The sequence below is a fragment of the Glycine soja genome, chromosome 14 (assembly GCF_004193775.1).
Source record: "Glycine soja cultivar W05 chromosome 14, ASM419377v2, whole genome shotgun sequence".
Lineage (NCBI taxonomy): Eukaryota > Viridiplantae > Streptophyta > Magnoliopsida > Fabales > Fabaceae > Glycine > Glycine soja.
In genome coordinates this window covers 41953938-42026026 of record NC_041015.1, presented here as the reverse complement: position 1 = coordinate 42026026, position 72089 = coordinate 41953938, and the positions used below count along the sequence as shown (strand labels likewise).

The 72089-nt window shown below is 36.3% G+C and overlaps 4 protein-coding genes across 5 annotated transcripts; 2 read left to right on the top strand and 2 right to left on the bottom strand.

Annotated features, from left to right (window-relative positions):
* The first annotated feature begins 997 nt into the window (after positions 1-997).
* Positions 998-5552, top strand: LOC114384316. The gene is made up of 7 exons (XM_028343981.1): positions 998-1158; positions 1231-1372; positions 1466-1567; positions 2897-3021; positions 4239-4525; positions 4605-4689; positions 5112-5552. The coding sequence occupies exons 1-7, from the start codon at positions 1045-1047 to the stop codon at positions 5538-5540; spliced, it is 1284 nt and encodes a 427-aa protein (XP_028199782.1). The 5' UTR covers positions 998-1044; the 3' UTR covers positions 5541-5552.
* A 21750-nt stretch (positions 5553-27302) lies between these two features.
* On the bottom strand, positions 27303-29362 carry LOC114383513. The gene is made up of 2 exons (XM_028343195.1): positions 29183-29362; positions 27303-27920 (listed from the first exon to the last, which is right to left on the bottom strand). Exons 1-2 carry the CDS (start codon positions 29230-29232, stop codon positions 27686-27688), a joined length of 285 nt encoding a protein of 94 aa, XP_028198996.1. The 5' UTR covers positions 29233-29362; the 3' UTR covers positions 27303-27685.
* Positions 29363-47497: 18135 nt separating this feature from the next.
* Positions 47498-58811, top strand: LOC114385133. Of its 2 annotated transcripts, XM_028345118.1 has the most exons (4): positions 47498-47744; positions 47830-47898; positions 48639-48824; positions 58562-58811. In XM_028345118.1, exons 1-3 carry the CDS (start codon positions 47571-47573, stop codon positions 48816-48818), a joined length of 423 nt encoding a protein of 140 aa, XP_028200919.1. In that variant the 5' UTR covers positions 47498-47570; the 3' UTR covers positions 48819-48824; positions 58562-58811. The 2 variants fall into 2 exon arrangements, with proteins under 2 accessions (XP_028200919.1, XP_028200918.1); XM_028345117.1 differs by lacking the exon at positions 58562-58811 and having other exon boundaries at positions 48639-48948.
* On the bottom strand, positions 50369-52104 carry LOC114384065. Its single transcript, XM_028343745.1, has 2 exons — positions 50460-52104; positions 50369-50379 (listed from the first exon to the last, which is right to left on the bottom strand). The coding sequence occupies exons 1-2, from the start codon at positions 52102-52104 to the stop codon at positions 50369-50371; spliced, it is 1656 nt and encodes a 551-aa protein (XP_028199546.1).
* Positions 58812-72089: the final 13278 nt, after the last annotated feature.

Here is a 72089-nt window from a genome sequence, read left to right as displayed (position 1 = left end):
ATTGCTTTTAAAATTAATCAAAAACTGAGTTAAAATTTTAAACTAAAATGTAAAATACCCGTGAAACCTATTTAATGTAACATTTTAGAATTGTATCACAAAAAAGTATTTAAGTTCTATAAAGTAAAAATTAAAATATAGTAGATGGTCTGTACAATAATAATGTAAAAATGAGTTTAAGTGTTACTCATTATCATCGAGTAATTTTTTATACTATCAATTAATTAATATAATTTATGATACTTGTGACTTTCAAAGAAGTTAGGATAAATTAAATATTTTTTAGTGTCCCTATTTTATATGAATGGTTGATAATGTAAAAATATTTTTAAACTATTAGGTCATATCAATTAAATTCAATTTTTTTCTAACAAAAATTAACAAATATATAAATTTGTTAATTATTTACCGTAATTATTTTAAATATCTTACCGACTGTAATCTTTAGTGTAAACTTAATGAATAAAACTTGAGTATCATTTTTGTGGTGCCTTTAGTACTACTCTTTTTCGGTGATACACTTTTTTTCACAAAGTCGAACAAGGCAAATGCTAATAATTATATTTAAGATACAAATGCTAACCTAAAGAAGGGACTTTTTTTTTTTTTTTTGTTAGAATACGTAAAAATATGTTTTCTATTATTTTTAACATTTCTCCTTAGCAAAAATCTTTAAACAATTCTCTAGTTTTAGACCAACATTGGAGTGTTACACAAAATACCCAAACAACAACACTTTAACTTAAATATATTTTTATTTTTTGTAAGTCAGTAACTTTTTCATTTTCTATTTCTATAAGTTTGTTATAAGTTTGTGTTTATCTAATTTTAGTTCCTGTAATATTTTAATTTTTTTAATTTATAATTAAATTCATACTTACGAGAATTAAAATTAAAAAAATCAGCAATTTAAAATAATTAAAATAAATAAAATATCTTAGATGAATAAAATTAAAAAGACATAAAAGTAAAGTAGTTGTTGCTCTTGGCCTAGGTTACAAGAATACGAACCATTTGTTGGCGCCAAAAGAAGAGAAGGAGAAGATGGGTTCAGCATTTGGATGGTACGGTCCTCTCATAGACCTCTCCACAACCTCTTCTCGCATCGGCGATTTCGTTCAGCTTCTCGTCTTCGTTCACCGTTCCTTCCCCGTTCAGGTTTCTCCCTTAATTATTAGACTTCTTCTTCTGTTAACTTAATTGCGTCCCTTTTTCTTTCTTATTCCCCAGTGCAAATCGTGGAAACGTGGACGCGACCTAACCCGAACCGACATTGAAGTCGGCGACGATACGATGCCGTTTTTTGTGGTTTCTCTTTGGCAGAAGCAAATGGGGTCCATGGTATCAGCCGGAGATGTCGTCTTGTTACAGAGTAAAATCAATCCGTCATCCGTTTCTTCGAAACTCGTAGCTAGCTATTGAATGAGTTGACGCCGTTAACTAATGCTGATTTGACACGTGGCAGATCTCAAGATTGCGAAGTATGGAAACGCCGTTGAGGCCAGAACCGTTCAGTGGTCTTCGCTGCTTTGCTTGGTTCACCCTTACCAATCACTTCTCTCAAAGGGTCTGTTTTTTCTGTGCTTCTCTTCTTTCATGAGTTAATAAATTCAATTGTTTTGTTAATTACTGCATTCATGAGTAAAAACATCAAATTTTTTCATACATTCAGTGTGTGTTTGTTTCTATGTTTTTGCACATTCCAAAGCAATTGAATGATTGTGGCTGAGCAAAATAGTTGGAATTTGCGTTCACCATGTTTTAAACGGAGTTTCAAACACACCTTTACTGCTTTACTCAGTCAGTGAATTGTGACGGTTAAATAAAGATTGGACCTCATATCTCCATTTCGTATTTTAAGTTTGATTTGTCGAGATGAAATATTACTCGATCTTCATCCAATGGTTTCAATTTGCTGACTGCGTGATTGTGCGAAGAATCGTAGTGCATGGAATCTAGACGGTTCTCGAGAACTAATTTGACTCACAGAACACAGACACATACGCATACTTCAGTGTTAATTCAAAAATTAAAGGACGAAACTAGGTGCAGGAAGAGCAATTGATGAGAGTTGCATGAGGTTCTTAAACTTGAGAATATGTTGTTATGCTGTTTCACAATTGGAGCAATTGATGTGACAGTTCTTGTATAAGAATTGTTGCTTATATAAGCAACCGTTCTTAACAGTTTTCAAGAATTGTGAGACAATTATTAGACCCTTTTTAAGTTTTGAGGATTGTAATTTGTACCATTATAGAGAAAACTTGTTGAAGTTCTTAAATCTCATGAGTCATTATAGGTCCCGTCAAAAGTGAGTTTAGCAACTCCACCATAGTTGCCCCATTGGAGATGCTCTAAATGTTTCTTATATTATCTATAATCAATATTAGAGTTTCACTTTCACCATCATAACTAGCAACAACCTTTACGGTAAACTTTTATTGCATGGGCTACCAAAGTGAAACTTTAATTTTGATTGCAAAACAATACCAGGGTAAAGTTGTGCCTTGGTGACTTGTTGGTCATGGGTTCGAATCCGGAAACAGCCTCTTTGCATATGCAAGGGTAAGGCTGCGTACAACATCCCTCCCCCATACCTTCGCATAGCGAAGAGCCTCTGAGCAATGGGGTACAAAGTTTTAAAACAATACCAGGGGTACTGAAACTAAGTTTTCTCTTGCCTATGTAAGTGTTTTCTCATGCTAATGATTACCTCCACATTAGACATGTGCACAGTTTTTGCCATCTGATTGCAGCTGGTTCTGCTAAGACTCTCTACCCTCCCATGCAGATGTGAGATACCATGTGATGTGCAACAAGAATTATTGAATGCGGATACAATTAGTTACTCTATGCTTTTAAAAGGATTCAACTTTTACAATATGTTTCTGTGCAGCTGTTGAAGAGTTGGTAACAGGTTGCCGTGTGGGGACAACAACAAAGGACAAGCTTAGGAGGGTCATAAAATGGGTGCAGCAGTCTCGGTCAACCATTTGCAACATTAAGTTGCAGTCCAATCAAGTATTCTCTTTGCCCTGTAATTGTTGCCCCTATTATACATTTCCGACAAGGGTGTGAGGATACATCATGAAACCATAGAAGTATCATTAGCACACTACATCTTAATATCCTATGGCTTTGGTTACGTTATTAGGCTGAGGGCATCGTCTGTTGCATTTATCACATAAAGTTTAGGATAAGAAATTAGGACTTCTGCTGTTTGAAGATTAAGTCACATAGCAAATAGCATAGGTGTATTCAAAAGAGAAAAAAATAAGTACAAAATCCAAATCTGTGCACTTGTCTGTCCAATTCATGTCCTGTATTTGATGAGTGTGCTATGTGCTATGTTAGACGAGTGTGTCATTTATCCATCAATCATCCAATTGACTCATGTATAAATCCAACAAATCCATCCCATTAAAAAAATAATAATCAATGGATTGGATCACCATTTGTTTGGGTGGATATTGAACCATGTAACATATTTTTGTAATTCATTGGGTCAAATAGTTCAAAGTTCATTGTTTCAGCATAGGTATTTGAGGGATAAGTTTTAGACTCTGGTGTTTGAGTATAAGACTGTATAAATATTGAATTTTATTTATAATTTTTTTGAAAAAGTAAAATATAAGATACTTTAAATAGATGAATTGAATATTCATCCCTAAAAAAAGGTTTATGGATGAGTTGGATGATTTTTTATTGTGTCATGAATGGATTGAATTTTTCTAATACATTTTTAACAGATCATAAATGATTAATGCTTTAGTGTGTGTGTGTTTTTATGTTTAAAACCCTGTTGAATGTCAATCCAACATTTTGTTTCTTTCACATTCAATTGCATTGGGAAGGTGGGACAATGAAAATGCAACAGTCTTACCTTCAATTCAAAATTCATCCATCCATTTGATACCTCTAGTTGTGTCAATTGTCCTGAGGCAAGTAAGATATTAAAAGCTAGCAAATCCTTTTGTTTTATTATATAGCATGTCACTAATATTATATGCCTGTCCGGTTTCATTGTAATTCCATTATCTTGCAAACATAAATACTGGTAATCGAGACTATTATATCATGTTCATTTCATATTTAGATTCAAATTTCATTAACAAAAATGGTTGTCATTGATAAGTTGACTACGTTAGTATTTCACTTACTAAAACTATCAATATGCTTCATCCATAGTCCGTACTGTATTGGTTAAGATATACTGATGAATCTACTGAATGTGATAGACACAGAAAATAGAGCATCTGCCTAGAAACTGGACGGTGCTTGAAGAGGAAAAGCCTAGGGACTGCTTTTCACTTATGGAAGTCTCTCAGCTAACAACATCCTGCAAGGCTATAGTATGTGCATCGATTGGTGAAATTGTTCCACTACATACCTCCAGGACTCTTGGTGATACCAAGAAAGAGAAGGTTTTCATTAGCAGGAGAGTTTGCAGAACTGAGGATAACGAATTAGTGGATGATCTCTTATGCACTGGCTGCCAGCTCTGTGGTTCACCCTTAGATTCAAAGTGCTAGTTTATATAATTACTTTAGCCTTCTTGTTGTTCCTTCCATTATGATCAGTGATAACTCTTCCCCTTCTTTCAGATTTGAGCAAAATGCTGTTCCACTGATCTGTTGGAAAACTTCAAGCCGCCTTCACTCTATATGCTCGATATATCGGCCCTTCTTGGTAAATATATGTACATGCATCTTGCTCATGTGTTTCTCCTCATCAAGATCTTGTTCAATCACTCACTAGGCTTTGAGGATTAATTTATGTGCTGTGTTTAATGATACATTCATAATCATCATTCATATGAAAGTAGAAAGACGCTTCTTGTTGTCAAAGAGCAATCTACAATTCCACATATCTCTTATAAATGAAACAAAACTATCCATAGCCAAATTGATGAAATGTGAGGCATCTTTCAAGTGTCTAAAATTTTGAAGTAAACTTGAATGTGTCTGGTGCCACTATTTGTTTCATAATTATTATAGAGATCAGATAACATGAGGGAACATACAAGTTTTGTTATGCATCTGATTTGTAACATTTAGATTATTCTTGTAAAATTATAATCTTAACATTGCTTATTGATGCAATTTTGGCAGCTATATGTCTGGGACGAATCAGATTACATGCCAATTCTTGTTAAGAACAGGGCCGCAGAAATCTTGTTTGGGAACATCAAGGCTGGAAAAGTATATTCAGCTTATAAAGAGCAAATGAATAACCAAAATCTTGGTCCAAGAAACGATAAAGATGCCATTGGAAGACTTGCTATTGACCCGAGACTTTCTGGGGAAGGACTTCCGAGTACCAGTACATTAGAGGTGGGTAAGAGCTTGCAATTGCAGGAAAAACATCTTCCTGATAAGTTAAACTATTACCGTGTATGGTTAATTCTTCTGAAAATGTTGCTGAAACAAGGAAAGAACGGCCCTCTGAAATTAGAGATCATTGTTGATCCCAGCTTAGATATTGAAAATGGAAAATTTGAACTGGTTTCTGCAACAATGCCTTGCTTTGGAACCAAATGATTTCACATGTCATGGACTTTGCATATCTGCTTGCGCAACTTCCTAACTGCAAATTCTAGAACTCCTGAGTCTCGCACCCTCTTTTCAAAATTAGTTCAAATATGTTTTTAATCTATAATTTTTTTAAAATAATTTTGAGGATTAAAACCTGATAACATTTTAATTCACAAATGTAGACTAAAGCTTCTTCAATTTCATAACGTCGAGCTGCATTTTATCTAGAGGCAAGTAAATCGGGTTGCTCATTTGCTCGCAAGGGTGTCATGAATGAAAAGACATAATTGTCTTTTGTGATGAAATTCTGATTTGCGGATCCAATTTTTAGTATCCATAAACTGGGGAACCTATTTAAGATTCTATGAAATTGGAAAAAATAAAAGGAAAAAAAAATGGGATTAGAGAAGAAGATGAAAATAATGCCACAATCTTGAGAGTTTGATCAATTGAGGATGATTCGTCACAAATAATAGAATTCTTCTATAAGAACCTAAGTTTTTACACAAGAATCAAGAAAGACACTCTCTTAACTGGGTGCCTAATCTAAAAATTTGATCAAAACTGCAAATAAAGTGTTTAAGGAGTCTATTTATAACTCCTACTAATAATCCTAAATTAAACTTAATGTCCAATAACTCATCTAATAATTAAAAGACTTAAATAACAATAAAAAGATAGTAGTCTATTACAAGCCTAAAAATAGGCCTTAAATATAATTAAAAACGAAAATAAATTTTATTCTAAAAGTTTACTAAAATACTTTTTCTTCTCTTTCTTCCATGAGAGAATTTGGTCTCTTGCCAGACTTTTTTTGAAATCTTTTACTCCTTGTTAAGTGATTGGTCCATCCATGTTGAGCCCACCTAAGTCAAACTCTTTCTCCTTAGATAGTTCTCTATCATACCCTTCTTCTTAGGAAGAATTTGCCCTTGAATTGATGTCAAAGATACCTACATCAAGTCAAGTCACTAACATTAAGAGTGTTGCTTACACCATAGTCTAGTGGTAAAACAATTCTATATGCATTATAGTTGATGCGTTTTAAAACATGAAAAGGACCATCTTCCTTTTCTTGAAGTTTAGATTTTCGTTTGGAAGTAAACTTATTCTTTCTCAAGTGAATTTAAACCCAATCACCTAGTTTGATAACCATTTTCTTTTTCCCCTTATTGGAATATCTAGCATATTGTTCAATCTTTTTCTCAATTTTTGCTTCCCCCTTCTCATGCAAACTCTTGACAAATTTGACTTTAGAAAGTCCATCCCTATTCATCCTAGCAAAAGTGTTAGACAAAGGTAACAAATTAAGAGGAGACAATGGACTAGAACCGTAAACTACCTTAAAAGGAGAATAAGTAGTAGAGTTTACTACCCTATTATAAGAAAATTCAGCATGAGGTAGGCATTCCTCCCAAGCTTTCAAATTCTTACCTACCACGTACTTTAGAAGTTGAGATAGAGTTTGATTTACAAGGATGACAGGCATAGCACATGGGCTCAAGATTTCTCTCACCCATCATTTTTTCATCAAGCTCTCCAGTTGCCTTTGGATCTCTTTTGTCTCTTCCAGATTGCTTCTATATGTTGACTTATTTGGTAAGGAAGCTCCTAGAATGAGATAAATTTGGTGCTCTATCCCTCTTAAAGGAGTTAACCCATGAGGGGGGGTCTTTGGGGAAGACGTCCCCAAACTTTTTGAGTAATTCTTTCACACCTAGAGGAAAAAAACTAGCAATAGAAGACAAACAATAATCACGAGACATTAGTAAATACATAGGTTGCCTACCTAGTAGCACTCTCTTCACCTCTTTTTCTTTCATGAACAAACTCTGTATTTTCCTCTCTTGATTTTCATCTTTTTTTTTTCAGTTTCACTTTTTTTTATCTCCAACCTTTTATTTCTTTTCTCCTTTTATGTTTCTCTCTTTTTTCATCAATTTTTTTCTCTTTTTTTCTCTCTTGTTCTTTTTTCACTCTGATTTTTATTTGATCCTCACAAATCTAACTTGGAGACAAAGGTTTAAGGGTAACCTTTTGCCCTTTATGTACAAATGAAAATTTGTTTATGACACCATTGTGGACGACATCCCTATTATACTACCAAGGCCTTCCAAGTAAGAGATGGCTAGCCTTCATAAGGACTACATCAAACAGTATCTCATCAACATATTTTCCAATGGAGAAGCATATCAAAACTTGTCTATCTACAACTAGCTCCTCATTCTTACTCAACCATTGTAGTTTGTATGGCCTAGGGTGAGGGGAAGTTTTCAAAGCAAGCATTTCAATCAATCTTTGGCTAGCTACATTAGTGCAACTACCCCATCAATAATAGAGCATATTTTCCCCATGACCATGCAACTAGTATGAAAAATGTTCTCCCTTTGAGTTTCATCTCCATCCTTACACACACTCCCCATTAACCTCCTAACCATCAAAAGATCACCTTCTAGGGGTTGTACATCCCATTCACTTTCACTCTCACTAAAAGAACTTGAAGAGCTAGAAGAAGATGCACTAATGATATCCTCATTACCCAGCACAACCATAGTCCTTTTGTTAGGACATTGGGAGGCAATATGACCCTTTCCCAAACACTTAAAACATTTAATAGAACTCGCCTTTGAAGAAGTGGGAGTAGGGTTAGAATTATTTTTACCAAGGGCAACACCTTTTTCATGAGATTTGAATAAAGATCCTCCCTCCTTCTTGAATGTCTCCTTATCTTTCCAAGTTGAAGAGTCATAGAGGGACTTCTTGTATCTTTGCTTCCTCTTTAATTGTTGTTCCACCTTGATAGCTTGATGAATGAGATGCTCCAAAGAGGCATAGTGGTGAAACTCTACAATGTCTTGGATCTCCCTATTCAGACCATGCAAAAACCTTGCCATGGTGGCCTCTTGAGACTCCTCAATTTGAGTCCTAATCAAGGAAATCTTCATCTCTTTGTAATACTCATCCATACTCCTATTTCCTTGAATTAGTCTTTGAAGCTTGTTGTGAAGGTCTCTCGCATAATATGATGACACAAATATCTCTCTCAAAACTCTCTTAATGTCTTGCCAAGTATTAATCAAAGGCATTCTCATCCTTTTAACATCACTCATCACTTGATTCTACCACACTAAGGCATATCCCTCAAACTTCAGGGAGGCCATTTTGATCTTTTTCTCTCCGTTGTAGTTGTAGCAAGCAAAGACTTGCTCAATCTTCATCTCACACTCAAGATACACTTCTGGATCATAAGTCCCTTTAAAAGTATGGATCTTCACCTTCACTCCCTCAATCCCTTCCTCTCTTTGTCTACCTCCATATCTTCTATGATTTCTTCTCTCCCTATACCTCTCATTCCTCCTTCCTCCCTCATTCTCTTCATACCCCTCATCTTCTCCATTAGAAGAATTAGATGATTTGTCTTGATGCGATCCTTACTAGGAGCGGATTGCTTGATATAGGTTATAGACTTTTGGATGACGTCACTTCCAGTGAGGGAAGATAAGTCACGGTAGACACCATAAGGATTACCTTGATAAGTCTGAGATTGGTTCAACGAGGAACCTAGAGAGAAGTTCTCACAAAATTTTATCTAATTCCAAAAGTTCTTCTATTGAACATGAAATCCATACATATAGTGTATCTGAACAAAAAAATAGAAATAGACATGGGCCTTCAAAACAATTTGGGCCAAAATTACAACGAAAAAATTTATAAATAAAAAAATAACATATTTGGCATGAGCCTTCAAATTAGTCTGGGTCTTCAGCAACAATTAATATTCTTAGTAGTGTCTCTGCCTCTAGGCATTCATCCTTTTCCACTTAGGCCTTGTTAAATATGCCTAATACCATTTGTTGGAGGGTATCCACTGACTGTTTGGTCCTACTCCTGATCATATGTCCCTGTATTTGGGCAGTTTTAGAATTCTCACCATTCCCTCTTTCTTGGAAAGCATTTGCCCTCAAATGTTCATAATCATCACCTGCAACAAATGGAGTAAAGTCAGCAACATTAAATGAAAGACTTACTCCATACTCTCTTGGAATATCGATCTTGTAAGCATTGTCATTGATCCTTTCTAGTACTTGGAAAGGTCCGTCTCCTCTAGGTTGAAGCTTGGACTTCCTTTATTTAGGGAACCTCTCCTTCCTCATGTGTACCTATTAGTCGATGAATACGACTAACTTTGTGTATAAAACCTGTGTAAATTGTATCAAACTCCTCCAATTTATGGTTATTTTGTAGTGTTGCAATTACTTTTTGTTAAAGATAGGTAATAAATACTTAGTACTCCCATTTTGTGTGTTTAATAATCATTTTCTCTCAATTTCAGGTTAATTAGGCAAGTTTGTGAAGTGCTGATTTTCATCCTCTCGCTAAGCCAACCTTCTGGCTTAGCGAGCCATCCACTAAGCGCAACACTCCTCAGCTGAGCGCGAGGAAGAATCTGGAAGAAGGATGAGCTGTGCATTTGTGCTGAGAGAAGGGTCATCCCGCAGCAATTAAATATTTGTTGCGCAAAGCTGACTCCAAGCCATGATTGATTAGATGGATACTGTTGCTTCAAGAATTTGATTTAGTCATCAAGGACAAGAAAGGTTCTAAAAATGTGGTAGCAGACCACCTATCCAGATTAGTGAATGAAGAGGTCACTTTAAAGGAGGCTGAAATAAAAGATAAATTACCTGATGAATCTTTGTTTTTGATTGCAGTGAGACCCTGGTTTGCTGATATGGCTAATTTCAAGGCAGTAGGTGTCATTCCCAAAGACCTAAATTGGCAGTAGATGAGTTTGTGAGTGATTGTGAGGTTCTAGAGGTGGAGGAGACATCCTCACCGCTTGTATTTCTTCAATCCTTCATGTTTCTCTTCTCTTTGTTGTAAAGGAAGCTTCCCAGTTATGGAGATCTAAATCCTTTGTTGGTTCTTCCTTGTAGGTAGTCGATGTAAATACTTGTATATCTATTTAATGATGTTTTATGTGTTCTTTGTGCTATCAGTACGTCATTTCAGTGTGCTTTTGCCTTGATCACGTAGATGCATGCTTTGTTAGGATCATTCAATAGTGGAAACTGGTCTAATTCTTAGAACTTGATAGGACATGGCTAGTTTATCGTATTATCACGAGGGATCGGGGTACAGTATCCTAGTTGTTTGTATGCTTGTCTTAATGCGATTCTGGTCGAGTTTAGTCCAACAAGAGGAATCTGAGGATGATGCTTGATCGGGATTAGGCTAGACTATCATGAGGAATCGGGGTTTAGCATTTCAGGAGACACCATAGAACACATGAGCATTGTTAAGTAGAGAATATTCTTTTAACATCAGGCACCTACTAGGAAGACCAACGTGTTGTCTACTTGTCTTTACACACCTTTACTCACACGATTTTCCTTTTAATAGTTAGTTTACATACCTGTGCATAGTTGACACATCTCTTTTCATACTAAACACCTATTTACTGAATATAGCTTTACCAAGTAACACAAGTTCCCCGAGAGTTTGATACTCGGTTCTTATTGTTTTATACTACTTGCGCGATCCGGTGCACTTGTCGGGTTCCAACAGTACCCAAACCCAATCACCTGGTTTAAGTACCACTTTCTTCCTATTCTTGTTGGCTTGCTTGGCATAACTTTCATTCTTCTTTGCAATTTGAGCCTTTACTTGCTCATGTAATCTTTTCACATACTCAACTTTAGCCTGTGCATCCTTATGCTTAAAATTAGAAATGTTAGGAAATGGTAACAAATGAAGAGGATTCAAGGGGTTAAAACCATATACTACTTCAAATGGGGAGTGTTGTGTAATGCTATGTGCAGCCCTATTGTATGCAAATTCAACATGAGGCAGACATTCTTCCCAACTCTTTATATTCTTTTTAATCATAGCTCTAAGAAGAGAAGACAAAGTTTTGTTTACTACCTCAGTTTGACCATCAGTTTGAGGATAACACGTGGTGGAAAAGAGAAGCTTTAATCCAACCCTACCCCATAGTGTTCTCCAAAAGTGACTAAGGAACTTGGTGTCTTGGTCTGAAATGATGCTTCTTGGTAGTCCATGGAGACGCACCACTTCCTTGAAAAATAAATCAGCAACATCAGTCTCTTGCGGATTGCTTTAGTAAGTTGGACGGTTAGGCAATGAAGATCTTGGAAGAAGGTCAATTTGATGTTCCATGCCTTTTAAAGGTGGTAGTCCATGAGGAATCTCCTTGGGAAAGACATCTTTAAATTCCTGCAATAAGGGTTCAACACTAGGAGAAGCAGAAATAGTTAACTCGTTAGAATTTTCAGCAGAAACTCTATTGTTTTTACAGTACAGTAGATCAAGCGGCTCACGAGCAAGTAACACTTTCCTCACTTCACTCGCCTTTGTTACACAATTAAATTTTCTCTCATGTGTATCAATTTTTCTCTCATGTGCATCACTCTTTCCCTCAAGTGTATCACTCTTCTTTTTCCTATTTTTCTTTGGTGTTTCACTTTTTTCTTTCTCTTGTTCTCTCTTTTCTCTCATTCTGATTTGGTCATCACACACTTCTCTAAGGGATAGAGGTTTAAGAATAATTTTCTGGTTATGGTGCTGGAAACAAATCTTGTTGGTGAAGCCATCATGCACTGCTTTGGTGTCATACTGCCATGGTCTTCCTAACAGTATATGAGTCGCCTCCATTAGAACCACATCACACAACACCCTATCATTGTATCTTCCAATGGTTAGACACACCTCAACCTACTGAGTCACTTTTACTTCTTCATCTTCACTAAGCCACTGAAGTTTGTATGGCCTCGGATGGAGCTTAGTATCCAAATTTAGTTTGGACACTAACCTAGAACTTGCAACACTGGTACAACTTCCTCCATCAACAATTAAAGAGCAAAGCTTACCATTAATTGTACATCTGGTGTGGAAAATATTTTCTCTTTGGGTGTCGTCTTGTAGCTGCATCTGACTTCCTAAGAGCCTTCTCACCATTAGCATATCATCTTGCATAGCTTCCTCCTAAAGCTCTTCTTCCACCTCTTCTTCATTGATTTCAGATTCACTGGTTGGACAGTCAGAAGCAATATGTCATCTGCCTAAGCATTTGAAGCATTTTATGTTTTTGGTATCGATGTTAGATGATAAGGCAAAATTATGATTGGTTTCAACACTGGGCGTTGTTGACTTTCCATGTGGAGACTGTGTTGATGGGTTGGACGAGTTGCCTCCCTCCTTCTTGGATCTACTGGTCCAGTTCTGGTTGAAGGTGTTGGATGAGTTCCTTCTTGTTGCGCTTTTCCTCTTCAGCCATTGTTCAACTCGGACTGCCTTATGCAGCAAGTCATCCACATACTTCTGTAATTCAACAACATCAATCAATCAATCCCACTGGTCCAAATTCAATAAGCAATCAGGCAATTCGTCCAATAGGCAAATAGGAAAATAGATTCAAGAGCCTCCTAAACCCTAAACCCCTAAATTCTCCCAGTAAGCCAAATTGTCCCCAAACAGAATTTGTAACAGAACGCAACAAGATGTAAACAAGAATGCGAACAAGAATGCAAATAACATAACAGAAGACGGACCTGAGACAAATTACAAAGAGAAAAAAAATTGGATAGGATATAACCTATAACAAGAACTTGGCTCTGATACCAGATGATGTGATCCTTTCTAGGAGCAGATTGCTTGATATAGGTTACAGAGTTTTTGATGTGATCCTTACTAGGAGCGGATCGCTTGATACAAGTTACAGAGTTTTTGGATGATGCCACTTCCAGTGAAGGAAGATAATTCAGGGTAAACGCCACAGGATTACCTTGATAAGTCCGAGATTGGTTCAGCGAGGAACCCAAAGAGAAGTTCTCACAAAATTTTATCAAATGCCAAAAGTCCTTCTATTGAAAACAAAATCAATACATATAGTGTATCTAAAAAAAATTAGAAATAGACATGGGCCTTCAAATCCGTTTGGGCCAAAATGACAACGAAAAAAAATAGAATATAAAAAAAGAACATATTTGGCATGGGCCTTCAGTAACAATTAATATTCTTAGCAGTACCTCTGCCTCTGGGCCTTCATCCTTCTCCACTTGGACCTTGTTAAGTATGTCTGCTACCATTTGTTGGAGGGTATCCACTAACTGTTTGGTCCTACTCCTGGTCATAGGTCCCTGTATTTGGCCAGTCTTAGGATCCTCATCAGTTTTGGATGACACCACTTCTAGAGAGGGAAGATAAGTTAGGGTAAACACCACAAGGATTACCTTGATAAGTCTGAGATTGGTTCAGGGAGGAACTCAGAGAGAAGCTCTCACAAAAAAATTTCAAATGTCAAAAGTCCTTCTATTGAAAACGAAATTAATACATATAGTGTATCTTAACCAAAAGATAGAAATAGGCTTGGGTCTTCAAATATATTTGGGCCAAAATGACAACAAAAAAAATAAAAATATAAAAAAGAATATATTTGGCATGGGCCTTCAAATTAATCTGGGCCTTCAACAACAATTAAAATTCTTTGTAGTGCCTCTGCCTCTGGACCTTCATCCTTCTCCACTTGGGCCTTGTTAAATATGACTGCTACCAGTTTGGTCCTACTCCTGGTCATAGGTGTCATACCCTAATTTCGTCTAGGGACCATCCGTTTGTTGGGATGCGACCCTCGTTTGACCACTTCGAGGTACTTGGCACCCATCGTTAGGCAATCCGTGAAGTTCTGTGACATGCCAGAAGTCATAAGGAAGCATTGTTGCACAATCCGTGAAGTTTCGTGACATGTCGGAAGTCAAAAGGAAGCATTGTTGCACAATCCGTGAAGTTCCGTAACCTCCCGGAAGCCAAAAAAAGGGATGATTACATAATCCGTAAGGTTTTGTGACATTACGGAAAGAAAACAAGTATCGTTACATAATTCGTAAAGTTCTGTAACGTTACGAAAAAAGAATTAGCAAAAAAAAGGGGGCAGGGGGTGTATTTAGTAAACAGGGGGTACAAATAGCAATCAGGCCCACTTGGGCTTTCCAGGAAGTTCCACCAGAAGGCGGTGCCTTCTGGAGGAAGCAACCTAGCTTGCCTGGGCGAGATGGGTGGCAAGCTCCTCCCTCTTTTTCCCTATAAATAGGGGAAGGAGGGCAGAACAAAAATGTTCAACCCTCCTGGTATCTGAGAATCACTTAAAATTAGTGAGAAAAATTGTTTTCGTGAAGAAAATCCAAGCCGAAGTGCTTCCTTAACGCTTTCGAGACGTTTCCATGGGCGATTTTCTGAAGATTTTCCACCGTTCTTCGGTCTTCAACTGGTAAGTTTCCGAAATCAAACTTTTCAATTCATTCTATTTACCCTTAGTGGTCCCCACTTGTTTCGCGTGCTTTTATTTTCATTTCATTTACTTTCCGTACCCCTTTTGACGTGCTTTAGTCATTTATTTAAGTCATTTTCTCGCCTAATAAAAAAATAAAATAAATTTCCACTGATCATTTGAATTGTAACATCTTTTAATTTCTGTTAAAATGAAATCCGACCGTTCGGTCATGCCGTAACCACGTTTAAAACCAAAAAAGAGGCAAAATAATAATATAATAATAAAAAAATATCTTTTAGTAAAAATAATCAAAAAAATCAATCGGACGTTTTTCTTTGAAATTTTTCTTTCTTAATCGAATTGACTAATAACCAAAGTGAAACTAAGGCTAAAATCAATTCATAAATCAAACTTTTGTCATCACCTAAAAAGCCATTTTTAAAGGTCCAACGCCTTGAAATGGTTTTTTCCGCTTTTATTGGTTAAACGTAGATTTCTAAAAAAGCCTAAGATCAACATGTAGCTTTATTACCTCTTTCAAAAATAACAAGAGATCATTAATGGTCCAATGCCTTAATGTTTTCTCTCCTTTCAAAAGAACCGAAAGATTGTTTAATGGTTCAACGCCTTAAATGACCTTTCATTCAATCAAAATATATCTTGCAAAAAGGATAAAAACAACTTAACCAATGCTCAGTTCTCAAAGAACTACGTAGGTCTGATTTCCTTATCACAATTGAGGAATACGTAGGAGCAAGAGAAACACCCTTGTCGACCACAAAAAGATAAAAAAATGTAAAAAGGCATAAAAAGACATAAGAACGTAAAAAAGGGAAGATAACACAAATTGAAGTCATGTTTGCACACTTGATTAAAGACTGTCGTCCCTTGTGATGGGCACGTGGGGTGCTAATACCTTCCCGTGTGTAAATACAACTCCCGAACCTTTCACTTAAAGTTCGTAGACCACGCCTTTTCTGGTTTTTTCGACGTTTTCCTCGAATAAACGTTGGTGGCAACTCCGCACGTTTTCCTTCTTTGGAAGATGCACCCGCAAGTCCCGCGTCGCCCTCCCGCCGAAAGGTAGGTTGCGACAATAGGTCCCTATATTTGGGCAGTTTTAACTACCCAAATACAAGGACTTATGACCAGGAGTAGGACCAAACAGTCAGTGGATACCCTCCAACAAATGATATCAGACATACTTAGCAAGGCCCAAGTGGAGAAGGATGAAGGCCCAGAGGCAGAGGCAAAGGCACTACTAAGAATATTAATTGTTGCTGAAGGCCTAGACCAATTTGAAGGCCTATGCCAAATATGTTTTTTATTTATAATTTTTTTGTTGTAATTTTGGCCCAAACTGTTTTGAAGGCCCATGTCTATTTCTATTTTTTTGTTTAGATATACTATATGTATGGATTTCGTTTTCAATATAAGAACTTTTGGCATTTGATAAAATTTGTGAGAACTTCTCTCTGGGTTCCTCGCTGAACCAATCTCAGACTTATCAAGGTAATCCTTGTGGCGCCTACCCCGACTTATCTTCCCTCACTGAAAGTAGCGTCATCCAAAACTCTGTAACCTGTATCAAGCGATCCACTCCTAGTAAGGATCACATCATCTGGTATCACAACTTCGACTCTTGTTACAGGTTGTATCCTATCCAATTTTATTTTTTTTTCTCTTTGTAATTTGTCTTAGGTTCGTGTTTTTTTTTTCTATTATTCGTGTTCTTGTTCGCGTCTTGTTGCGTTCTTGTTTGCATCTTGTTGTGTTCTTGTTTATGTCTTGTTGAATTCTTGTTTGTGTTCTTGTTTTCGTTCTTATTCTAGTTCTTGTTTGTGTTCTTGTTTTCGTTCTTGTTCTTGTTCCTTTTAGATTTTGTGTCAAAAAAATTCTGTTTGAATTCTATTTCAAATTCTATTACAAATTTTGTTTGGGGACAATTTGGCTTACTGGAAGAATTTAGGGGTTTAGGGTTTAGTAGGCTCTTGAATCTGTTTGCCTATTTACCTATTGAACAATTTGCCTAATTGCCTATTGAACAAATTGCCTAAATTATCCTAGACGAATTTGAAAAGAAAGCATTATAAAAAAATGTAGCAAAAAGTTTGAAAAAAAAGAACATATTTGCCATGGGCCTTCAAATTAGTCCGGGCCTTCAGCAACAATTAATATTCTTGGTAGTGCCTCTGCCTCTGAGCCTTCATCCTTCTCCACTCGGGCCTTATTAAGTATGCTTGATATCATTTGTTGGAAGTTATCTACTGACTGTTTGGTCCTACTCCTGGTCATATGTCCCTATATTTAGGCAGTTTTAGAATTCTCATCATGTCCTCTCTTCTTCGCTCTATATTTTCAATCCTCGCACTTAAAGCTTCACTACTCCTGTGTATTCTTCCCAAACTCTCCTCATTCTCCTTTCTCATACTCTCCATCCTTTCTTCATCTTCATAACTCATTCTTCTCATTTGCTCACCAAGTTTAATCATCTCCGCCCCGAGCCTTGCAGTTTTTGGAGATGGTGGAGTAACATTTGTACTTGTAGAAGCCATACCTACAAGAAAAGTTAGTGCACAAGTAGAAAATAGAATAGGACCTCACCACTCAACTTAGTGTTTCACTCAAGTTCGCTTATGTATTACTCTTTCAAGGCTTTTTCTTTTATAATATGCACTTTTGCCTTTTACCACTCTTATTTCTTTTTAGTTCTTATGCAGAACCTTCAAGCTCAAAATCAAGAAGTATTCAATGTGAAATATGTCACAAATCAAAACTCAACTCAAGAAGCCAAGAAAAGAAATACTCTAAGACAAAACAAAGGAACTTTAATGACAAGCAAAAATAATGAAATGAATACTCAAAAGGAATGACAAGGAAGACAAACCAAAAGACTCCAGAATGAAGAAAAAGATAGTCCAAAAATTGAACTATACTATATGTAAGTAACCAACAAGACAATTTTTTTTTTAGAAATAGAAATATTTAAAAACAAGAAAGACTCTGTATGCAATTTTTTTCATTTTTCTTCTTTTTTTTGCTTCCTTTTTTTTATCTCTGCACTTTTTATTTTATTTTTGGCACACAATTCAAATTTGAATGCAAATATGTGATTGGGATAATCCAAATCCAGACTGTAACAAAATTTTGCCTCCAAATCTAAAAAATGGATTTCTTTTTTTAACTACTTTCTTTCCTTTGTTTTGCACAAATTTAATACTATATTTATAAAAAAGAAGATAAAAAGATATTGATACTAGATATAATTCAATAAAGAAAGATAGACACAAAGAAATAAAACAAATGAAGATAAAATAATAATATAGAGTTAAACAAAAAAATGACAGAATAAACAAAGGAGGAAACACACATGAAACAAAAAAACAGGATATATAACACATGATTTCAAGAACCAAAGCTCTGGTACCAATTGATGGAACCCTGATTTGTGAATCCAATTTTTAGCATCAGGAATCTGGGGACCTATTTGAGACGCTATGAAATTGGGGAAAATAAAAGGAAAAAGTGGAATTAGAGAAGAAGATGGAAAGAACAATGCCACAATCTTGGGAGATTGATAAGTTGATGATGATTCACCACAAAGAATATAATTTTTTGATAAGAACTTAAGGTTTTACACAAGAACCAAAAAAGACAATCTTAATCGTGTCTAATATGAAAATTTCATCAAAACTGTTAATAAAGTGTTTAAGGAGTCTATTTATAACTCCTACTAATAATCCTAAATTAGGCCCAAGGCCCAATAACTAATCTAATAATTAAAAGACTTAAAAATAACAATAAAAAAGGTAACAGCCCATTACAAGTCCAAAAATAGGCCCAAAAATATAATTAAAAACGAAAATGAATCTTATTCTAAAAGTTTCTAAAATAAATGAACTTCACTTCTTCTTCTCTTTCTTGCATGAGAGAATTTAGTCTCTTGTCAAGCTTTTCTTGAAATCTCTTACTCATTGCTCAAGTTATTGGTTCATCCATGTTGAGCCCGCCTAAGCCAAACTCATTCTTCTTGGATAGTCCTCTATCATTTTGTGTAAAAAAAAACATATAACATTTTTATATATGAACTACAAAACATAATACTTTTAGAGATCAAATTTATAGTTAAGTCTTTCAAAGTAAAATTACATTTTAGGGATAATAGTTGCTATGCACAAGCGAGTGTCGTTGGGAGAATCCATCGATTAGCAATCAAAACTAGACACTACTTAAAAATGTTGTAGATATATTTTTCAGGGTGAATGTTTGCAAATTTGTTTTTGAATTAAATTGATTTTTTCATTTATTTTTGGTTTTTTTGAAGTGATGTAATTTATATTTTGGTTAAAAGCAAATCAATACTAAAATTTAGCATCTTGTTTTTATTTAATCAAAAGTACCTAAAATTGTTTACAACTTATCAATTTTGGAGTTATTGAACTATAAGTTCTTTCTGTTTGCTTCAGAGTTTGGGTGACATATGTACTACTCAGACTTGGCATGTTTACATGAGGGATGATCGATCGAGTAGACAACTTGAGGAACATGTGTAGTTATGTATTACTCAGACTTAGTAGACTCGACTAATAGTGTTGGGCTTGTTAGGAAAGTCAATATTCTATGATTCTTGTTATTATGAGAGTTAATTGTATCCCATGATTCTTGCTTTAAATATGGTAACAGTCAGTCATATTAGAATGACTTGATTGTAGGAATAGATTGTTGAGTTATAGGAGTAGAATAATCTAATTAGAGATATGCATTTGTGTATATATTGCCTCTATGATTCTGAATGAAAACACAACCAAATTATTTTCATCTTCTTTTTCCATTTTTTTACATGGCATCAGAGCAGTGATGATCTGCTTTCTCTCTTTCCCATTTTTTTAAAACCATTATGGCTAACGATGGAAACAAAAAAGATTCCAATAGCTCTTACTCTCTTCACCATTCCGATCATCCTGGAATGGTCCCATCAGCACATGTTCAGCCCCTTGTGAATGGATTGACTGAATTACAATTACAACAAATTTTGTTTATTATGCACGACAATGGAGCATCTCAATCAGCTACTCCCAAGGCAAATAATGTCAATTTTTCTTCAGGTTTGTCCGCACCCAAGTTGATAATTGATAGTGGTGCAACAAATCACATAACTTCTTCTCCATCTCTACTTGTCAACAGTAAAGAAACCCTTATTTACCACCAGTTGTTATGCCAAATGGAGATCAAGCTCCAATTATTTTTACTGGAAATTTACCTTTGAGTCCTATTATTTGTTTGAAGAATGTACTTGGGGTACCATCTTGTAAGGTGGATTTGATGTCTATGAGTCAAGTCACAAGAGAATTAAATTGTTCAGTAACCTTTTTCCCTCAATTATGTATTTTGCAGGATTTGATGACGGGGATGACGATTGGTTTGGGTGAACAACGAGATGGACTCTATTACTTGGTTTCAATGAATAAGACACACAAAGTAAATACCATCAAAGTTGCCTCCACTTCAAACACCACAAGTATATTGTGGCATAAATGTCTAGGACACTTATCCTCTTCTCGATTAGACTTTATGGCCAAAAACCTCCTTCATTTCCCTTTCAAGCAAAATAATGATTGTACTGCTTGTGCTCTTGCAAAACAAACTAGGCTTCCTTTTTCCACAAGTTCAATTTCCTCTGATAAACCTTTTGAATTAATACATTGTGATATTTGGGGGCCTTTCAAAGTTGCTTCCCTTTTTGGTGCAAAATATTTTTTGACTATTGTGGATGACTTTTCTCGTTTTACTTGGGTTTTTCTAATGCATTATAAAAGTGAGAAAAAAAAATTCTAACCAATTTTTTTCTCATATGTGAAAACCCAATTCAATACTACAATTGCAAATATTCGGGTTGACAATGGAGGAGAGTTTTTCTCTATGCGGGATTTTTTTTCCCAACAGGGCACTAATTATCAACATTCTTGCATTTACACACCTCAACAAAATGGGGTGGTTGAGCGCAAACATAGACATATCCTTGAGTCAGCCCGAGCTCTTCGTTTTCAATCTAATCTTTCTTTACACTTTTGGGCAGAATATATCTCTGTTGTTGTTCATATAATTAATAGGTTGCCCACACCTATACTTTCTCACCAAACTCCTTTCAAAAAACTTTATAAAAAAATTCCCTCTTATTCCCACCTTAGAGTTTTCGGATGTCTAGCTTATGCTACAAAGGTTCATGTACCCCATAAGTTTGCTCCTCGTGCCACCAAATGTGTTTTTATTGGTTATCCAATTAGTCAGAAAGCTTACAAATTATATGATATTGAAACCAATAAAGTCTTCACTAGTCGTGATGTTATTTTCCATGAGGATATTATTCCCTATGAACCCATTTCTCCTTCCCCAACTAAAACAGATTATGTCCTACCCATTGTTGTCTTAGATTCCTCACCCATCCAGCCAACACATGCAAAATCTAACCTTGCCACTACTACTTCTCCAACAACCCCTTTGCGTCATTCTCAAAAAGCTCATGTCCCTCATATAGCCTTGAGTGATTATGTTTGTAATCCAGTAAGTTCTCCCGAATCATTGTCATTCTCGTCATCTTTTCCAAGTAAAGATACATGATATCCTCTCTACAATTTTATCTCATATGATTGTTACTCACCACAACATAGATCCTTTATTTCTACTATTACTAATGATGTTGAACCTACATGTTATGAACAAGCTGCTTCCCAATCTCATTGGCAAATAGCAATGCAATCTGAGTTGGCTGCTTTAAAGGCCAATAATACTTGGTTTCTCACACCTCTCCCTCCTAGAAAGCAAGTTATTGGTTGTCGTTGGGTCTATAAAATCAAGCGCAAATTAGATGGTTCTCTTGAACGGTATAAAGCACGGTTAGTAGCAAAAGGTTACACACAACTTGAAGGGATTGATTACCATGACACTTTTTAACCTACTGCTAAAATGGTTACAATACGTTGTTTATTAGCTTTGGCAGCTGCTCAAAATTGGTCACTTCATCAACTTGATGTCCACAATGCATTTCTTCACGGAGATCTTTCTGAAGAAATTTATATGTCTCTTCCTCCTGGTTTTCAGTGACAGGGGGAGAACCTTGTGTGTCGCCTCAACAAATCCTTATATGAATTAAAACAAGCCTCTCGCCAATGGTTTGCCAAGTTCTCTACAGCTATTCAAGGTGTTGGATTTATTCAATCAAACGCATATTATTCGTTGTTTACGTGTAAGAAAGGCAAATCATTTATTGCCTTATTGATCTATGTTGATGACATCCTTATAACTGGTAATGATCCCAATGCCATAATTGCTCTTAAAAAGTTTTTGCATAATCAATTATGGATTAAAGATTTGGGTGACTTGAAGTATTTTTCGGGCATGGAGGTTTCTCGGTCAAAGAAAGGTATATTTGTTGGATCGAGTGGCCTCAGAATAATTAAGAAGGGGGGGTTGAATTAATTATTCCTAAAACTTTACCAATTAAAAAAATTACTCTTTTAAGAATTTTACTTATGTTGTTAAGAGAATATGGAGTAGAAGAGAAACTTAACAGAAAGTAAAAGTGAAAATTAAATGCACAGCGAAAAGTAAAAGAGTAGGGAAGAAGGAAACAAACACACAAGAGTTTTTATACTGGTTCGGCAACAACCCGTGCCTACCTCCAGTCCCCAAGCGACCTGCGGTCCTTGAGATTTCTTTCAACCTTGTAAAAAACCTTTTACAAGCAAAGATCCACAAGGGATGTACCCTCTCTTGTTCTCTTTGAAACCCTAGTGGATGTACCCTCCACTAGAACTGATCCACAAGAGATGTACCCTCTCTTGTTCTCAGTCAAACCTAAGTAGATGTACCCTCTACTTGTACCACAAAGGATGTACCCTCCAATGTGTTAAGACAAAGATCTCAGGCTGTTAAACCTTTGATACTTTGTGAATGGGGATACAAAAGAATTCTCAGGCGGTTAAACCTTTGAACGCTTTTGTATTAGGGAATGGGAAGAATCAAAAGAATTCTCAGACTGTGTCGTTTTGAATTCTTTGACAAGGGAGAAGGGAGACACAAAAGAATTCAGGCGGTTAGTCCTTTGTTCTTTTGGAAAAGGGAGAAGAGAGACACAAAAAGAATTCAGGCGGTTAGTCCTTGGCGAATTCTTTTTGGCAAAGGGAGAAGAGAATGAAAAGGATGAATAGCACAAGTTTTCAAGGTTTAGAAAACCATAAAACTTCATAAAGCTTTTGGTACAAAGAAGAAGAAGAAGTTCAAAGAGATTCAAGGCTTGTAAAGGATTGTATAAGATTAATTGGAAAAGTAAAACAAAGTCTTGCTTTTATAGACTCTTCATGCTTGATCAAGAAGGTCATTCAGAAGAGTTATAACTTTTAGAAAAACTTAAAACCCATTTGAAAAAGTCAAAACCTTTTTGAAGAGTTACATCTTTAGATTTTTCAGAAACAAACACTGGTAATCGATTACCAAATAAGTGTAATCGATTACACAAAGCTTTTGAGTGAAACAATGTGACTCTTCACTTTTAAATTTGAATTTCAACGTTCAAGGACACTGGTAATCGATTACCAAAACCTTGTAATCGATTACAGCCTTTTGAAAATATTTGGAACGTTGTAAATTCAGTTTGAAAACTTTTTCAAACTCATTTTGCTACTGGTAATCGATTACAATAATATGGTAATCGATTACCAGAGAGTAAAAACTCTTTGGTAAAGGTTTTGTCAAAAACTCATGTGCTATTCAAAGTTTTGAAAAAACTTTTTAATACTTATCTTGATTGAGTCTTTTCTTCATTCTTGAATCTTGAGTCTTGAATCTTGATCTTGAGATCTTGAGTCTTGATTCTTGATTCTTGATTCTAGGCTTTCTTCTTGAGTCTTGAATTCTCCTTGATTCTTGAACTCTTGACCTGTTCTTGATTCACTTGAGATGTTCTTTGATTCACTTGAGTTGTTCTTTGATCTTTTGAGCTTTTTGTTCATCACCTTTGTCATCATCTTTTGTTGTCATCATTGTTATCATCAAAACACCTTTGAATCATTGTTGATTCATCATGAAGCTTTGCTTCCACAATATTCATTTTGCAAAAAAAAAAAATATGCTTTGGAAATTCTAAAAGATGGAGGATGTTTGGGAGCTAAGCCTGTGAATTTTCCTATGGAGCAAAATGTAAAATTGTTAGATGAAGGAGAATTGTTGAAAGATCCATCCCCATATAGGCGACTTGTAGGACGCCTAATTTATTTGACTGTTACTCGTTTGTATATCACCTACTCAGTGATCATATTGAGTAGATTCATGCATGCTCCTCGCAAACCTCATATGGAAGCTGACATGCGAATATTGCGGTATCTAAAGAACAATCTAGGTCAAGGTTTATTTTTCTCTTCCTAAAATGATTTATCTTTATGTGCTTTTTGTGATACAGATTGGGGAGGTTGTCCAATATCCAGAAAATCAACTACAGGGTATTGTGTTTTTTTTATCCTCTCTAATTTCTTGGCAAACAAAAAGACAAAAGATAATTTCTCTATCATCAGCTGAAGCAGAATATAGAGCTATGACAGGCGCATGTTGTGAGTTGTCTTGGCTACGTTCATTGTTGAAGGATTTAGGGATATTGCACTCAAGGGCAATACTGTTGTATTGTGACAACAAAGCAGCTCTTCACATTGAATCTAATCCGATATTTCATGAAAGAACGCGACATATAGAGATAGATTGTCATTTTATTCGTGATAAAATTCAAGATGGTTCAGTTGCAACTGAGTATGTTCCTTCAACAGAACAAGTTGTCGATGTGTTCACTAAACCACTAGGGAAGGAATCATTTCTTACAATGAAGCGCAAATTGGGAGTTCTTGATATCCACTCTCCAACTTGAGGGGAAGTGTTAGAAAAGTCAATATTCTATGATTCTTGTTATTATGAGAGTTAATTGTATCACATGATTCTTGCTTTAAATATGGTAACAGTCAGTCACATTAGAATGGCTTGATTGTAGGAATAGATTGTTGAGTTATAGGAGCAGAATCATCTAATTAGAGATATGTATTTGTGTATATATTGTCTCTATGATTCTAAATGAAAACACAACCAAATTATTTTCATCTTCTCTTTCCATTTTTTACAGGGCTTAACAAGCGTAACGTGAGTGTAAGCTAAATTGGATCTCACAATACAATAAAAGCAATAACATGAATATGTGTAACAATAGAAATGAATATCAATTTTTAACGTGAAAAATCTCTATACCAAGGTAGGATAAACTTAAAAAATATTTCACTATATTAAACAATATTACAATATTCTCTTCATTCTCTTTCACACACAAGAGATAGAATATAGTGTTTCCTTCGGAGATCCACTTTATTCAAATACTATATTTTTTAGGTACCAAAGAACTGTAAAGTTAATACACACTCTAGTATATTTTTTTCACACTTTTAGGATTTACTCAACACTTTATTTTTCTGTCATTATTTTTCTCACACCTACCCAGAAGCTTTTTTTTGCTTTTGCTCTTGATGCTTTCCTTCATCTGTCAAGTTGTGGTGGATCTATGTATAAGGATGTGGGAGCAATTGTCCCCACAAGATTTTACTTTTTATTTGTTTGTGCATAATAAAAGAATATTTTCCCCCATAAAAATATAAGTATTGTCCCCATAAAATGTTTTTTTAAGATGAATGGAAAATAAATATAAGAAATTTTAAAAAAATAGAATAAATTGATACTAGTTTTACTTCTTTATCCTTTTAATTTTTTGAAGTATGAAAATGCATAGAGGACAATTGTAATTTGTAGAAACTTAAGTATTTTGGATTCTTTTTTTTCAATATTTTGAATTTCTTTTGTCATGACACTATGTATTTTATAGAAGCGTGTGATATTCTTATTTTGTGAAAATATTGGATAAATGATCATTTTGGTCCCAAGATGTGTAAACAAGTGACAATTTAGTGTATGAAAGAAAAAAAATTCTGATTTAGTCCATAAACATCTAAAAAGTGTGACAATTATATCCTGTAATAATAATTGATGTTAAATTGATCATAAAAAAATACAACTTAATATCAAATTAACACTTGAACATTACAACTTAACGACAAAATAGTCTCACAAAACTTAATGATAGGATGCCAATGTCACACTTTTTACATATTTAAGGACTAAATTAAAGTTTTTATTCTTTTAGGACTAAATTGTTACCAATTTATACATTTAGGGACCAAAATGATCATTTATAAAAAAAAATATTATAAATCATTTCTTGTCCCAACTAACAAAAATTTCTGGATCACCACTATTGTCAAGTCTTCTATTTATAGAAGGAAAAAACAATATAAACTGATACTAAGCTTTTCAACAAAACCTGCATTGTAAAGAATGTTTTCAATGCATTTCAAAATTATCTACATCTCAGGCTACACATCTAAGCAAGGCTAGTATTTTTTTTCATAGAAGCATGTGGTGCATTAAATGCATTGTGATTGTTTTGGCTAACCCAGAGGGGTGCTTGGTAAGTAGATTAGAGTATTCATTCAAGAGTTAATGTACTATAAGCTCTTTCAGGTTGATTCAAAGCTCAGGGGTATCTACTCAACTGAGCATCCTTCTTGCAGCAAACTTCATTTCTTTGATCCTTGCTACCATTAATGATACTTATATCCTATTACTATGCCTATGGACCTAGAGATCCCTTCTAAGGAACACTGAATACTCTAATTTGAATTCAAACCTTAATCTCAATACTTGTCTCTTACCTCTAAGTGTTGGATTACTTTTGTAGATATCCTCATCGTCGTGCAAGGAAAAGAGATAGGAGGAGTAATCGTAGGAAGAGGTTCTACTAAATTTTGGAGAAGACATTGGAGGAGTAATCTTAGGTAGAGGTTCTATTATATTTGGTAAGAATAATGTGAACATTTACCTAAAATTAGGTTAACTAGTATTTCATCATGCGTGTTCTTTTTATCTGTAAGAGTCAGAAATATACAAAGAGATTTAGAGTAGCTTACACACCCTGCTCAACCAAGTGAGCTAGATTCCTTGATTTCAACATTCATGTTTAGTTACACATTTCATGGATTCAACAAATAAAAACTATTCTATGTAACTTCTACATTTTATATTGGTCGGATGTGAAAATATTACTATATGTGTATTTTTAATGTCATCCAAAACACGGTAAACTTATTTTTGAATAGTTCAACATGATCTAAACAGACATTAACGTGTTTGTTAGCAGGAATCAACGTAAAAGTTGAGCATCCAAGCTGTTAAGAATAACTTCTACGTTATTGTGTGATTTTGATGTGAATTTGAGGTCAAACGTGAGTAATTAATACGAATCTAAAAACATGCTAAGTCTGGCAGAAATTGCATGTGTATACAGTGTTACATTATAGCGAACAAAATTGTGACAGTGCCTCATGAGCAAGGTAAAAATGTGAGATAAAAAACAAGAGATCAGCTTCCTTGTAAAAATGGGTACAGTGCTCCAATTATTCGATACACAATTTGCTCCAAAAATAAGAACCCTTTCGGGTGTTGTAGCTATATCCCAACAAGGGCGTTTTTCAATTACCATTATATTGGAAACATAATGTAACCAAACATCCCTGCAATCCTTATAGTAATAAATTAACATAGAAATGCTTCATACCCGCCTTCTTTGGTCTACACTGCTGGAAGAAAAACCAGAAAAAAAAGGCCAACGAAAAAGCATCAATTAGAAGAACATTTGACCTTAGGCTACCAGAAAAAGTGCATTTAGTTTGTTACAATCATGACCAAATAAATTTGACAATGCTGACAACTTCAACATAGCAGTTTATGAATCAATTTCTGTTTCACCCAAAGAAGTCTCGGCAGCAGCATTTTGCGCTTCAAGTAACTTCATTTGGCGCTCTGCATGTTCCCTTTCGCAAGCACTAATTCCCATAATAATATCCAACATAGTACCAGTGGTGCCAAAAAATACAAGGGGTGCCAGAGATTTGCGCTTTATCCCCACTGGAATAGCCAGCAAAGCTCCTGCAACTGAGAATACCCAAGTGCCCAATGCACTGCAAACTTTCCTTGTTCAGTAAGATTTCAACCAAAATTAACAAAAGGCATTGTGGAAAAGACAAACATATTAAGGAAATCAGGACCCCCTTGCAGATTTCCAGACTATAGCAAAACAAACCATTTAGAAGGACACCAAACTTACCCCAATTCACAACTGCTTATAAGAAAAGCAAATAATCATAAAGCAGATGATATACAAAGTGGGGTAAAGAGGAAAAGAAGTGAGGGAACTAAAGTGTCACTGCAACATGTCATGCCATACCAGAGGAGTACCCATGATCATGAACATCATGATAAGCCCCTATCTGAATGCCAATACAGTAAAGTAATTTGAGTAAACCCTCAAGTTAATCCTCTAAAGTTTCACTTACACACATCACCACATTCGTTCTCCAGATTTTCTTTTAATGTTAAATTGTTCCTTCAAAGATTTAAAACATCATGAAATTTTTGGAAGACTAAAGTGGAATAAATTTTTGGAGGATTCATATGGTGAATCACTGAATCATGGACCTTGGGATGATCAACTGGAGGGTTTACTCTAAAATTTATTGGAGCATATAGTCTACTCAACATTCTTATTATCCTGTGTTCCAGTGTCCCAACACCTTCATGAATCGTCAGACATTCACTGTCTGCTGCATTGTAGTTATACTTACTGAACTGCCAAAACCATTTATCTTCAAGAATAAATATTTGACAACTCAATAACATATAGGCACTTAGGAAAACTAACAATATCTATACTTGGGAAAAAACTTGCTCTGCCTTGTGTTCCAAAAGTGGGAGGAATAATTAAACCAAAACACATAATTAGTGACCTTTTTAACAACTAAGTAACACAACAAAGGAGTTTTCTATTGACATTGTCATAACCAACAGTAGATTCAGGACTTTAAGGAAACAATTTTTTTCGCGTAACAAACCAATTGCGTTGGAACTGTTAGAACATGTTTATTGGCTAATCCAAATAAACTATCCCTTCACCATGGACCCATTACAAGGGAGCAAAATAGGATCCCTAATTTCCACAGCGAGTCCCTTAAAATTTCAAGGCTAATTACTAGTTCTGAAATTAAATTCGAATTCTTTATTTAATGGGGTGTGCAACAAAGGCTTCAACAATTTAATCTTATACTGGGTTTCTATGAATCCGACAATTAGATGAGATGGGTTAATCATGTTATGAATTCAGGGAAATATTTAACGGAAAAACTATCACTTCAAAAAACAGAAATAAAGAAGAAGAGACACCCACTTGGAAACAGAACAATCTTCAAGATGCTTTACATTTTCTTCACCTCCCATTTTCCGCAGAAACAAACGAAACGGTAAACAGGAAAGAGGGATAGAGAGGAAGAATAAGTGTGCGTTTCACTGGCCTCGATTTCGACAACTTTGCTTACGAGTCCAAGGAGTGGTGTCTTTCTACCAAGGACCAATTAGAAAAAATACGAGTTCTTTAGGTTTTTTATTTTTTGCAGTTGACAACCAAATATACGAAAATTGCACTTTACTAACTTTTTTGCCAGGGGGTATATTTAAAGATATATTTATTTAATTAATTTTATAAAACACCTTTTGTTTATCCTTTGGAATTGAAGAAAGTGTGAAAATTTATATTAATTAACGCTTCATGCTCAACCGAGTTAGACCATTTCATAATTTTTTATACATGGGAAAGCTGAAACAAGACAGAAAGAAAGAAAATAAAACAACAATCAAACCCTAAAATGAACTGCTCCCATTTTGTCAGTCATAACAAGAGTTGATAACTGAGATGGACAAACATTCCATATTTTGTATGACTCTGCATGCGTTGCCCCATATTTAGCAAGCCAGTCAGCATAAGCATTTTCTTCCCGCAGAGTATGCTTGAAAGAAACTATCCATGTCAAAGCCAAAAGATGATGGATAAGCTGAACCAGAGGAGAGTATGGATGGTACTCATTAACTTCGTTCTAGATGAGATGTAAAGCGAGTGTTGAATCTGACTCACAAAGAACATGTGTATAACCATTATCCCAAGCAGTACGGAGACCATAATAAATGGCTAAAAGCTTTGCTTTGAGACTAGATGTAGTGCCGCACTCCCCAGAGAAAGCTGTAAGCATATTTCCAGCAAGGTCTCTAATGATTCCTCCATATCCTGAGTCTCCTGGATTACCTATAGAGCTTCCGTCGGTGTTAAGCTTAACAAAAGGGAAAGTTGGTGGGTCCCAACTAACATTCCTGCCCATCCTTGGTTGTGTTGGTTGTTGCAAGGTGTTGATGACATCATTGGACAAAATGTTAACTTGATTAATAATCTGCCATGTTGTCCATCGCTTGTTCTGGAAAATAAGAGAATTTCTACTCTTCCAAATTGTCCAACATGTCACTGCAAAGAGGATTCCTCTAACGCTGTTGATGTTGTTCACGATCCAATCCACACAATTTGCAACGTAGAAATTTGAATCATGGTCTAGATGAAGAAATTGCCACACCTGGCGAGAGTAATGGCAGTCACAAAGTAAGTGTAAAATTGTCTCCTATCCATGCATGCACCTGTTACAAGAGGAAACCACAGCCAAGTGTCTAAAGACGCGAAAATCATTAGTAGGAAGGCTACCATGGAAGGTAAGCCAAAAGAAGTGTTTAATATTTTCCAGTATTTGCAATTTCCAGATCCAGGACCAATTTCCAAATTGACTAGTAGGTAATGAATTTACGGCAATAAGCCATTTGAAGGCTGTAGTAGCAGTAAATATTTCGTCTCCTGAAGGGCCCCAAACAATGACATCCTCCATATTGTCATTAAGGATGTAAATTTGAATTTCTTTCTTGGTTTCCATTGGTAATGGTGTGGATAATTTTTCAAAATGCCAAATACCATCCTGGAAAATATCCTGCGCCTTTAATTGAGTATCTTGGATATTCACGAAGGGGACAAGATGGCAAAGGTAATCATCGGTGAGCCATTTGTCATACCACAAAGAAATATCACCCCTCCCTAGACGATACTGGAATCCCAAATGAAGATGGTTAGTGGCTTTGACAATAGAGTTCCAGGTATATGATGCTCCATCAAGAGTTGAGGCCTGAAGTAAAGATTCCCCTTGACGCAAGTACTTGGATTCCAGCATTTGAACCCAAATTTTTTGCTTCTCATGTAAAAAATCCCATGCGTGCTTGCCTAGAAGAGATATATTTACATGTCTGGAAGGTCTAATATTGAGGCCCCCAAGAGCTTTTGGCAGGGAGATGGTTTCCCAGTTCACCCAATGATAGTGATTTTGTCCCCAAATAAAACGACAAATAGTGGAATCAATTTTGTCACATATCCCTTCTGGTACCCATAGATTTTGCATGGTGAAAATAGGCATGGATGAAAGTACAAATTGAGCCAGGGTCACTCTACCAGCTCTATTCAAGAGTTTCATTTTCCAACCTGCCAGTCTTGAATTGATCCTTTCAAGAATAAAATTGAAATCTCTATTTCTAGTTCGTCCTTGAAGCATGGGGAAGCCCAGATAGTTGCCAATTTGTCTAGTATGCTGGAAGAGTGAAATTGAGGCAAATTTCTGAATCTTCACATGAGAAATATTATTGGATGTCATAAATCTTGATTTTTGGAGATTAACTTTTAGCCCAGAAGCTTTACAAAAGATATCAAAGACTTCTTTAGTCAATTGGACTTGAGATGATTTTGCCTCAGTAAACAAAAGGCAATCATCAGCAAAAAAAGATGGGAAATAGATGGCCCATTTCTATCCACTTTCACAGGCAGCCAGAGTTGTTCATCAACTTTTTGTTGTATAAGAAGAGAGAGCTTCTCCATACACAAAACAAAAAGATAAGGAGACATTGGGTCACCTTGTCTAAGACCTCTTTTAGGAGCAAAGGATTCCAACTTCTCACTATTCCATTTGAGGGTCAAAGTTGTTGAAGTGATACAGTTCATGATGAGATTGACAATTTGAGAAGGGAAGCCAAAATCAATAAGAGTAAGCCTAAGGAAATTCCAATCAACCCTGTCATAGGCTTTTTTAAAATCAATTTTAAACATGACATATCCTTTTTTCCCCTTCTTTTTCTTATGAAAATGATGAACAATCTCCTGGGTGATTAAAGCATTATCAGACGTACCTCTCTTGGGGATAAAACTACTCTGAAGTGGACCAATGATCTTGTCCAAATGAGGCTGAATCCTATTCACCAAAACCTTGGAAATTGTCTTGAAAAGAACATTGCATAGACTTATGGGTCTGAAGTCCTTAAATGATAGAGGAGAATCAATTTTTGGAATAGGAACAATGAGAGTTTTTGCTAGGCCAGGATTGAAAGTCCCAGAAGAAAAAGCCATAGAAACCATCTCCCACACATCATTAGCAACAACATTCCAAAAATTCTTGTAAAAAACTAGTTGAAAGCCATCCACTCCAGGAGCTTCATAAGAGTTCATAGAGAACATAACATTCTTAACATCCTCCATAGAGACATTTTGAATCAAAGAATTATAAAGGTCTTGGTCTACCTGAGGAATATGATGTAACTGTAGACACTCAGGCTGGCAAAAGTTAGAGGATTGGAATAAATTTCTAAAAAAACTCAGAACCTCTCTCTTTATAACTTCGTCATTTGTGCACCAAATTCCATCAATATTAATTCCTGAAATCTTGTTCCTCCTCCTTCTTATGATGGTCTGAGTATGGAAAAATTTGGTGTTTTTATTTCCAAATTTAATCCATTGCTCTCTGGACTTCTGGAACCATAGAACCTCCTCTTGGTGAAGGACTTGGTTATAAAGTGCCTGAAGTTTCCTTTCTAGAATGATGAGGTCTGAATATGGAAATATATCAAGCTGCTTATGGACTCCCTTAATTCTTGCATCAAGATGCCTCTTTCTCTTAAAAATATTGCCAAATACCTTTTCATTGAATTTGGTTGATTCAACTTGGACCTTATGAAGTTTATTATAAACATTTCCCTGGGTGGAATTCCAAGTGTTAGTAACCAAATTAGGATACTCTGGATGAGAGAGCCAAGTAGCCTGAAAGTGGAAAGATTTAACTCTCTTGCTCCTAGACTTCAAACAGCTAAGCAGTAAGGGATTGTGATATGAATTATGCATAGGGAGCACCTCCAAAAGAGCATGCCGAAACAAAACCTGCCACTCAGAATCATCCATACATCTATCAAGTTTTTTACGGACATGACCACTAGATTGAACATTTTTCCTCCAAGTAAACCAACCACCAACTGAATCCAAATCCATAACACCACACGCCGACATCATATTAGCCAATAAGTATGCCCTGCTAGAACTGAAATTACCTCTAAAGACTTCATTGGGGTTTAGAATTTCATTAAAATCACCTAGCAATAACCATGGCCCTGAAATTTGGTTTCGCAAGTCACTAAAATAGTCTCATAAGAAATTGCGATTGGATGGAGTAGGAGAAGCATAGATCGCTGAACAATGTCGAGCAACATTTCTTTTTTGTATGGAGAAAGAAATAGCTTGGTGAATGGAGTCAGTAAGAGAAACTGTGATATTAACACAGGAGAGAATCCAAATGCCACCAGAATGGCCATTAGCTTCCTGAAGAAATAAAGGCTTATAACCCAAATTCTTCCAAAAAGCTTCTACCTTCACGAACAAACCATGAGTCTCATACAAGAGAAAGAGAGAGGGATGGTGTTGAGAAATAACATCCCTAAGATGGCGCCTCGTACTTTGCCCTAAGGCCCCACGGACATTCCATGAAATGATTGAAAAATCAAAGAATAAATCCATAAGAAAAGGCAATAAAAACGAGAGGCCCATAAGCTACAAGGGCTATGTTGCAGTGGGTTGACCCTCAAGAGGTGTCTCTAGAACCATATCATGTTGGCCCACATGCTCTTGTGAGTCAACTGCAGTGATGTCAATATATTGGGCAACTGGTTCCTCATCATTCAGAATGATAAATCTGTTTGGTGATAAAGCTTGCATAGGGACAGTCGATTTGATTCCATAGCCCGCATTATATATCACTTGTCCTGATGGGTGGTTGGAAGGGCCCACGTGTTCCCCATTGATTGGTTTGGGTTTATTGATAATATTCTTCTCAATTATGATCTGCTTCCTTGGGTCTTGCCTGACTCTTGGGATTGTAACTGTATCCCTTCTTACTCTTTTATTCTTTTGTTTCCCATTGGATGATCTCTCCACTATTGTTGGTGCAACATCTTTATGGGCCCCACTTGCAGTATCATGAGCATTTAAAGTGATCGGATTAATCTTCTCTTTCTTCTCATTTAGATGAGATTGGCACTGATTTTTAGGATTCCCATCTTTATTCCCCTTGGCTTGATTCTTGTTGGTTTTGTTATGGGGTTTGCGCTTAACTACGAGCCACTCCCCATGCAAAACATCCTCTTCATTATTGGCAACATCTTTGCTAATAATTGCATTAACTTGTGCAACCGTCCCATTATTGCCACAATCATTTGCATGCGTAACTGACGCAGGAATTTTTAGGCCATTAAATGTCGCCGGAGCACTCAAATTCTTCTGATCATCTGCCGTCGTAAGATTGGGAACCATCATAGGAGTTTTGGCTAGTGTTGGACATTCCCTAGCCAAATGCCCATAGCATCCACATGAAGAACAAATTCTGTGCAAACCCTCATATTCTACCTTATACCAGTATCCCTTCAAACCAACCTTACCCACCACAGGTTTATTTAAATCAATCTGGACATAAATTCTTGCAAAACGTTCCCTTCTAACATCTAAGGTGTTTGAATCAACCTTGATAAGGGTACCAATAGCCCTAGCCAAAGCCAACAAAATACTTTCATCATAATAAATCAAATTCAAACCTGGAAAGCAAACCCATACCATAGTTTTATCAATCTTGGTCGTGGGTGAAATGAAGTCCGGCGTCCATGTTTGAACTGTTAGGTAATGATAAAAAATCATCCAGGGTCCTCCATCAATCACCTTTTGCCTATCCTCAGTAGTATCAAACTTGACCATGTAGAAATGGTTGCCAATGTCAAGAATATCAAATCCTGCTACAAGTTTCCAAATGCGTGTCAAACAATCCTTTATCGCCTGGAAACCAATATTCTTCCCAAGCAATTTAACCACCAACGCATCTTGCCATGGGGCATATAAGCCATTGAAAACAGAATCATCAATATGAACAATAGGCTTCAAGTGATTATCATCCTCAAAGACTATTTTGGCCAATTTTTCCTTGATAGGTCCACTTTTGGTCGCTGAGGTAGTGCTTCCCTATTTGCCATAGCCATTTCTTTAAAAGAGACTCGTGTTTGACCACCGCCACCACCATCTGGTGGCTCATTGCCTACTACGTTCGTAGAGAAAACAAAGTCCTTGGCCTGGCCTACCACAATTCTACCCCTTCTGGTTAATTGCCCCTCAATCCACATATATGGAGATTTAGGCTTCAACCCTTGATGCAATTGAGGTATAAGCTCGGATAGATGTGGATCCATCTCCCAGCTACCTTGAATTTCAGCCATCAACTCACTGGAAATGATGGAAACTGCAATCACCATTAATTCAGAACCCTACACTCTAGATAAAGCATCTGCAACAGTGTTTTCTTTTCCTTTCTTGTAGCAAGCTTCATAGTCATACCCCATGAGTTTAGTAAGCTAGCTGTGTTGCCCCGTAAAAGAAATTCTCTACTGCAACAAGAACTTAAGACTATTATGATCAGTCCTAATTGTTGGATCAAGTGGCCTCAGAATAATTAAGAAGGGGGGGTTGAATTAATTATTAATGAACCTTTACTAATTAAAATTTACCCTTCTTAGGCTTTTACCCTTCTTAGGCTTTTAAAATTTAACCTTTACTAATTAATTATTAATGAACCTTTACTAATTAAAATTTACAACACACAAGAGTTTTATACTGGTTCGGCAACAACCCGTGCCTACATCCAGTCCCCAAGCGACCTGCGGTCCATGAGATTTCTTTTCAACCTTGTAAATTCCTTTACAAGCAAAGATCCACAAGGGATGTACCCTCCCTTGTTCTCTTTGAACAACCTAGTGGATGTACCCTCCACTAGAACTGATCCACAAGAGATGTACCCTCTCTTGTTCTCAGTCATAACAACCCAAGTAGATGTACCATCTACTTGTACCACAAAGGATGTACCCTCCAATGTGTTAAGACAAAGTTCTCAGGCAGTTAGTCCTTTGAAACTTTGTGAATGGGGAAACAAAATAATTCTCAGGCGGTTAGTCCTTTGAAATCTTTTGTTTATGGGAAAGGGAAGAATCAAAAGAATTCTCAGATTGTGTCGTTTTGAATTCTTTGACAAGGGAGAAGGGAGACACAAAAGAATTCAGACGATTAGTCCTTCGTTCTTTTAGAAAAGGGAGAAGAGAGACACAAAAAGAATTCAGGCAGTTAGTCCTTGGCGAATTCTTTTTGGTAAAGGGAGAAGGGAATGAAAAAGATGAATAACACACTTTTGTTTTCAAGGTTTTGGAAAACCAGAAAACTTTAGAAAGCTTTTGGCAAAGGAAGAAGAAGAAGAAGTTCAAGAAGATGTTCAAAGAGATTCAAAGGTTGTAAAAGAATGTAATCAATGTTCTTAAAATGCAAGTTAAGGACTTGCTTTTATAGACTCTTCATGTCTGGTCAAGAAAACCATTAGAGGAGTTATAACCTTTAGAAAAACTTGAAAACCATTGGAAGAGTTACATCTTTTGATTTTTGTTCAAAACTTATCACTGGTAATCGATTACCAAATCATTGTAATCGATTACACAAAGCATTTTTGTGAAAGGATGTGACTCTTCACATTTGAATTTGAATTTCAACGTTCAAACACACTGGTAATCAATTACCAATATATTGTAATCGATTACACCATTTTGAAATTGATTGGAACGTTGTAAATTTAGTTGAAAGCTTTTTGAAAACAAAACTTGCCACTGGTAATTGATTATAGTAAACTGGTAATTGATTACCAGAGAGTAAAAACTCTTTGGTAAAAACTTTTGTGAAAACTTAATTTGCTACTCAATGTTTTGAAAAACTTTTTTGTACTAATCTTGATTGAGCCTTTTCTTGATTCTTGAATCTTGAGTCTTGAATCTTGATATTGATTATTCTTGATTCTTGATTCTTGAAAACTTGAAACTTGAAACTTCTCTTGAATCTTTCTCTTGATTCTTGAATTGTTCTTGACTAAATCTTGAAATCATTCTCATGGGCTTTTGGTCATCATCTTTGATATCATCAAAACACCTTGAATCAATCTTGATTCATCATCATGAATCAATCTTGATTCATCATCATGAAGCAATGAAGCTTGCTTCTACACTAATCACAAAATCTCTGCCAACCAAATAGTGATGCCATATTCCAACTGCATACACTTTAGCAAACAACTCCTTTTCATAAACTTACAAGGATTGATGCTTTGGAGAGAGATCTTTGTTGATAAAGGCTAGAGGATGACCCTTCTGCATCAATACTGTAACGACCCGCCTTGTCGCTATGGTATCCACACTCTAATATTCGATAATTTCAATTTTTATAAAAAGAACTCCCTTAATTTTTTATTATGAAAATAGAAGTGATTTTGTCACAACATAAATCCATCCAACAACACGCCATTACTTAAGTGAATATGCATAATTACATAGAAACAATAATTCGGTACATGTCATACACATAACGAAAATTAAATATGTTCATATATATATATATATATATAATTAAAATTCCAGTTTTACATCTTTAACTCAACAAAATAAAACTTAAAAACCAACTACGGAGGAGTTGATTCTAAAACATAACTCTATCCCAAAATAACGCCAACGTCATCACATCGGCTCGGCGGCTCCTCACCAGAATCTTACTCCCTACACCCTGCCACTGTCATTCTGCTCCCACGAACAAGGTTCGTGATCATCACAGGTATCAACTACACGATACAAAATTGCAAGGGTGAGTTTATTATAAAAGAACCAATACCAATTCCAAATAACCACAATTAGCAAGGAACATAGGCAAACATGATAAGCATACACAACAATCATTATTCAACACTCATATCCAACCAATATTCATCATTCACATCCAACAATTACTCATCATCCATCCATGGACCCAATCAAGACTGCACAGAATGATGCATGCACCTGACTCAACACTCAGATGCAATGTGGTACGTACCAACAACAACCAAATCTCAGGAAATAGCCTAAGCGTGTCCACACGATACCTCTCTCTTCATGTTGGGCCACCAAAACCTCATCTTTAAATCTTGATACATCTTGGTAGCACCAGAATGGATGCTCAAATTACTCCTATGTCCTTCCTCTAAGATCATATGCAAGACTAAGGTCTCTAAACTGTTCTAGGAGATCCATCTCTCTAACCATCAAGGAAGACATATGTAGAGATTTCCTACTCAAGGCATCAGCCACTACATTGGCTTTACCGGGATGGTAGCTAAGCTCAAAATCATAATCCTTAAGAAACTCTAACCATCTCCTTTGTCTCATGTTCAGCTCCTTCTGACTAAACAAGTATTTAAGGCTCTTATGATCACTAAATACCTCGAACTTAGAGCCAAACAGATAATGTCTCCAAATCTTAAGGGAAAAAACTACAGCAGCCAACTCCAGATCATGGGTGGGACAATTCCTCTCATGAGTCTTAAGTTGTCTAGAAGCATAGGCCACCACTTGGCCATTTTGCATCAACACTCCGCCTAAACCCATCTTTGATGCATCACAATACACCTTAAAGGGTTCTCTCGGGTTAGGCAAAACTAGCACTGGAGTAGTTGCCAATCTTTCCTTAAGGGTCTAGAAACTATGCTCACATTGGGTATCCCACCCAAAAGCTTGACCCTTACGAGTCAGTTTAGTCAAAGGTAGAGCCAACTTGGAGAAACCTTCTATGAATCTTCGATAATATCCTGCTAAACCTAGAAAACTCTTAATCTCAAAAACAGACTTAGGACTCTCCCACTTAAGAACAACTTCTATCTTAGAGGGATCCACAGCTTTACGCCCTTGAGATATCACATGCCCTAGGAAACTAAATTTCTCTAACCAGAACTCACACTTGGACAACTTAGCATAGAGTTGTCGGTCCTTAAGGGTATGCAACACAATCCTCAAATGTTCTTCATGTTCCTCTCTAGTCTTGGAGTATACCAAAATATCATCTATAAATACTACCACAAAACTATCAAGGTAAGGGTGAAAAACTTTATTCATGTAGTCCATAAACACTCATGGAGCATTAGTCACACCAATGGGCATGACTAGATACTTATAGTGACCGTAACGGGTCCTAAAAGCAGTCTTTGGTATATCCTCAAACTTCACTCGGATCTGATGATAACCCGACCTAAGGTCTATCTTGCTAAACACACAAGCTCCTACTAGCTGGTCCATAAGGTCATTTATTCTAGGCAAATGGTACTTATTCTTCATCGTTACCTTATTCAACTGGCGGTAATCCACACACAACCTCATGGTTCCATCTTTCTTCTTCACTAGCAACACTGGGGCTCCCCACGGAGATACACTAGGCCTAATAAACTGCTTATCCAACAACTCCTCTAACTGTTTCTTAAGCTCAGCTAACTCTATAGGAGACATCCTATAAGGAGCTATGGATATGGGTCCAGCACCAGGTACTAAGTCTATGGAAAACTCTATCTCTCTCTCAGGTGGCAGACCAGATATATCCTCAGGAAACACTTCCGGAAACTCTCTAACAACAGGGAGGTCACACATAGAAACCTTTGTCTCTACTTCTAGGCTAGACAAGATCATGTATGCTTGAGCATCTTCCTTTAAAGATGTCATAACTTGGTTGGCAGAGATAAACATCATATCCTTACTCACTCCAGAATCATCAAACACCACACTTTTATCAAAACAGACCAACAAGACATGGTTGGAAGATAACCAGTCCATACCAAGAATAACATCAATTTGGCTCAAAGGCAAACAAATCAAATCAATCAAGAATGTTCTACCAGAAATCTCCACAGGACAATTCAAACACACATCAGAAGTTAACACAGAACCACTAGTAGGGGTCTCTACCACTAGATCTTTATTTAAGGAAAACACAGAAAGCTTAAGTTTTCCTACACACAAACAAAGAACCACACAACAATCACAACCATCACAAATTCCTACTCAGTTACTCTTGAGAGTTGATGACTCAAGACATTAACACCCACTTTCCATCATTTGCATTTTCTGATCGCTTGCCATATCATTCCATTGCCCTTCACAAATTATACAGTGGCCAGGCTAATAATTCGTGACTCGACATTGAAATTCATGGTATAGCAGACATCAGAAAAACAAATTCAATATAACTACAACAATCAAATCTCTATAGCTCGTAGGAACATAACTAGTGAGTAAGTGCTAATAGCAAACAACGAACATCAAACATCAGCAAACAACCAACACCAAGCATTCAACAAAACAACCAGAGAATGCACAAAAAAACATAGCAGACTCACAACTCACTGTCCGAAAGGTTCGACCTGCTCTAATACCACTAAATGTAACGACCCGCCTCGTCGCTACGGTATCCACACTCTAATATTTGATAATTTCAATTTTTATAAAAAGGACTCCCTTAATTTTTGATTATGAAAATAGAAGTGATTTTGTCACAACATAAATTCATCCAACAACACGCCATTACTTAAGTGAATATGCATAATTACATAGAAACAATAATTCGGTACATGTCATACACATAACGAAAATTAAATATGTTCATATATATATATAATTAAAATTCCAGTTTTACATCTTTAACTCAACAAAATAAAACTTAAAAACCAACTACGGAGGAGTTGATTCCAAAACATAACTCTCTCCCAAAATAACGCCAACGTCATCACGTCGGCTCGGCGGCTCCTCACCAGAATCTTACTCCCTACACCCTGCCACTATCATTCTGCTCCCACGAACAAGGTTCGTGATCATCACAGGTATCAACCACACGATACAAAATTGCAAGGGTGAGTTTATTATAAAAGAATCAATACCAATTCCAAATAACCACAATTAGCAAGGAACATAGGCAAACATGATAAGCATACACAACAATCATTATTCAACACTCATATCCAACCAATATTCATCATTCACATCCAACAATTACTCATCATCCATCCATGGACCCAATCAAGACTGCACAGAATGATGCATGCACCTGACTCAACACTCAGATGCAATGTGGTACGTACCAACAACAACCAAATCTTAGGAAATAGCCTAAGCGTGTCCACACGATACTCTCACTTAGGGAACTGTGCTGAGTTTGTCGAGACCACCCGGTTGTGCACGGAACAGCCCCCTTACCATAGGTGATCAGTCTGGGAGCCCAAAGGTGTTCCCTACCAGGTGACAAGCCCCCTAGTACAAAGTACACTTGGCCATAGTTACTCTATTTACTGTGTCGTATGAGCTATGATCACGGCCAAAAGTAAGTGCCAAAGACCATGAACCAATTAAAGCGCCTAAGCATCCCCTCATAAATGGTTAGATTCTCTAACCACGCTAGTTACCCACGTCTGGGCCATCCGACAAGGTCAGTGCACTCTATCCTCCATGACATACACTCCATACGACGTATGATCGTGGCCAAAAGCTAGTGCCAAAGACCCTGGAAGGTCAGTGCACAGTGCCCCCCACGAACATACACAACATGCACATGCCAATGCATTTCCAACATCAATCAACATTCCATTTCCATGTCATTCACAACATAAATATCATCTCATCTCAATGACGTTATCAACAACAACAACAACCTCATTTCATATTCACATATTCATCAATAATAACAATTCATGTTGACATGGTCTTTATTAACAACGTCATCTCAATTCAATATCATCATAATTTTCATTATCATCACATATCAATTAAAATCCTCAATAGCAACATCAACAACAATTCAAACAAACACAACAATATCATTTCCACACGCACGGTCTTCAAACAACACATTTCAAACAACCAAAACAATATCATTCATCACAATATATATATATCGCATCCCATTAGTTAAAACGTAATTTTCTTTGAAGAAAAATCAGCATGCAACAGGGACAGACAGATATCCTCATAGTTAGGTTCCCTAACCCTAACTATGGTGTTAAAATGGTAAATTTTATAATAAACTCCCCTTACCTATCGTGAACTACCCCGTGGATTCCTTGTCGCGTCACTTGAAGATTCCTTTTTGTCCTTGCTCATCGATTCCACACAAACCTCCACCATGCCAAAAAGAATGAGACTTAGTATGGATTTCAGAAAACAAAGCTAGTAACAGTGCTCTGGGTCAAACACCCACATCACTACATGAAAAAGCTGAGAGCATTTTGGGTTTTACAAAGGAACGTCATTTGGAAATTCCGACCACGCCAATGTGACCGGGGTTCAATGTAGGTTACGAAAATAACATGCATTTCATGAAAGGATAACGTTTACAAAGTCTCTTTCTCTAAGGTTTTTCAAAGGAAGCATAAGACATGCAATGGCGGTTCCAAAGTCAGAAAAGATGAAACTAACATAAAACAAGCATAGAACCATGGTTACCTCGAAAGAAAACAAAAGGTCAGATTAGGGTTTTTGTTCTCTACCAAAACCGCAAGCCAAGTTGGAAGATTCCGCTTCGGTTGAAGGGTTCCTCTCGGTGTGGGTTTTCAATGGAGAACAATGATGGTTTGTGGTGGCTAATGGTGACTGTGGGTGATGGAGAAAGTGCTTGGAACTTTAGAAATGGCTTTGGAAGAAAGAAAGAAGAAGAAATGACGTTTTTCCTAAGCTACACGAAAGCAAAGGCTGAAGTGCTTAAATAAGAAATGCTCTCGGGAACGGAAGCTTCGAGCACACGCCAGATATCTTCTCAAAGATCCCAACGGTCAGATCATGGACAAGTGTCTTGTGAAGTTGCAGACCAAATTTCGAGAAGATCCAACGGTTAACGAAGGTTGGGCAGCGTTTTTACCGAGGCAGCTTCATGTAGCTTTCTCTAGAAGCTTCATTAAGAGGCTTCCTCCAGAAGCTTCCTCGTGGCTTCTTTGAGAAACTTTCTCAAGAGGCTTCTTTGAGAAGCTAGATCCTTATCTATCCACACCCCTCTTTTAACTAAATTAACCTCCTTAAAAATAATTACGAATGAAAATAACACAACAAATAATCAAACATCAAACATAACTACTAATAATATATAGATATATATATCAGGGTGTTACAAATACAGCTCCAATTCCCTTGTTAGAAGCATCTGTTTCAATGAAAAATTCCTCTTGAAAATCTGGCAAAGCAAGAGTTGGTGGAGTGACCATAGCAATTTTCAATGCTTTAATGCAGAATCTGTAGATTCAAACCAATGAAATTGGTTTTTCTTAAGCAATGTAGTGAGTGGTCTGCTAATTGCTCCATAATTCTTCACAAATCTCCTATAGTAACCAATTAAACCCAGAAATCCCTTTAGCTTCGTAATAGTTTTTGGAGTTGGTCAGTTCTGAATTGTTGCAATCTTTTTGTGGTCAGTTGAAACCCCATCTTTGGAGATGCAATGGCCCAAATACTCCACATAACGACAAGCAAAATCACATTTGCTCTTCTTTTCTAATAAATGATTGTTCCTCAACAGCTCAAATGTGCATTTCAGGTGTTGCACATGTTCCTTCAAACTTCTGCTATAAATTAAGATATCATCAAAGAACACCAAAATGAACTTCCTTAAGAATGGCTTGAACATGTCATTCATGAGGCTTTGAAATGTGGCAGGGGAATTGGTCAGGCCAAATGGCATAACCAAGAACTCATAATGGCCATTGTGAGTTCTAAAAGCTGTTTTTGGAACATCCGTAAGGTACATTCGAATCTGATGATATCCAGATCGGAGATCAATCTTGGAAAACCATCCACTACCATGTAGTTCATCAAGTAGCTCCTCTATAACAAGTATAGGATATTTGTCTTTGATAGTGCTTTTGTTTAGATCCCTATAATCTATACACATTCTCCAAGATCCATTTTTCTTCTTCACGAGTACAATTGGAGATGAAAATGGGCTGTTATTAGGCTGCACCAACCCAACATCCAATAATTCTTTAGTCATCAGCTTAATCACATCTTTCTGCACTATAGAGTATCTATAGGGCTTCACATTGATTGTAGACACTCCTTCCTTTAAAGGAATCCTTATAGGAAAATAACAATTCCTCAATCTCTTCAGGAATTTTATCATTTTTAGTCTTAATCTCAGGTTTTCAGATGAAGACTACATAACTGGATTGCAGAATAGTTTCTTGGGCATCTATTTTCCAGATATGGTTTTCAAAGTTGTTGCTTCAAAACACCCACTTAATACATGTATTTTTACCCTATACCATAAATTCCATTCTCAACTGTTTAAAATCCCATTTAATCTCTCCAAGTGTTTCTAGCCACTGAACCCCAAGTACCATGTCACAATTGCCCTAAGGAAGAAGCAATACATTTGTGACAAACTTGGTGCCCTGTAAAGTCCATGTCAGGCCCTTGCATATAGCCATACACTTCAGATTTCCCCCATTTGCCACATCCACTTTCATTGGACCCATCTCTTCCACTTTGCAACCTAACTTCTTTGCTACCCTCACATCCAAGAAATTATGAGTGCTACCTGAGTCGTTGAGAATATGCAGTGGTTTTTTGTTCACAGTCATAGTTACCCTCATAGTTTGGTAACTTTTTGTAGCAACACCATTAATTGCATACACTGAGATTTGTGGATTTCCTTCATCTTCCTCCTTTTCTTCTGTTTCTTCCACAAAACCCTCTTGATCTCCCTCCACGTCATTCAATTCAGTGACCTCAATCACAAACAACTCTTTCTTCTTGCACTTGTGGCCCTTTACATAATTTTCATCACACCAAAAGCATAACCCTTTCGATCTTCTATCATCAAAGTCAATAACAACTTTGCCCTTGGAATCAACAAATGGTTTAGGTGTAGGTTTCCAGGTAGAAGATGAATTCATGTGTTGGGTTCTAGGAGTAGGTAATAAAGGAGGTCTCCTACAATTCGAACTAAATTCTTGTTGCAAAGTTCTCAAAGAGGTTTCTTGCAAGAGTGCTAATGTATATGCTTGATTAACAGATGCAGGCATAAAACTCCTAAGATGATGCTGAATTGGAGGCTTAAAGCCATTCAAGAAGATTCCTAAAGCAATTTCTCCAAATATTTGAACCCTGCCAACCCAGTAATCAAATTGGTAATAGTAGTAAGAAACTTTACCTAATTGCTTCAAGGATAGTTTTGACATCGAATCTTTATGCTTTTCTCCAAATCTTTCTTCCAAAGCTGCAACATAAGTTTCCTAGGAAATCACCTCAGCTTTAGGTTGAAATCTAACAAAATTCTGATGCCAAGATAAAGCACGTCCTTCCAAGTTGATAGATGCCAACTTCATCTTCATTTCCACAGGTGTTCCATCAATTTCAAAGAACTGGCAACATCAAAACAACCAACCATTGAGATAACTGCCATTAAATCATGAAAAATCAATCTTCACTTGACGAGCAGCCATGTAACTGCGATCTCTATGGAACGAACCTGATCCATGCGAACTACCACCATGATGCGCCTCCTGGTTCATCCTCTCCATAAACACTGTATTTTGATGATTAAGAGCTGAAATGTGAGTTTCTTGTCCATCAACATGATCTACAATTTTCTTGATATTTTGGCTCATCTCCTTCAATGTTTCTTTGATTGAATCTTCAAATTTTCTGAAATCTTGCGATCTAGTATTGTACTCCACCATTGATAATCTTCACAGGTGCGAGGTTGGTGCTTTGATGCCAAAATGATGTCGGAAACCTTCAGAGAATAGAGAATAAAGATAGAGAAATGGTTGAATCAGTAGCAATTGTATTTATGAAATTGGATCCTTGATTACATAGTAGAATTGAGCTTTTATACTTGCTCAATTTAGATAAATCATATACAATTTCTAATTAATGAAACTAATTCTTAACAACCTTCAAACAATTGAATAACAGAAGTAACAAAATTGCCAACTTGGCTTTCACGTCAACGCCATGCCATCATAAATTCCTCCATGTAACTCTTACCTTCGTCTGAAAGACTACGCAACAGTGCATGACGGAGCTTGAATGATGTCTCAGATTTGTTTTGATCCCTTTGCCTGGCTTTGATCTAGAGTAGGCACAACCTCAGAGATGGAGTAGAAGATGACCCCAACCTCTTCTAGGGACTCACGATAGGTGGTGGCGATGGTGACGCTGTTGAAGACGTCGCTGACTGGATCGAAGGTGAAACTCAAGACAGAGATAGAGGTTGATGACAGTGTTGATCAAATTTTAAAATAATAATAAATATAATGATAGTTAAAAATTGTATTTTTAAGAATTAAAGTATCTAATTGGAACTTTTAAATTTTTTGGGATCAAATTGACACTTTTAAAATAATTTAGGAATCATATTAACAATCAATTTTAAAAAGTACAAGTTAAGGTTCGAAATTAGTCACAAAGATTAAAATGATAAATTTTTTTAAAAATGAGAAATAAAATGTTTAAATTAAAAAAGAAAATAATTAAATTGTAAATTTTTTAAAAGTGAGAGACATAATATCTTAATTAAAAAATTGAGAAATTAAAATCACATATTTAACAAAATAGAAGAAAAAAAATTACATTTTAGTCTATTAATTTTAGTTTATTTTCCTTATAAGCTTATCAAGAAATATAGAATAATTACGTAGTAGGAATATACGCAAGTTGGTTTGGGTTGGGTTTGAAAAAACCATAACTCAACTCAACCACATTTGAACATGTTGATAATTAAAACTCAAACCAAACAAATCCAATATTGTAAATGAGGTGAATTGGATTTAATTGGGTGAACGAGTCAAAACATTTAAATTTATATGCTATTTTTTAAAATTTAATATTTTATATAAGTTAAATTTTTTATTAAATGGAATACTAAATATATTATTTATAATTGTTACATGTGATCAAATAGTGGAAGAAAAGATGAGGAATCATATTATCATTATCATCAAACATACCCACAAATATAATAAACTAAAAAAACAAAACTATTAAAACATAATTTGAAAATTCAAATATTCTCAAATAGTCAAATAAATAATACAATTGAAACTTGAATTATATCTAAAATAATTTTAAACAAATTTAAAAGAAAAATAGATACTCTACAATTAGGAATTAAAATCTTAATTTCATTAAAATGATTAAGTAAAATCATGAAAAATAAGAAAAGAAAAAATAGTTTCACTGATAGTTATTTAGTATGATAATAATAGTAATTAAATTTTTTAATTTTAAAAATATATATTATATATAAAAATAAATAATAATAATTTAATATAAATTAACGAATTTATATATTAAAATTGGTGACTAAACTCAATACTTAAACGAATTTAAATGGAATGGATCGGATTTGATAAAAAAAACTGTTTCGCGAGTAACCGTACCCGTGAATACCCTCATATTTAAATGAAATGAATTGAAGTTGAAAGGCAAAGCAAAGCAAAATAATATTGAAACGCAAGGTTAGAAGGATCAGAGAGAGAAAAATGTCTATGAGAGGAATCGGAGGACCCCTTTTGTGCATCGGAGATCTCCTGAACGACGTCGGAGAAGAAGAACAACAACACGGACAAGGACACTCTCTCCTTCGCGAAACCTTTCCTTCTTCTTCCAATTTCAACTACAACGATCCACCCCCTGACCTCACCAAACTCTTCCAGGTTCCGTTTCTTTTCATTCCCCATTCATTCATTTCCTTCGAATTTGTAAGTCGCGTTAAAACGGCAATCCTTTGTGTCGTTTCAGGAACACTACGACCACTTGAATTCCGCACTCTCTGGCACCGACCACTCCTGGACCTCTCTCACCTTGAAGGTATCATCATCATGCTATGCACTCTCAATCTCTTACTATAAACCAAATCCAATTTTATTATTACTGTAAAGGGACAATTTGTGAATGTCAATGAACTTATCACAAGTGACAATTTGTGATCGGAAGACTGTGTAACACAATGCACAAACTATTTTCTGTCATTATTATTATTATTATTGTTGTTGTTAGATTTTAATTTCTATGCATTAGTATAAATATATTTATATTTGCATTGTCAACCTATCAGAAACTATTGTAGGTATGTAATTATTTATAAGGAGAAAATAGTTTATGCACTCAAGTGTAACGAGACAATTTGTGAAAGTCAGTGAACTAATGAACTTATCACGAGTGACAATTTGTGATCATAAGATAGTAACTCAGTGCATAGACTATTTTAATTTCTTTGCATCAGTATTTTTTTTACACTGTCAATCTATTAGAATTTAGAAATCATGGTAGGTATGTAGTTATTGACTTACTGTGAAGAGAAAATAGTGTACACACTAAGGTGTAAAGAGACAATTTGTGAAAGTCAATGAACTTATCACAAGTGATAATTTATGATCAGAAGACACTGTAACTCAGTGCATGGACTATTTTCTCTCATTATTATTATATTGGCCAATGAAGGAGGTGGGGGAAGAAGATTATAATGTATGGTTCATCTTTATTTTCCTACTATTCATCTGTCTTCTATGTTCAACTTAGTATGTTATATTTTTTTACCCTTTATTCAGTTATGCACTGCACTAGAAACTTCAAATCAGCTGGTTCAATCTACCAACACAAATGTTGCATCCTTGTCAAAGAAGGTTGAGGACCTTCAGAAAATTGTTAAGAGAGGGGATTCTGCGATAGCAGCAGCGAAGGCACTTTATTATGTTACCCCAGACAATCACAGTAGTGCCTCAAAGTGAAAGAAGGTTTGTAAAATTGTACATCTAATAATAGAAGGATGATTTTGCTATATGTAAAGAAAGACATCCAATACTGAAATGTATTCAAAGTTTTATGGCCAGAAATTTCAGTGGTTTCTTTTGATTTGCAGTGCTATTGTTCATTTTGTCTGTTAGTCATAGAGTTTCTAGACTAAGAGAATTGAGAGAGAGAGAGAGACAGAGAAATGAAGAAGTAAAATATCATTTATTGACTCAATGAACTTCAGGTTTACAAACAATATATACACAATTCTGTTAGAGACTAACAGAATTTGCTAACTAACTAACTAACAGAATTGGCTAACTAACTACTTACAACTGACTAGCTTCTACTCAATGTTGTTAATGGCGGATGGCGGTTCATGGCGGAAAGTCAAAAATCCGCCATAAAAATATGGCGGATGGCGTAGCGGAAAATGGCGGATGTCATGGCGGACAAAAAAAAAAAACATATATATAAACTCATTGAAATTGAAAAAAACAAAGGATTGCATTCAAATAAACTAAAAAAGTTTCATGAGTTCATACAATAATCAAGTACCAACACCAAATAAACTCATTAAAGAGTTCAAAATAAGAAAATGATAAAAGCATAATGCAAAGTGCAAAGTGAAGGTTGAGGCTCTAATCATCTTCTCCAATCCCAACATAATCATCTTCGTTGTTATCATATGGTAATGGAGCATCTCCCTCTCCCTCTTCCCCATCAGACGCCTCAAAATTGACCATGATTTCTTCTTCTTCAGATTCAACATCAATATTCTCCTCAACATCTAGATCCTCATCATTTTCTTGGACTGCTTTTTGCTTCCTTGATGAAGATCCAACAACCATTGCCTGTTTTTTAGTAGTTTGGGCAGCAGCAACACTTATTTTTTGTTTTTTCCGCCTAGTATACATCCTACACTCTCCAACCCCCGAAGCCTGATACACAGTTGCCCAATTTAGAGCATCATCATCTTCAAATACCAAATCATTTCCAGCATCATTATCATCATCTTGATCCATCTCTCCCACGAGCCATTCATTGCATACATCAATATCATTAAGAGAAATTGGATCAATTTCATCTCTTGCATTATATCTTTGCTTCAATTGTTGGTTGTATTTGACAAACACCAAATCATGCAACCTCTTGTGCTCAAGCCTCTTTCTTTTTTTGGAATGAATCTACAACATAACAAATAAATGTTGATTTCAATCTCAAATATACTCCAAATATAACTTGATCATCAAAATTAAATAAAATTAAAAAGTATAGTTAGAGTTTTGTCACAATTACTTGCTCAAACACACTCCAATTTCTTTCACATCCTGAAGCACTGCAAGTCAAACTCAAAATCTTAATAGCCAGCTTCTGCAAATTTGGAGTTTGTGACCCAAACATTCGCCACCAATATGCTGCAATACCAATTACCAACCAAGAGCATAACTTAGAATTCTGAATTATAACACTAAATCACTAATACATAAAAAAAAATAGTATGATAAAAGTTTCTTACTAGGAGAATGGGTTTTCCTTTAAGTGGTCAGCACCAATCTTGTAAAGATGCAACTCGGTTAGAATTTTCTGTTGCACATCAAATTGTGGAATCAACTTCTTAATGCACTCAAGCAAACCATTGGTGACCTCAAAATCAAACTCTAAGTCAGTGTTGTCATAAAAGAACTCTGGATTTAAGAAGTGGGCAGCTGCATGCAATGGCCTATGAAGCTGACAATTCCATCTTTTATCAATGATTTCAAACACATCTTTGTACTTGCTTTCATTGTTGTTGAAAGACTTGATAATTGTTTCTTTTGCCTTGTCCATTGCTTCATAAATATAGCCCATGGCTGGTTTCCTTTCACCATCCACAAGACGAAGCACTTTCACAAGTGGAGCCATGACTTTAAGAGTGTAAACCACACTATTCCAAAAAGAAGGCATGAGCACTACCTTTGCAGCTTCTTTTCCCTTAGGCTCCTTAGATAGCTTGTTCAAGGTCCATTCATCAGAAGTAAACATTTTTCTAATATTGGCTTTCTCTTTGTGAAGCCTTTCCAAGGTTAGATAAGAAGTGGCAAATCTAGTAATAGCATGTCTCACCAATTCCCTCTTGTTTGTAAAATTTCTCAACAAACTTAAGGTACTAGAATGGGCATAGATAAACCCAACTAGATTAATTGCCCTTCTAATTGTCTTCCTTATCAAGGGATGCTTCCCAATATCTTCAAGCATCAAATCAATACAATGAGCTGCACAAGGAGTCCAATAAATATGTTTCCTTTTCTCCTCCAACAACTTACCCGCTAAAACATAGTTGCTCCCATTATCGGTTACAACTTGAACAACATTCTCTTCTCCAACTTCCTCCACAATGGCATCAAGCAACTCAAAAAGCTTTTCACCTGTCTTTACAAAATCAGAGCCATCAACAGACTTCAAAAACATGGTACCAGCTTGAGAGTTAATAAAAAAATTAATGATGCATCTTTGTTTCCGATCAGTCCATGCATCGGACATAATAGTACAACCATACTTGACCCATTGCTCCCTATGGCCTTTCATCAAATTTTCAGTATATTCAACTTCCTTCTTCAAGAGTGGAACTCTGATGTCATGATAGCTAGGAATGGGCAAATGTGGCCCATATTGACCAATGGCTGCAACCATGTTCTCAAAGCTTTTCAATTTAATGAGGTTGAATGACAAACCTGCTTGGTACCAAAAGCGAGCAATATGTTGATGCACCTTCAATACTTCATTCTTATCCATTGACTCTCTTATGTTCATTTGCCTCAGCATCTCCATTTTTCTCCGATTGATTGCATTTTCTGGATTCTTACAGAATTTGTCCATTGGTCCTTTTTTAGTCCCACACTTTGTCTTTGCACTTGCAGCAACATTACAAGAGTCCGCAAACTCATCTTCTTCACTTCCATCACATCCAATCGGTTCACCAAATTCAAAATCTCTTATATTTGCCATATTACCACTGCCAGAAGTACTGTAAGTGGTCCCACTTTTTTTTGTAGTCATATATTCCTTCAACTCTTCGATTACATTTGGGGGAGTTTTCTTGCAAGCTGCAATGTTGCCCGACTTCCCAATCAGGTGTTGTTTGGCTCGGGTTATTCCTCCCTTAGTGATTTTTCCACAGAAATTACAAACAATGGTGTTTGTATCTCCTTCCACTAGTGAATGGCAATATTTCCAGCCTGGGTCTGCCTTATTTTTCTTCGTTTCACTTGCAGTAGCAGCATCAGATGATGGTTCAGCCATTTAAAAGAGGACTGAACAGAAAAAAAATAAATTATGGTGTCAAATAGGAAAAAAAAAAAAAGGGACTGTTAACAGTAAAAAGGGGTGTCAAATAGCAAAAGGAAAAAAAAAAACTGTAGACAGAAAAATGGGGGGTGTCAAACAGCAAAAAGCCCAAAAAAAAAAAAACAGATCAGCTGACCCGCGCGTCTTCTTCCTCTTCTTCCTTCGCGAGACAGAAACAGGGGGTGGTGTCGCGCGTTGCCGGGGCTCGTCGTCGGAGCTCGTCGCCGCCGTTCGTGCGTTGCGGGCCTCGTCGCGGCGGTGGCTGGGTGCGGCGGGGAGGGGGTGGTGTCGCGGCGGCGGCTGGGTGCGGCGGGGTTCGGGAGGGACGCAGGCAGCAGAGTTCCGAATGCAAGCTGTTGGAGGAACGGCTAGCTGTTCTGAACGCAAGCTGTGGAGGGTTTTTAGTTTAATGAATAACCGGGTAGGGTTGGGTCGGGTCGGCCCAACTCCTACCGCGGACAAAAGCCAAACAGATTTCCGCCATTTCCGCCATCCCGCCACGACCGCCATGGCGCCGCCATCCCAAACCCGCCATGCCACCGCTATTCGGTGGCGTTTTTTCGCAAATCCGCCATGGAAAACCGCCATGGCGCCACCATGGCCGCCATTTAACAACACTGCTTCTACTAGAAGTAACTAACTAGCTTCCACTAGAAGCTAGAGGAGACTGCAGTTGAATAACTGCAGCTCCTTATAATACTCTAATACCCCCCCCCCCAAACTCAAACTCAATGAGGTTGAGACTTTGGAGGAGGCTCAAGGACATTGAGTTTGGATCTCAAGAAAAGAAATCTGGTTGGAGATAGAGCTTTGGTCAAGGCATCTGCCCACTGATCAATGGCAGGAATGTGGTAGACTTGCAGCTTCTTAGCTAGAACTTTCTCCTGAACAAAGAAAATATCAATTTCCATGTGCTTTGTCCTGGAGTGAAGAACAGGGTTATGAGTGATGGCAACAACACTTTGATTGTCACAGAAGATTGCTGGAGTAGTGAAAGGAACAAATAGTTCAGTCAGCAGAGTTTGAATCCACACTACTTCAGCTGTGGCTTGTGCTAGGCTTCGATACTCAGCCTCACTACTTGATCTTGCAACAATCTGTTGTTTCTTAGACTACCAAAATATAAGATTAGGGCCAAAATAAATAGAAGCTCCTGAAGTAGATTTGCGATCATCAGGGTCAAAAGCCTAGTCTGCATCACAAAGGGCCTTAATGGGAATGGGTATTCCAAGAGTAGCAGCTTTGAGAAGTAGGCCATGGTGTAAAGAGCCTTTGAGATATCTGAGAATTCTTTTCACTGCTGTCCAGTGAGATTCAAGAGGGTTGGCCATGAATTGACTGACTTTGTTTACAGAAAAACTTAGTTCAGGTCTGGTTATAGTGGAGTGTTGAAGAGCTCCAACTACTGATCTATAAAGAGTAGGATCTGAGAAGAGGTCTGCTCCTATTTTAGTAAGCTTGCATCCAGAAACCATTGGGGAAGCAATAGGTTGAGCCTCAGCCATTTTAGTTTTCTGTAGGAGATCTGTGATATATTTGCCTTGAGTTAGAAGAATAGAGCCATCAGTTAGGGTCTTGACTTCAATTCCCAAAAAATAATCCAGTTTCCCAAGTTGTTTAAGGGAAAAATTAGAGTGAAGTTTGACAGTGAACTGCTGGATTAAATTGACAGATCTGCCTGTGATTATAATATTATCAACATACACCAAAAGATAGACAATATGAGAGGTATCTTTGAAGACAAAACGAGGTGGATCACACTTGCTCACAGAAAAGCCAAGATGCAAGAGTGTAGATTTTAGTCTATCGAACCACTGTCTTGGTGCTTGTTTAAGTCCATATAGAGCCTTATTCAATTTACAAACAAGAGAAAGATCGGTATTTTCAAATCCTGGGGGCTGCTGCATATAGATGGTTTTCTCTAGAAAGCCATTTAAGAAGGCATCGTTAACATCAAGTTGAAAAAGTTCCCACTTATTGGTTAGAGCCAAGGTGAGAATCAACCTTATTGTAACAGGTTAGATAACAGGGGAAAAGGTTTCATTGAAATCAAAACCAGCCACTTGATGAAATCCTTTTGCCACCAGTCTAGCTTTGTATCTATTAACTGTCCCATCTGCATTTTCTTTGACCCTGAACACCCATTTGCAACCCACTGCTTTCTTATTGGGTGGAAGAGAAACCAAATCCCAGGTCTTGTTATTCATCAGTGCGTCATATTCTTGTTTCATTACATTAAACCATTTTGAATCAGCCAAAGCCTGCTTCACAGATTTGGGTTCACAGTGAGCAAGAAACAAGGTTGAATTAAGTCTTGGTAAATGAATTCCAGACTTTGATCTGGTCTGCATAGGATGAGAATTAACTGTAGGAACAGTCTCCAATGCTGCACTGTATGATACTTCAGAGGGAGACAAATCTGATGACTGCAAGAATTGTCTTGCACAGAAGTGGATCCAGCATCAATAGTAGGACTAGGAACCTCAGATGCAACAGTAGGACTAGACTCAGCATGGACAGAAGGACTAGGGCCGGAATTTGAATCAGCTGTAGGATTAACAGAAGTAGGACTAGCAACAGAATTGCTAGAGGGGGAAAGAGAAGAAATGGTTGAGGAACAATAGGGATGGAGGTAATGAAAGAGATGAGATTATTAGGATGTGAATCAGACTTAGAGGAAGACAAAAACAGATCTGAATTTGACTTCATTGAAAACAACATCCTTAGAGATAAAGAGTTTGCTAGTTAGAGAAAGACATTTGTAACCCTTATGAGATGTGGAATACCCAAGAAAAACACACTCGTGAGACCTAAATTCAAGCTTGTGACGATTGTAAGGTCTAAGGAAAGGGAAACAGGACCAACCAAAGGCTTTAAGAAAGTTATAATCTGGATTTTTGTTGAAAAAGACAGTAGTATAGGGAACATTAAAATGCAAAGAAGCAGTAGGCAATCTATTTATCAAGTATGCTGCTGTAGTGAAGGCAAAATCCCCAAACTTGAGAGGCAGTGAAGCTTGTTTAAGAAGAGCGAGTCCTAATTCCACAATATGTTTGTGTTTCCTTTCCACTACACCATTTTGGTGATGAGTGTGTGGACAGATCAATCTAAGAGTGATACCTTGGCTTGCTAAAAAATTAGTGAGAGGTCTGAACTCTCCTCCTCAATCTGTGTGAACACTCTTAATTTTGGAGTCAAACTGAAGTTCATTAGCTTGAACTGTTGAAAAATGGTGAAGGTTTCTGACTTATGTTTAAGCAAATAGATCCAGGTGAACCTAGACTAGGCATCAACAAAGGTTATGTAATAGTAAAAACCATTTTTGGAAGGAATGTGGACAGGACCCCATAGATCCCTGTATATTAGTTCCAAAGGTTTATTATAAACTGTTTCAGATAATGAGGCAGGTAATCTGTGAGATTTACCAACACTGCAAGAAGTACAAAATTCAAAGACATTTTTATTAGAGGTTGGTATCTTACAATGATTAAGAACAAGTCTCAAAACATTAGAACTAGGATGGCCCAGTCTAAGGCGCCAAAGAGTTTGAGAGCCGGTGCCAGTACATGCACTATCAACAGAAGTGGTTTTTACAGCAGAATTGAGAGTATTTACATCAGAACGGACATTGGTTACAAAATTTGAAACAAAGCAAGAGGCTGAACTGGCAGGAATTGAGCCTTGGAGATGAAGATTTGGGAAGACATATAAACCATCTGGTCCAAGTGAGCCTTTAAGCAAGATCTCATTGGCTCCTTGTGATTTGACAAGACAATAATTAGGATGAAATTCAAAATATACATCATTGTCTAGAGCAAATTTACTGACACTGATAAGATTTTTTGTTATAGTAGGCACATGAAGCAGCTGATTCAAGGACAAAGACACTTTAGAATTAATAGGAGAAATAAAAGTGGAAGAACCAGTGGAATGAATGGGCAAACCTTGTCCATTACCAATATAAATTTGGTCTGGACCTTCAAAGGGACTGAGTTGCTGTATGTTCTGTGATTCCCGTCACATGAAATGAGGCACCTGAATCTGGTATCCAAGTTGTAGGAGTACTGGTCTGAAAATTAGAATTGGAGTTTGCAATCATTGCACTCGGAGACTGTTGATTCTGATTGTTTTGCATTGATCTGTTCTGATTGGTACCTTCACCCTCCGAATTTGATGATCTGAACCCATTGTTCCATCCATAGTTATTTTGACCAGAACCATTTCCTTGACCAGAATACTGATTTTGACTAAAACTGTTAGTCTGAGTATTTCCTTGATTTGAAGGATCATGGAAAGTGAGCAATGTTGTTAATGGTGGATGGCGGTTCACTGCGGAAAGCCAAAAATCCGCCATAAAAAAATGGCGGATGGCGTAGCGGCAAATGGCGGACAAAAAAAAATATATTTACATATACATATAAATATTAACAAAACAATAGATAAAAAATAAATATAAATAAAAAAGGGCTAAACAGAAACAAAAAAAAAAACAGAACCAAAAATTAAAAAAGTGTCAAACAGAACCAAACAAAAAACAGAACCAGGGTGTTGCCGTTGCCGTTTGTAGCCGACACCGTCTGTAGCCGTCGCCGTCCGTAGCCGTAGCCGTTGCCGTTGCTCGTGTGGTGTCGTCGTCGACTTCGGGTGAGACCGTGAGAGAACTCGCACTGGTGCGTGGTGCTCGCATGGTGCCGTCGTCGACTTCAGGTGAGACCGTGAGAGAACTCACGCTGGTGCGTGGTGCCGTTGTCGACTTTGGGAGTTAGCGTGGTACTCGCGTTGGTGCTTGTTGCGTGCTGCTCATCCCATTTTGATTCCAAAACCGGGTTTAGGGTTGGGTCGGGTCAGCCCAAGACGGTCCAATCTGTCATTTTGGAAAAATTAAAAAAAAAAACGTTTCTTCCGCCATAATCGCCACCAAAGTTAAACCTATGGCGGCACCGCCATCCTGCAACGCCACCGCTATTTGGTGGTGTTTTTTCAAAAAGCCACCATGTCATACCACCATGGCGCCGCCATAACCGCCATTTGACAACACTAAAAGTGAGTGAAGGATTAGGTTGATAGCCCTGATCAAACCTATAGTGACAAAAAGATGCAGTATGACCATACTTGTAACATACTTGACATGGGAAATTTGCAAAGCATCCTCCCCCACGGTCATGACCGCTGCCGCTGCTGCCACGATGGCCGCCACGATTAAAATTTCCACGACCAGATGAATCATACAGTTCTGAGGAATTGTTCGGCGCTACATAAGAGTTAGAACCAAACGATGATGAGGAGTTAGGGTTAGCCTGAGTAAGGTTGATTGAAGGCGATTCAGTAGTGTATCTTTGAAACTTAAGCAATCGAGCTTTGTGAGCTAGCAATAATGCTTCAACTTCTTCAATAGGTAGCGGTTGAAATTTACTCTATAACTGAGATTACTGAATGATATTCTTGCGGCAGTCCTTCAAGAATGGCATCAATGTGTTCTTGAAGAGAAATTGAACTTCCGATAGAAGCAAGTGCATCGTAAATGGCTTTGATCCTAAGCAGAAACTCGTGCATGGACTAATCTTCAAGAATCGTTGCGCACAACTCTGTTTGAAGTTGCCTTGCTTTGGCTCGCGTCTGTTTGTGGAAATAATCATGGATCTGTTCCCAAACCTCATAAGAATGAACGCATCCAATGATCTGAGATAAGATTGATGTGGACAGAGTCGATTGCAACCAGGCAAGAAGAACCAGGTCTTGTTCCCACACCTTGTATGCAGGATTCTCAATTCCTGCATCGCGATCTGCTTTAGTAAGGAATCATAAGGGAATTTTCGGATTCGCGACAAACCTTTGAAGTTTGTGTGACTTGATGAAAGATTCAATTTGCTGTCGCCTAAGAAGAAAATTTGAATCATCAAGCTTCTGTGAGATCAAATTCAGAAAAAGTGGAAGCGGAATAAGAAGAGATAGAGTTTGTCGCCATTGATGATCGACTAAGCTCTAGATACCGTCATAGATTTCTAGACTAAGAGAATTGAGAGAGAGAAATGAAGAAGTAAAATATCATTTTTTAAGTCAATGAACTTCAGGCTTACAAACAGTATATATAGACAATTCTATTAGTCTGGCTAACAACTAACTAACGACTTACAATTGACTAGCTTCTACTAGGAGTAACTAACTAGCTTCCACTAGAAGCTAGAGGAGACTGCAGTTGAATAATTGCAGCTCCTTATAATACTCTAATAGTTAGTATCTTTATAACTTATTTTAAGAGTGACAACCGGAACATAGTGTATAAGTGTTTAATATCTATTTATTTATGCATCCATCAGTGGCCTGTTTGAGCTGGCGTTCTGATTCTGGTACATCAAAACTGAAGCAAAAAAGAAAATTGGATTTATTCCGGTGTTATTTAAATTTGTTGTAGTTGGTCAACATGGAGCTTACTATCCACTCAAAGTCAGTTTCATGCGAAATAAGTTTCCCCCCTATTGCATGCTTTGTACTTAAAGAAAACCAAGGTAATGCTGAAAACAAAGAGGAGACAAGTATATACTGTTGTTTCTTAAATTTAATATTGTGTCTTGTTGCGGTATAATATGTTGCTCAACCCACAGAATTTGTCACGTTAACATTTACTCATGAACCAAGAAGCAGAAACTAGGAGGATTCAGGAACATATTATGTTAATTTTGTTATAATTAATTGATTCCAAAGTGTATTTTTGATGAATATATCTTTTCATATTTAAAATAATTGCTGCATTGATCATTGGAGAAATTGGCAATTGAACCAATGCCGGGAGTTGTCACTATCCTTCACAGGGTCTGGTCCAGTTTCAATTACTATACTTTAGGATTTTCAGCTTGGTTATTGAATTTGATTTATTAAGAATTTGAGTATTCTGAAGATATAAAAAATATTTAATCTATATATAAAAATTCCAAATAATAGCCAAATTCCAAATAATGGCCACCCTGCCTTGCATTGTACCACTACCACAGTACCATTATGATTTTACATGAGTAAATGTCAGAAGAATCCAGAATTCCACATTCTTATACACCTCAAAAAGGGATGTTTGGATTAGTTAAGGGGTTCTAGCTCTAAGTTTCCATCATTCAAAGTTTGTGGAGAACTTAAATTTTAGAATGCTATACTTGAGATTTGAATTTTTGTGTGTATTTTCACACTATCAATCTACTTTGCATTGCTCTCTCTCTCTCTATATATATAGGGTACAAAAAGGGAGGGAGACAGCTGTTTACACTTACACAATACAGCTGTCTCCTCAATAAAGCTGACTAACAAAACAGCTACAATACACAAAACTACATAAACTTTAACACTCCCCCTCAAGCTGGAGCATACAAATCATATGCACCAAGCTTGGAACATATAGACTGAATCCTAGTTCCTCTTAAGGACTTAGTTAAAATATCTGTTGGCTGGTCATTAGAATTGATGAACTCAGTGATAATCTCCTTGGACAATAGTTTCTCTCGAATGAAATGACAATCAATCTCTATATGTTTAGTCCTCTCATGGAAGACTGAATTTGAGGCAATGTGAAGAGCTGCCTGATTATCACAGTACAACTTCATTTGCACCACCTCACAAAATCTCAACTCTTGGAGAAAGTGTTTAATCCACATAAGTTCGCATGTAACCATAGCCATAGATCGATATTCAGCCTCTGCACTGGATCGAGCAACAACGGTTTGTTTCTTGCTCTTCCTATAGATAACATTTCCTCCAATAAAAATACAATATCCTGAGGTAGATCTCCTGTCTATGGGACAAGCAGCCCAATCTGCATCACAATATCCAGAGACTTGAGTGTTACCCTTGTCTTCATACAACAATCCTTGTCCTAGAGCGTTCTTTACATATTTGAGAATACACATGACAACATTCCAATGATCAACATGAGGATTTTGCATAAATTGGCTAACCACCCCAACAACAAAAGAAATATCAGGTCTTGTAATGGTGAGATAAATGAGTTTTTTCACAAGTCTCCTATATCTCTCGGGATCAGTGTAAACTTCACTTTGATCTGTCATGAGCTTCAGATTTGGATCCATAAGGCTATCAACAGGCCTACAATTTTGCATGCCTGTTTCCTCCAGTATATCAAGAGCATACTTTCTCTGTGAAATCACAACACCATCTCTTTTAGCTGGACGATCTTAGTAGTATCATTTCCTGTAATCACTATATCATCAACATAGACCATTAGATAAACACACTTTCCAGGAGATGTATGACAATAAAAAACAGAATGGTCTGCTTCACTTCGTTTCAACCCAAAAAGTTGCACAACATGACTAAATTTACCAAACCAAGCTCGAGGAGATTGCTTCAACCCATAGAGAGTTCAGTGTAGCTTGCACACCAGGCCATACTCCCCCTGAGTAACAAATCCAGGGGGTTGCTCCATATAAATTTCCTCCTCAAGATCACCATGAAGGAAGACATTTTTAATGTCAAGTTGATGGAGAGGCTAATGACGCATGGCAGCCATAGCAAGAAATAGTCGAACAGTGGTGATTTTAGCTACAGGAGAGAAAGAATCACAATAATCAAGGCCATAGATCTAAGTGTATCCTTTAGCTACTAACCGAGCCTTAAGTTGATCAACCTCACCAATGGGCCCGACCTAAATGGTAGAGAAAATCGAGTTACATCTTTTTTCAGTTTGAGGAAATGATGACCTAACATGTTTTCCTAATTGACAAGATTCACATTCTAAGACTTGAAGATTCTTAAGACTAGGGACCATTATTTTTAATTTTGGTAGACTTGGATGACCTAGATGATCATGCAAAAACTTGGGTTTTGAAGTTACAAAACAGAACACAGGAAAGCTGGATTCTAAGTAATAAAGTCCTCGTGATTCACGTCCTTCTCCAATCAGACGACCCGTACCATGTTTCTGAATAACAAAAGAATTAGCATCAAAGGTTACTGAGCAATTTAACGAACGAGTCAGTTGACTTAATGAGATTAAGTTGTAAGAACAATGAGGAATAAATAATATAGAATTCAACTTTAATGAAGGAGATAAAGAAACTTGACCAATTCCTTGAGATGCAACTTTGAACCCATTGGCTACAATAACAAAGTGAGGAGTTTTTGGAAAAGAAATAGATGAAAAAGATGATTTTTTACCAGAGATATGATCAGAGGCACCTGAATCAAGTATCCAAGGACTAGGACCTCCCATAGATTGAGAGATACATGCTATTGAAACACATGGTACCGAGGAGGATTGGGCTTGGTTGCTGGATTTTTCAGATTTTAGCTTCAAATATTCTTGGTACTCCTCATTAGAGAACTTAGACTCTGATTTTTCTGATTTAGATACATGTGCTACCTTGTCAGAAAAGCCATGTAAGGAGTAAAGTAACAATTTTCTTGAGTATGACCCATCTTCCTGCAGTAGGTGCATTGAGGACGTCCACTCCTTCCACCGCGGCCTCCTCTGTTGTTACGTCCTCCTCCTCTTCCAAGAGGTGCAACCATGGCTGATGTTTCCTCGACTTCAGCTAAGTTTTCATCTTTCAACACATGGGGCACACAAAGAAGTCTAGTAATTAGAGAGTCCATTGACGGAACTTGATCACGCACATGATCAAAATCTGAATGTAGGCTTCTCAAAATAAGAACCATGTAAAACTTGTCCAGCTTCCTATTTACTTCTTCCAAAGAATCAGCTACAAGAAACCTTTTTAACTCTTCCACTGCTGCTCGAGCTTTACCTATATGCACAATCATATCATGGCTGGTCTATTTGAGTGCAGCAACTTTTTGGGTTGCATCAAAAAGACTTTGAATATCATTGGCAAATATCTCTTGAGCCTTCTTCCAAAAAGAACATGTTTTGAATGATCTAAGAGTTTCCAAAACATCCAGCTCAACCGATTGCCACAGCACAGCACATAGTTGAAAGTCAAGTTTTTCCCACTCAGATTTCTTGTCGTTTGGGACAGCACTAGCTCTTTTTTCCAAGTGGTCATGATATCCTTGGCCAAGAAACCACAACTCCACTGAGGCAGACTAAGATAGGTAGTTCTTTCAGTTGAGTTTTGCAGTAGTGATGGTGGGGGTTCCAGAGAAGGAGAATACAGGATCGGCAGAGGCCATTTTTGATCAAAAAATGAAACCCTAATGGAGAAGGAGAAGGAAACGCAAGGGCTGGAACGAGCAAGTTGTCAATACCGAAAAACAAGGACTGAAACGTGCCCAGGAGAAGATGACGAAGCTGCTGGAACTGGTCCGGTGAACTTCGGGTGATCGGAGGGCGGCGTGTGGACCTCACGTGCCGGAATTGGCGTGGGTTGGTGGCGGTGTGTGGAGGCGCGTGGCTGGTATTCTGGCCACGCGACTTCCACGAGTGAGTCGCACTCTTCAAGGCGCACCCAACCCTGGGTTCGCCAGAAGATACGATGGCCGGAGATGGTGGAGGCCGGCGGCGGACAGCGACCAGAGTCAAAACAATTACCCTTTGATACCAACTTGAGATTTGAATTTTTGTGTGTATTTTCACACTATCAATCTACTTTGCATTGCTCTCTCTCTCTCTATATATATAGGGTACAAAAGGGAGGGAGACAGCTGTTTACACTTACACAATACAGCTGTCTCCTTAATAAAGCTGACTAACAAAACAGCTACAATACACAAAACTACGTAAACTTTAACAGCTATCAATAATAAATAAAAAACTATGGACGATATGGTCATATAGGGATGAAAACCCATATAAATAGAAATAGGGATACAAAACAAAGGAACCTTCCTTACCTGCATGTCTTGGATCATAGTGAATCCCATCTTCTCATCCATCGATTTGGCTCAACCATGGTTATCAAACTCTCGAGTTAATTCGCTAACTCTTACGAGTTTACGAGTTCACTTGTCCTCTGCGAGTTGATTCTTGAGTAAACTCTTTTTTTAGTAAATTCTCGGTAAACTCTCGAGTTTACTACCAAGTCAACGAGTTAGCTAGTTAAAAAAATTAGATTAAAATGTAAGTTATTTTTGATTGTTTTCTGTTTAGCATTCAACATACCTTCATTTAGCGTGTTATTTTCAAATCCAAAATTTTTACCTTTAATAATATCAAACCCTTGTTCTCTAATAACATCATATCCTCGATGAGAATGATCTACCACTACTATAACCTCTACAAGTTATTGTCTAGTAGTGATGTATTATTACTAGACTTGATTATTGTTGAAAATGAAGTGCCTACGTTGCTGAGAAATTTGAGTTACACAATACAATAGAAAAGTGCTGAGTTATATTTTTTTATTTCTCAACCACTGCTTATATATTTATATATAAAACAGAGAGAGAGAGGAGATAAGCTGCCTTTGGATAAGTGGGGAGAGGGAGACACCTCTCTATTTAAACTTTCAAAAAGCAAATTTCTCTCCTGTTTAATTATTGTAAATGCATTGATGTAAAGGAGTCATGCCTAAAAGTCAGGTTGTTTAGTGGGGAGAGGGAGACACCTCTCTATATAGAACACACCCTACCGATATTGGTTTTGCCCTCCTGTGTCACACATATACCATGAAACCTCGCTCTATCTCCATCCGAAACAGAGTAACCTAGATAAAAAAAAAACTCTTAAATGCTACCCACATACTTCCTTTTTCCCTAAAACAAGAGTGTTTTTACATTTGAGCTAAAATAATTTCAATTATCTCCTAAGTATACTTGCAAGTATGAAGTTCTTAACAATTAGGAAGAACGAAGGTGTTGCAAAGATGTAACTTGTAAGCTGTCTTTCATATTTTTCTCTTATTACCTTCTATGGTTCTTCAATCAAGAGTGTCTCCTTTTTGTACCCAAGTAACCCAACATGTTTCCTTGACTTTTGCTAGCCATTGGGGAGATATTAGGATATGAAATTGGCCTCCTTAAGTTAGAAAATGGACAGCTTGTAAAATTAACACAATTCATAGTATTAGAACGGTTCTGTTTGTAGTAGCTACTTTCTAGTTTTCTCAGTTTTAGTATAACGGTATATTTGTCATATTTTGAATGTTGGGAGTTTGATTCTTTCTTGATTAAATCTGGATCCTAATCAAAATAATGTAAAAATCTTCATTATAGTAATTAACAATAATTTACATAGTTACCTTGATATCCGGAATAAAAACCCAGATGTCCTCTAGGACCTCCACTATAGTCTATAATATGGACTGTAGGTCTGTAGCTTTCAACATTTAAAATCATTACATTAATGAGATATTCATAATAATATTCATATTACAATTTTTTAAAATACAGCGTTTCTAGTTGTATCTCGCACAGAAAATTCATGGTAAAAAAAAAATATTGTACAAAATGTCACAAGATTAAGTAAATGTTGAGTATAAGACAAGTTTAAATAAAAGCTTTTGAAGAAACTAATACGAGATAACTTATATAAAATGACTTGTGCATAAGCTATTTTAGTTTATGAGAAATTTATTTAATTTGTTCTTCTTTTTCTGTTTTTCTTGCAAGTGTTTGGAGAAATTTATCTAAACAGCACTCAAGGTTTATCATCTAAGTACTTGTGCATAAATTGTTCCTATAATGGAAGAAGAAATATGGTTAAACAATTCACATGAATTGTAAGTTGTTTTTATAAGTTGTCTAATGAAACTTGTTGAAATAAGTTGAAAATAGTGCATGAACGTATTATAAGTTATTTTCATATGTTCGTTTAAACACTTACATAATCGTAGGATAAATTCAAGTAAATTATAAATAAACTCTTTCAAGTATATATTCCATTTAGAGCCAATCTTAATTAAATTTGAATATCATTTAGTGTGTGTGCATCAATAGGTGTGTGATTGTTTCAATTCAACTAGTGGTTTTGAGCCTAATTGTTGGATATGTAGTTGCATTAAATACTTAGAAGAGATTTTTCATCTATAATGAACTTATCCAATTTGAGTAAGATTGTTTTCCATAAAAGATATCTACAATCTCTATAAATAAATTTGAATATCATTAAGTTACTTCATCTGGGTTTAGAGCTTAAAGAATTATTAAGCTGTTAAACAATTAAGAGTTGGATGCAGGACAAGCTTAAGCTGTCCTAACCCTATGTATGGTGAAATTTTATAATAAGAAAATTATTTGTCAAAATTAATAAAATAGTTCAAACTGGAATTCTATATACGAGAAGAATTTGATTATTATAGTTAATTATTCGTACATTTTAATCCCGTCAAAGTTTTAAAACTCTCCACTAGATCATAGTTTATTCAAAAATGATAAGCTGCAGGCTAGAGTAATTTCGCTACTCATGTAATATCTATTTTAAATATTGAGTTCTGTTGTATAAAATTGAGTATAACGTCACAAAGCCAAATAGCCAATGCCAAACCGACAAACATACACTATAAGAAACAAATTTACTAAAATAGTGTGAATCCTATTATGTGATGTTTCGAATATTTCCATCCATATCACTCTGGCACTCACCTGCCGGTTGTTCCATCAACAATGCCTATGCTGTCCTTATAACTTAGAAATTTTCACATCTTCTAAAGTGCAACCCGTTACTGAAGGATCTAATACCATAAACATGGAAGAATAAGGATATGTTTGATTAACAGTTAAAAAGTACTTTTTGAATGTTGAGCATATTTTTGAAGAGTAAAGTGGGTTTCGTAATATGTTAGGTTATTTTTAAAAGTATGTGTTAGTACTTTAAAATTTTTTCTGAAAATTTAATTTTGTAGAAGAATTGAATTGCTTTCGCAAATTCATATTACAAATTTAAGTTTAATCCAAATGTAAATTTGTCAACTTTAATTTAAATATACACTAAGTTACTTGAAATAATAAGCATACATTACTCTCTTTATTTCAAAACTTTGATAATTTTTTTTTTTTATTTCTAAAGACCTAACATGCTTACATTTTTAGAAAGGTCTTGCTTCCATATTAGGGATGACAAAGTATACTCCGATCCTACAAATACTTGCAAAAATATTTGCATACGGGTAGGGTAAATACCTACTTATTGGGATGAGTCTCAAACATGTATTTATTCACAAAAATTTACTGGGAATGGATGCTGGTCTGAGTGACTATAGTACCCGTCCCTACTATATTACTAATTATTAATTTAATGGCAATTATAGGAAATCTAAGCTTTTGTTGATGCATATATATGGGTCATGCCTTTGTGTGAATTATGGATCAATCCTTTGGAAAGCATTGTAAATTGAATGAAATTTGGTTTTGGAACTTGTTATCATTGTAGTACATAAAATATCAAGTAAATTTACCTTTAATATTTTTTTATTGTTTCAAATTTAAAATCAAGATAAATCATATTTTATTTGATGAGTTTTCTCTTTATTTTGTTATTAGCGAGTGAAAACATGATTGAAAATTAATCTTAAACAAATAGTCATCATAACTTTTGGTTTTTTAATAGCCGGATAAACTACGTATATAAAATTTACTATATAAAACACAACTCCATATAAAAATTTTAATATATAAAATTTATACACAACTATGAAAATAAATTTTTTTATGTGCTATATCAAAACACAAATGTAGCCAAACATATATTTATTTATCCCACATTAAACAAGTTCCTCATTCTAATATACTTCTTTTTGTTTTGAACTTGCTAAAAAATTATTCATATAGAGTACCATCACATGTAGAATATATAATTATAAGTTAATTAGTTTCAATGTATTTTTTTTTTCAAGTCTTAAAGAATACCATCACATGATGTGGAAGTTTCTAATGTTTATGTTAAACGATTAAAACATTACATTTAAAAATAATTTGTTGGATAATTATATTTATAATATAGGTTATATTTAAATGCGTTTAATGTTATGCTTGAATGATTTAATAGTGAATTTTCAATTTATTAGTCATAGCAATTTTTTTAATTAATACATTTTTTTTATTGATTTGTTGAGTTTATATTTAAATAAAGTGTGGATGTCAGGTGTAGATATGAGTATATATGTATTGTCACAACCAGGTGTAGATATGAGTTTATATATAGGTATTGTCTTTATAACAAACATCATAGAGTGTTAACATTCTTTTTGTTTTTTTTATCATCTTAATATTTTTTATTTTAAAAGATTTTTACGATAATCAAATCTAAACTACGTTCAAAATGATTATTGTGAACCTTTTAATGATTTTATGCATCTAAAGTGATTATTACTAAATCTTTATTTTATAATTAATTAATTTAATTGCATAAATATAATTATCAAATTCAAATAAAAGCTTCACTTTCAACAAATAATTCACGTTATTTACTATGCTAAAGATTTGGACCAAAGCAATGCAAAATTATCTAGATACCAATTGATTTATTACGTAACTGAACTTAACAAAATAGAAAAGGGACAAATTATTCAAAACAAGATTGATTATTGGCGGGATTCACTTTCATCTGAATGACTTATTTTCTTTTTTTCTTTTATATTTTTGCTTTATTTATTTTATTCGGCTTAATTCTAAGGCTAAAACAAACAGACCTGAATTTTATTATCACAACTCAAGCAGGTGCAACACTTAAGTTACTAAACCCAATCTCATTATTTGAAATTTAAAAGGCCCAACAAGCGGTGCACCAAAACTCTCGCGCTCTCCTAACTTAAAAAAGTGAAAGTGTGAGGACAACGTTTAAGGTGATCAAGTTGTTTACATGGTTCATGGTGATCAAACAAACAATACTGGCCATTAGATTTTGTATTTTAAAATTGAAGGGTCAGATTGAGTCACCTGAAACTTGTTTCAATAGTAATTATTAATTTCGATTATATGATAAATGTATTTGATGGATTTATCCTTATTGCTGAAACTAACGACTATTTGTCGATTTAGCTAGATCTGTAACCAACTAGTTAGGATTGAATCCTGTTGAGTGGTACACGATTAGGATTTTTGATCGTCATTGGTTCCTTTGCCATCATTTGTCGCCAACGAAGGTGACTCTACTTTTTTTTTTTTTCCTTCTTTCTCTTTGTAATGCCCTCATCCGTTCCTCTACCTCATTGTGAATACTCCAACTCCGATGCTGACTCGACACTACCATTGGGCATGGACCACACCGCTCTTTACGAATCTCTCACAATGATTAGAGTTTGTGAAGGCCAAAACTTCTTATATAGTTCTAGGATTTAGGATCAAACCGAAGAACTAGAAATGAAGAAGAGAATCCCAAACAGGAAAAGATTTTGATATTATTGATATAGAATGAAGAATACAGAGAATTACAAGAGTAGTGGAAATTCAAACGTAAAAATGAGTCTTCACATCAACTTGCTATATATAGCAAGTCGTTACTAACTATCACCTAACAAACTTTCCAATAGGAAAACCTAACAGAATAAACAACTCTTCAGAGCCACTACCTAATGACACGTGGTACTGCTAACTAACTTCCTCAGCCTCTTATTATCATCTAATCACAATCTAATTACAGATTATACTATTGATCCTGCATCAATTCCTCCCTCTCAAGCAGATCCTTGACCTCAAGGATTGAATTCTTGAAACTTTTTCTTTAGATCATAGTAAAATTCCCATGTGGCATCCTCTGGAAGCTAATGTTTCCACTTGATGAGCTCCTTTGTCATAGCCTTGTTGCCTCTTTTTATTGTCATCCTATCGTGTATAGCCTCAGGCTCCTTGTGACTGATTTCTTCATCAGTACTTGGACAAGTAACAGATGTTGATGCTGTGACATCCTAGAATTTTTACTCGGAATTTTTGTAAATATTACATTTAAATAATTAAAAAAATATATTATTCAGTGTATGTATATATATATATATATATATATATATATATATATATATATATATATATATATTCTTGGTAGAAATATGTACATTGGGGGAAAATACGCGGGTTAGACTAATTAACGAAGAGTAACCCATAACTGGATGGTTATGGATTAATTCGCAATTAATTAGTCTAAAAATTATCGTTTTGCGTGCATCTAATAATTAAACAAAATCAACCTCTGAACCACGCTCAGGGCCTCATTCTGAGCGTTTTGATATATATATTGTCTACCTTTGAAAACGGGTCCCGACGGGTGCAGAGAAACGCAAAGAACTGAAATCGGGGAGACGACATGCAAATCGAGGCAAGATTTCAGCATCCAAAAAGGTCTAGATTTTTCTTCTCTTATGACTGAGCACGTGGTCAAAGTCAAATTAAAGGTGGGCCCCTTTTGCTCCAATCACAAAATTGCATGTGGAAATGCAATTAAGAAGGAAAAGAAAAAGAAAAAGAAAAAAAATGTTAAAAGCAAGACCTTCTCTCTCTTTCCTCCAGAAATTTCCAACCTCTTCTCCTTCTTCCCCTACGTTTTCTTCTTGCTCCTCCATCACCATTGTTAGCCTTCTTCAAGCTTCAAATTCTTCTTCAATTCCACACAAAATTTCAAGCTAAAGCTATTTTTGGAGCCTAGGAACCAACCTCTACATCAAGGGACCTTCAATTCCAGGTAAGGGTGGACTTCTCCTCACTTGAAATCTGAGGGTGTTGGGTTCTTGGGAGTTATAATGGGTAGTTCTACTAGGTTATCACATATAGGTAGTTGTTTGTGAAGGAAATTGTTGTAAATCATGCTAAAACTTGATATGTTTAATTTAAGCAAAACTGCCCATGTTGATTGATGGTTAAGTAATGATGTTTTGATGTATATGTATGCTTAAAATGCATTTAGTAAACTGGTAGAGAAGATTGGTAGAGTTAGCTTAGAGTTAAATGTGAGGAAGGTAGTGTTGTAGGTGGAAAAGTGTGAGATTTTGAGGTTTAGAGGGCCAAATTTGGTGTTAGTGGAAATCTGAGTTTGAAGTGAGTTGATTCAAGTTTAGAATGTCAATTAAGACTTGTAGGGAAGCTTAGTGAGAGCAAATGAGAAAAATTAGTAGCAAATGTGAAAAGAGAGTCATTTATAGTGTAAATTGAGTGTTGAGAGGTCCAATTTTGAATAGGTGGAGATTTTACTCTAAAATCAGTTTGAGCAAGTCTAATTCAATGTTATAGACTTGATGAAGATGAAAGTTTATCCCAAAATCACCCAATTCTAATTTTCACCTTTCAAACCTTGAAAACTCACTAAATTTTGTTGGTTTTGGATACCTATATTTTGATTTACCTTTGTTTGAGGTTTGTAATTAGTTTGAACATAATTTATACATGATTTAGGACTTGTAGGATCAAATTTGAGTGGAATTGGATGCATATAAGTTAGATTTTAAAAATCTGCAAAATTATGCAGAAAAGCTGTCAAATTATGCAGAAAATTCGATTGTGCAGTACCAGTTTTCACTGTCGCGGTAAAAAATTTATATCTCACGTTCTAGACATTCTTTCACATATTCCAACGGTCAAAACTTGGATTTCTGTATTGGGAACCTACAATTAAAAATTTCAAGACGATCCAACGGTTAACGAGTTGGGGATGGGGACTCTACTAAAGTATGTTTGTAGGAAAAACCCATTGAAATTTGAGTGAATCCTGTGTAAAAATTTCTGATTCCAATCTGGTTTTTTTTTTCATGGTAGTTTCATTTCAAATTGAATTGTATTGGTTCCCAAGGACACTATTAAGTCTTGTGGATGTGTGTATTGAATTGATTGACGGTGAGGATGAGAGTAATCCCAGAGAGAAACCTGAGGAGACTACAACTATAAGAGATGATGCATTGCGGTGGTTGACAATGTTAAGGCTTGGAGGGATTGATGGAAACCCGGTGCTGAGAGGAACGAGGAGAAGAACTACGTACGCGTACATGAGCTCAAATTAAAGGTGGGCAATTGGGGATGGTGTGCTTATGCCTGGGCTTGTGGAAATGGAATATTTGCTTTGCACCATTGCTCGACTGTCACCTAGTACCACATATGATGGGTGCCCCATAATCCAATAAACCCTGTGTGAGAAAGTGTGGAAGAGTCAGTCTTCCAACTTTTATTAGTTGACCACAGAGTGGTACCTGAGGATATGTCGCGGGGGTCAGGAGACCTTGGGGACGTCAGGTGGGGTGCTATTGCCCAAAACCAAGCTTGACCAATTCCGACCCAACCCGGGCATAGTCAGCTAGTGAGAACCTGTGATGTACCTCAGTAGGCGAGCTCCTGGAAGTCAACCAATAAAGGAGCAAAAGTCCACGAGGCAGGGAGGCTTGCGTGGCAGCTGGCCAGCTAACTATCTTGGAAATAATTATCTGAAAAATTCCCTCTGGTAATCGATTACAAGACTTGTGTAATCGATTACAGGTTCTAAAATTTGAATCAAAATGTTCAGTAACTGCTGGTAATCGATTACCATTTATGTGTAATCGATTACACAGTGTAAAATTTAAATTCCAATTTGTAATGGCTGTTGTAAATCGTGTTTGGCCATTGGTAATCGATTTCATACTCTGGTAATCGTTTACTAGAGAGTAAATCTCTTGAAAAAGACATTTTGACTGTATGCAACAGTCATAGGTCGCATTGTATTGTTTGGCTGTGTAGTTAGGTTTCTTGTGGAAGAGTCTACCCCATTCTTTTCTCTCTTGTAGATCGCAATGGCAACGCAGCTGATCCGTGATCGCGTCGTGATGGAGTGCCTAGAGGGTGTTTGGGTGACCCTTGAGGGCAACGAGAGGTGCCAATTCCGCGGCACAGTTCGACTCATTGCTACATAGCTTGTACATCCGGAGCAACCCGCACACACACTTCAGCAGCCTGTGGAGTGGATACTACCTACACCTACCCCATGTCGACTAGTTGAGCCCGTTCAATTGATAGAGGTGTCATCCTCCGAAGAGGATCCTGAAGGGGACCCAGAGGAGTTATCTCCTGAACCTGCTATGGATGCCCCTGACTTACCAGAGGATGATGATGACCCACTTCTTGATGTTGATTCTCCAGAGGATATTATGCCA

Coding starts and splice junctions, on each gene's coding strand:
- LOC114384316 (XM_028343981.1), top strand. CDS start 1,045: ATGGGTTCAGCATTTGGATGGTACGGTCCTCTCATAGACCTCTCCACA. Junction 1,568..2,896: donor CCAATCACTTCTCTCAAAGG/GTCTGTTTTTTC, acceptor GTTTCTGTGCAG/CTGTTGAAGAGTTGGTAACA. Junction 4,690..5,111: donor CGATATATCGGCCCTTCTTG/GTAAATATATGT, acceptor CAATTTTGGCAG/CTATATGTCTGGGACGAATC.
- LOC114383513 (XM_028343195.1), bottom strand. CDS start 29,232: ATGGGAGGTGAAGAAAATGTAAAGCATCTTGAAGATTGTTCTGTTTCC. Junction 27,921..29,182: donor GAAGATTGTTCTGTTTCCAA/GTGGGTGTCTCT, acceptor GAAAGTTTGCAG/TGCATTGGGCACTTGGGTAT.
- LOC114385133 (XM_028345118.1), top strand. CDS start 47,571: ATGTCTATGAGAGGAATCGGAGGACCCCTTTTGTGCATCGGAGATCTC. Junction 47,745..47,829: donor ACCTCACCAAACTCTTCCAG/GTTCCGTTTCTT, acceptor GTGTCGTTTCAG/GAACACTACGACCACTTGAA. Junction 47,899..48,638: donor GGACCTCTCTCACCTTGAAG/GTATCATCATCA, acceptor CCCTTTATTCAG/TTATGCACTGCACTAGAAAC.
- LOC114384065 (XM_028343745.1), bottom strand. CDS start 52,104: ATGGCTGAACCATCATCTGATGCTGCTACTGCAAGTGAAACGAAGAAA.